We start from the raw sequence: 72,089 nt of genomic DNA on the forward strand, positions 1-72,089 counted from the left end.
AAGATATATATATATATATATATATATATGTTGAGATGTTTTGTTTTGATACTCTTTACATCATAACTCAAGAACCACAAGACCTACAAAAGTATAACTGTTATATATGATTCCTTCATCAAGCCTGCTTCAAAATAACCACAACAATTTTGGCCAGGGGTCATTACTATTCACATGATACAAAAATTCTGCCAATTCACAACAGTCGACTACTCATAACTGTCCCTAAAATACAGTGGCGTAGCTAGGGGTTGTGGCGCCCAGGGCTAGGATATTAATGCCCCCCCCCCCCCCTTTCTTGAAAATTTGGACAAATAGGGCCTACCACTAATTAATTTTGGTTATAATGAAGTTGAATATCGGTCTTAAAATGATCTCTCAAATGATTTTGTGCTGAAATGCGTACAAAAATTTTGCCTTCAATCGCTTGGAGGGGTGCAGAATTGATGCTGAATTGGTCAATTTGGCACCCCCCCGCTGCACTACGCCACTATTAAAACAGTTTAGAAAAGTGAAGAAACTGTCAGACATATCTTTTCAGGAATGTCATAATTCCATAAGAAATTTCCTTAAAGGGAGTCTCCGGCAATCACAACATTATGCCTTATATGTAAGAAAATAATTATCAAGCACGGATTCCGTGGTTTTATTTAAAACAAACTCATAGTGACCATAAAAATGAATAAAAACATCCGTCTCTCAACACGCGATATTCAAAATTCCCGGGCACTCAAATTGTCGAGTGCAATGACGTCCCAGTAATACAATGAAAGCTGACGACAATTGAGCACAAACAACCATTACGTCATTGCACTTAGACTATTTCGGCGCGGGAATTTTGAATATCGCGTGTTGAGAGCCGACTGTTTTTATTCATTTTTATGGTCAATATGAGTTTGTTTTAAATAAAACAATGTGATTCGTGCTTGATAATTAATTTTCTAACATATAAGGCATAATGTTATGATTGCCGGAGACCCCCTTTAACTAGAGTCTGTATCATTTGTACTGAACAAAAACTCTTTTCAAGATTTAAGGATCAGTCGGACGAAGAGCATCAAACAATTTTCAGTCCAGAAATACCCCAATATTGTCCAGACAAATCAATTACACACTATTTTGTATTTTTTCACCAAGATATATTGTTGTATATAAGTTTTGTGTGTCTTACAGAGTTTATGTATATTGTGTTTATTATTTAAATAAAAAAGGGAAAATTTAAATATGACAATATGGTGTTGAACTTAATGTTATTTTTGTTTCAAAATGTAAGTAATTTGGGTATTGTATTAAAGCGAAGATCCCACCCATTCAAAATTAGGACAGAAAAAAGACCCATATAAGGCCATCTTAATTTAAAGGCCCATTCAGTGATTTGCTCATCCGGACGATCGTAAAAATCATCAAAATAGATGTGCTAACATAGCCTACAAGTGGTTCAGCCGAAAGCCGTGTATTTAAGACAAAATAAGACATTTTACACGAATCTGTAATTTAGAGACTGACAGTATCTAAATTACATGTAGCTATGTGTGTTTGAATGGGGCTTCAAGTTCGTCAGTACTGCTGTTTTCTTTCGTTTTTTTGCCAAATTTGTCATTTCAAAAATACCAAATGACAATTTGAATGACTTATCCTTCACTTTTAAGCAATTTATAAACAATTTTATTTTTTTTACACTTGCACTGGGATCACTGAATGGGTCTTTAATAGTCCAACTCAAAGCCCTTCCCAAGTTATAAACCTAATGCGGAATGCATTTTTTTATTTAACTTTAAATTTTATCTGTGGGACAAGCTTTTTGACAAGAATGGGCCATATTGCCAAAAGGTGGGAGAGGCACACCCCCCTGTCCCCCACACCACAAAGCTGGACCCTGGGGCTCATAGGCGGTGGAAGTAGGGGAGGGTGGGGTTTTTTTGTAAGGGAGTGTCCCCCTAAAAATCAAAACAAAAGAAAAAATAAAGCAATAATTGCCCTCTACAACCTTTTTAGTTAAAAAAATGTTTTTGGCTCAAATGGGGTAAAATTGCAGAATTTTGTGTACTTCAGGAGCACTGGCCCACAAAATAGCAAAACACACTATATAAAAATTGATAGCGCAAAAGCATTGGGGTCATTCTGCCTTGTACTGATCTGACAGCGCCCAATGTGCCAAAAATTGTTTTCCCTCACCTCCCCTTCAGACATGCCACACAGTGTCATCGCCCCGCGCCGATATCTTCATGGCAGAAATCGCCATGGTAGGTTGAATCCACCGCCACGCATGGCCATTTTGTATCGACCTGTTTAATAGTTTTGAGTCGCATAATGGGCCAAAGGACATCTGACTAAGGCTACTGACAATAGCCCCGATTAGCTCGGTGACTGACCTCGCTGTGTACTGAGTTAGCATGGTATGCCATACGTCATTATGCTTTTAGATTACCTCCACGATTGGCCTATACACTGCGCTATATAATTATAATTCGGCACATATAAATCAGAATTATTGTCAGTTTTTGACTCAAGACGCAAGCTACTCTCTCAAGACGCAAGCTAACGACTATCATATCTGTTCAAAATATATCTTCAAGTGCAAGGACCCACATCTGGTTTCTTTATACGAAATCATTTACGGGAGATATTCATCGTTTTCTACCCCTACCCTGGTATCCAAAGATTTTCTTCTCATATCAAACTCGTGCATAGCAAATTCATGTGTATCGATCCCGGGTATTTATTTTAGTATCTCTGGTGACAAAGTAATTATTAGCCAGGCGATGTCGGTGTGTGCCATTAATGTCTCCGCCCGCCCCATTTTTTGTTTGTTTTTGTACACTTCCTCTCTGGGCTCTCTCCCCAAGAATTTTACTCACGTACCCGGTATTGATTTTCAGAATTATAATTTAGTACTTCCTTGCAAGTAAACTGACTGGCAACTTCTTCAGTAGGATAAGTACTTGAGTCGTACTTATTACGGCAGCATGGTTAATTTCAACGCTGTATGAAGCGATGGGAAATTGATGCAGTCTACATCTTCAAGAAAGTAGGAAATTAAGGTCAATGAACTTTCATATCTCATCAGCGACACATCCACAAACACTGGTGACCGAAAAAGGGACACAAACATGAATGAATTGTAGATTTATGCCGACTTTCCACATTCATTGCGTTTGAAAACCGCAATATTCTACTTCTACGGGCACGATGAAGTAATCGTAAGTATATTACTAATTTGATTTATCTAGCTTTCTATGTAACATGTAAGTAAATAAGCCCGGTAAATAAGCTTATAATTTATAAAAAGTAAATAAGCTTATAAATCAATGCATGAATGGATCTGTCAGTCTGTCTGTGCTTGTTAGGGGTGGTACAATAATTATATGTGTACCCCCGGGGTGAATTATAGGGGGGCAAAGATTTTTGGCAGGCCAAAGGGGGGGGGCAAGCATTTTTTGGCAGGTCGAAAGGGGGGTCAAGCAATTTTGGCAGGTCGAAAGGGGGGGCAAGCAATTTTTGGCACAGATATTTTGGGCACCGTTTCTATATTACGCCCTAAAAGGCGTGGAAAAGCGTTACTGAACACGTTCAAATATGCAAAATTTCCTGCTCGCTTGCTTTCGCATTATATGTTAATACAAATTAAGGTTTTAAATTCGGGTTCCCAAAATCTTGCATGTGTAAGGGGGGCAAAGATTTTTGGCACGTCAAAAGGGGGAAAAGGTTTTTGGCACGTCGAAGGGGGGCAAAGGTTTTTAGCACGGCCAAAGGGGGGGGGCAAGCGATTTTGGCAGACCATTTTGAGAATTCACCCCCCCGGGGGGTACACATAATTATTGCACCACCCCTTATATCATGATATCATGTATATTTTATATATTATTTTAAGTAATCAAATTTTAATGTTGTTAAGCGGAATTTATACTCAATCTTCGAGCGATTGCGATGTACCGCTTTTTTGGAAAGCGATATGGGCAGGGACAAGTGATTTGCGCGGAACGTTTTTTCCGTGCAATCTCCGCGCAATTGGCTATTTTTTTCTATGGGCAGGGTCGCAGGGATACATGATTTGCACTGAAAAAAAGTTCTGCGCAATCTCCGCAATTGGCTATTTTTTTCCGCGCAAATCACTTGTCCCTGGCGATGGGCAATTACCAAATTTTGCGATGCATTAATTCATTGCTCATTGCTTTTCATTTGCATGCCATTGCCATACTATCATGGCGTCGGCGATAGCGATTGCACTCAGACGACAATTAAAATATTCTAAAAATGCCACAAAATACATTTTTAGAACATTGCTGTCAATAATTACGAAAGTAAATAGAGAAAGATTAGTAAAATAATAGATCCACGGAAAAGCAGTGGCATGATCAGAGAACTTGGTAAAACGGGAATTGCGACAGCGAACCTGGAGAAAAATAATGTTTATTTATAATAGAGGCTGTCAGCGTGACGTCATATATGCCGCCATCTTGTGGGTACACGCTGTGATGGTCGTTAAATCTCCATGCTAGGCATGTTCACAAAATTTTCAAGTAGGATATTTCATATCAAAATTATTTTGTTTAAAAAGGTGATTATTTAACTTAAAAAATGAGGGGTCAACCATGTCTGTAGGTAAAAAATTAGCGAAGTTATGGGCAAATGTCTGTTTTTAAAAAACTGCACTTTTCTGCGACCATCATTGACAATGCCTCACAATGACTTACTGTACAAAAAGAGCATGTAATGCATCATTTTTCACCACGGCGATCCATTTTACACAAAGGCGATTTTATTTTATGAAATCTAACTTTCACTGCATGCTGACTTCTATATCAAGGATAAAGTACCGGCACTTTTTAGACTACGTCGTCAAGTTTCTGGTGTCCAAATTCCAAATTTTTGTATTTCCCTATGGTGATTACACAGTTAAGCCATTGACTGTGAGCTACTGTGGTCCAAACTTTTTAGATTGAATGTCGCCCTCTATAATAAGGAATGTGGACATGTCTATCCATGCGTGAAGAGTAAAATCACCGCGTTGATACGCGATAACAGCTACGTGGCAAGCTGAGCCCTGCGCGTAGTGTCTGACGCATGAACACACAGATCCGTTTGTACCCACAAGTTGGCGAAAGGCTGACTGCCTCTATAGATCTAGTTGATTGGAAATGATTGAAAATACATTCACATGTCAAGTGATATCGTTTTACAATCGTTAGTATCAGCAAAGCCAATACAAAATGTGATGAAGCCTAAATGAGGCATATTTGCATACAAACATTACGGTAATGACTAGAGAATATTTTTTGGGAACCATGTGCCCAAATTTGATAGGTATAATTTAATCATATAAAATCATGAATATACACCATGATAACTGGTATAGCAAATCACAGCTTGCAAGATAGAAAACAATTCAGGAATCCAAAGGTATCCTTAAAATATTTTCAATATTTTATCATTTACCTTTTAGTACTCTATACATGTTGCTTTTATGTAGAAACAAACACCGCCAAAGGCAATTCTGATGAAAAGTGCACAAAATGTATACTTTTAACAAGGAACATGTCATGAGTAAAGAAAAATGTTGCCAAATAGAAATCAGTATCACAGCACTTCTATTATTGCTTGATGTTGATTATGTATTTTCAAATTTAATTATTTTAATATGAAAAAACAGTGGCATGATCGACAGGAATTATATAAATACACTATATGAATTTGAATGCATTTTGATATCATTAATAGAGTATGACATGAAAACTATGTATCAATTTTCATATTAAAATTACAAAACAATGTGCAAAATTCAATTTTTTTTAATTTTTTTTTTAGGTCAACCATGATCCTAGCATTTAGGGGGCGCAGCACTAATTCAGCGTCCCATAGGATAACGTGTGAATTCGGCCTACTTCAAGCGCCATTCCTGGTGTCCCTGCAATACTTGGCAAAATAAATTTGGTATCAAATTAAAGCTCTGTTTCTCTAGATTCCAAAACTTTTGTCGACATATATCGATGACCATTGACTTTTTTTTCGCTATTTTATGTGCAAAAAAAATAGCTAAAAATATACTAAACTCACCACTCACATTTCAAAATGGGGTTTTCTCTTAATCCGCCACAGAGAATTGCTTTTGAGATCAATTGTCCAGTTTTTTCTGCATGTTATCATTAAAGACACTTGTCGAATTCATATGAGCCAATATTGAGTGATTTAAAGTGAACATGTCGGTAGATATGGTCGCTACAATCTCATATTCACTATGGACTATATTAGCAATTTCGTTGTTACATAAAATGCGGAGTGATTTAGTGTTGCGCCCTCTTATAAGGTGTTAAAAGGTTTTAAAATCCACATTTATTACTCATTATGTAAACTAGAGAAAATTTGAAGCTCAACACCGAAGATTTCATGTCTCTGCGATATTCCGTTCAAGAGAAATGATGTTTTAAAGATCAGTGCCGAAATGCCGAAAATCGAATATTTCGACTTTTCCTCCAATATGCGAAAGTTTGTACAAAACCCACAAAACTAGTGACAGACGACAATTTGAGCAACGCTCTTTGAACCAAGTTTAATTTCTTTTCTAGATTATCAGTGTTGCCATTTTCTTTTGCAAATCATTTATTACTGAGTTTGAAGTATAAATACCCCCCCCGCTCCAGTGGTAACAATTACGATCTTTTGTGTAGGCCTACTGAATATTCAGCAAAACGGCGTCATGCAGATTAACGATGTCTTATTAACCTTAAGATCCATTTTTGAGCCTTTTTGAGGATTTTTGGACGTATATCTAGCCTTTGTAGGCGCCTACTCGGCCAATAAAGTGTTTTTTCCAATAATTTTTCACGAGGATGACTTTTTGTAATCTTTGTTTATCATCATGATTGAAATAGAACACATTTTGTGAAGCGCATCTCTTATTTTGCGCGAAGAATGTAAAAGGAACGCGTTCATAACGACGGTCGTTACAAGGGGGCGCAGCACTAATTCAGCGTCCCATAGGATAACGTGTGAATTCGCCTACTTCAAGCGCCATTCCTGGTGTCCCTGCAATACTTGGCAAAATAAATTTGGTATCAAATTAAAGCTCTGTTTCTCTAAATTCCAAAACTTTTGTCGACATATATCGATGACCATTGACTTTTTTCGCTATTTTGCGGTGCAAAAAAAAATAGCTAAAATATACTAAACTCACCACTCACATTTCAAAATGGGGTTTTCTCTTAATCCGCCACAGAGAATTGCTTTTGAGATCAATTGTCCAGTTTTTTTCTGCATGTTATCATTAAAGACACTTGTCGAATTCATATGAGCCAATATTGAGTGATTTAAAGTGAACATGTCGGTAGATATGGTCGCTACAATCTCATATTCACTATGGACTATATTAGCGAATTTCGTTGTTACATAAAATGCGGAGTGATTTAGTGTTGCGCCCTCTTATAAGGTGTTAAAAGGTTTTAAAATCCACATTTATTACTCATTATGTAAACTAGAGAAAATTTGAAGCTCAACACGAAGATTTCATGTCTCTGCGATATTCCGCTCAAGAGAAATGATGTTTTAAAGATCAGTGCCGAAATGCGGAAAATCGAATATTTCGACTTTTCCTCCAATATGCGAAAGTTTGTACAAAACCCACAAAACTAGTGACAGACGACAATTTGAGCACGTCTTTGAACCAAGTTTAATTTCTTTTCTAGATTATCAGTGTTGCCATTTTCTTTTGCAAATCATTTATTACTGAGTTTGAAGTATAAATACCCCCCGCTCCAGTGGTAACAATTACGATCTTTTTGCGTAGGCCTACTGAATATTCAGCAAAACGGCTTCATGCAGATTAACAATGTCTTATTAACCTTAAAATCCATTTTTGAGCCTTTTTGAGGATTTTTGGACGCATATCTAGATTTTGTAGGCGCCTACTCGGCCAATAAAGTGTTTTTTTCCAATAATTTTTCACGAGGATGACTTTTTGTAATCTTTGTTTATCATCATGATTGAAATAGAACACATTTTGTGAAGCGCATCTCTTATTTTGGCGCGAAGAATGTAAAAGGAACGCGTTCATAACGACGGCCGTTACAAGGGGCGCAGCACTAATTCAGCGTCCCATAGGATAACGTGTGAATTCGCCTACTTCAAGCGCCATTCCTGGTGTCCCTGCAATACTTGGCAAAATAAATTTGGTATCAAATTAAAGCTCTGTTTCTCTAGATTCCAAAACTTTTGTCGACATATATCGATGACCATTGACTTTTTTTTTTTTTTTTCGGTGCAAAAAAAAAATAGCTAAAATATACTAAACTCACCACTCACATTTCAAAATGGGGTTTTCTCTTAATCCGCCACAGAGAATTGCTTTTGAGATCAATTGTCCAGTTTTTTGTCTCGCCTGAATGTTCAGGGAGAGACTTAGTAATCACTATGGTGTGTGTGTGTCCGTGTGTGTGTGTGTGCACTTGTTTCATGCTGAAATTGGGGATACACACAAGGATTCGTACCAATCAATTGGGGACATACGGTGAAATGGGGATATCCCCAATTCTCTAATGGTCATAATATGTTAAAATTTGATGTAAAATGCATTTTTGAAAATCTGGGGTGATTTGAGGTACATACCCAGTTTGCATGGTTTTATCCCAATCTGCCACACACATGTGTGTAAGATGCTTTAACAATGCAGTTTACACACAGTTTAGGTGACATCCCCATATCAACAGACAAAAACCACACTGTTGTGACGTCCCCGTTTGCACAGTCAAAAATCAAGCTGAGTGTGTCCCCATTTCAACAAAAAAAAAAACTGACGTGATCTCCCCATTTCCACTGACAAAATATAATAAGCCAACCCAATTTGATGTCCCGGTTTCCATGGACAAAAGTGAACCTAATGTGGTCAGCAGCTCATTTGACTTGTGCATATTTTTCAACTTCAACGTAAGTAACTTCCCAGCAAACACAAAACGTTTTCGACATCATTCGCAAGAGGATATAAAAGGTTGTCAGAAAACGATTGAATGTCGGGTTATATAAAGGGTATATTAAGAGTATAAAACGTTTTCATAACCTTAAAAAACATTTTTTGATAATCTACTGCTCAGCAAACAAAAATGTTTTACAGAAAACGTTTAAATGTCGGGTTATATAAAGGGTATAAAAATGTTTTAATAACATTCCAAAAACATTCTTGAAAACTTGATACAAAACATTCTAAACAGAATGTTATTTTGGGGTTGAAAAAATATTTTATGCGAAAATGTTTGCCCAAAATATTTGCAATAACGCTTTTAAAAACGCTTTTCATGACCTTTATATAACCCGACATTTAAATGTTATTAAAAGGTTTTAAAAAAATAATTTTAAGAACATTTCTGTGTTTGCTGGGTTCAAATATTTTAACATAATGTTATTTAAGTATTGACAAAATATTTGCCAAAAATGTTTGCAAAAATAGTTTAAAATAACATTTTTTGAAAACATTTAAAAAATATTGTTGTAGTGTGTTTTCATACAAAACGTTTTAAAACGTTATCATGACCTTTATATAACCCGACATTTTAATGTTATTAAAATGTTTTTACCTAAACCAAAAGCCAAAATATAACTTATTTAAAACGCTCTTAAAACGCTTTTGTGTTTGCTGGGTTGCAACTAAATTTTGCATGGTTATAAGCTGAAATTGACAAGTATGTAGCCTACAGAAATTTGTCAACATTCTGGCTGCCAATCTTGATTTCTGGGGGATTGTTGTAACTCTGTCAGAAGCCAATTTGTCATTACCATGATTACTTGTTGATATCTATTCAGAATTTCATATCAGCAATGTGGATATCAGAGTACTGTTTTGATTTCATGCTGTTTTCTTCATTAACGAGTTTATATTCCGGGGTTTATATTATTTATAGGGGGCCTAGATTTTCAATTTGTGATGTTCATACTCATAGTAAATCACATGCTAGGGTGTGAGTTCTATTCATTTGACAATGGTATCTAATAGGCCCCTTCTACTGGTTTATGGCCACTGTATTATAAACAGTAAAACTAGAATGGTATGTATAATGGGTAAAGTAAAAATAATGGCACCGTGAGGTTGTTGTATGAAAAAAGACCAGCACGGAAATTCATCCTTCAAAACTGTGTTTTGTATATGGTGTCATAGCTGTCATGTAAAAAATAATATGCCCAATTTTCTTCCCCATATGGTCAGGAGTGTTACATGCTAGCGTGAAAAGAGGTACTTGTATTTGAAACATGCACTGTAAAAAATGTACAAGTTAAAAAGTTTTGCATGGGTTTTCATGGCATTTTCTGAAATGTTTGCTTACATGGTGCACAAAATAAATGTTCCAAAACTCACTTGTCGCAAGAACACTCTTTGTAATTTTGACCACTTTGTCACACTTTGGTGCCATTATTTCTGATTATACCCATAATTTATGTACACTTGTTTCATGCTGTAAATGGGGATACACACAAGGATCCTTACCAGTCAATTGGGGAAATACCGCCACATGGGGATATTCCCGTGGACCTTAACTTTGATGTTGATTTGGTTTTGTCAGGATAAGGCCTACTATGGTGACCTAGGCTACCTTAGCCTGGTCCTAGGCCTGCTGATTTGTAATTGTAGTATGTCATCCCCAGTTTGGTACTAACATTTCTTTGTGTACCAGTATAGGCCAATATCTATCATCTCATATAACACGGGACATCGTTACTGGATAGGGAAAATGATTATTGTTAAAACAACATCTTTATAAATTCTTATGCTCATACAGCACACAAGGGAAAATGGGTGACAAACTTTATTCACATCGATCAAGACCTTGCACAATCCCTAAACTGGCATTTACCAATGTCCTGTTCCATTTTGCATGGTGTGTGAACTGTTGATTAAACCAGAGAAGATGAGAAAATACAGAAACTATAATTATGCCACTCCAATTCCAAATTGATACCTTGTACTGGAGTCTGTAGAGAAGAATCTTTTATGAGAACAGCTGCTGAAAATTGGGCCCATACTTAGGTTTCAATTGTGACATTCTGTTATCAAAAGAAGATCGAATGGGGATATCCTTATTTTGCGGTATTATTTTTCCCCAATTGACTGGTAAGAATCCTTGTGTGTATCCCCAATTGCAGCATGAAATGTCTGTGAGAGCGACACTGTGCCACACCTTTGTGCCCAATTTGCGATACTTCCCCAGTTGACTGGTAAGAAACCTTTTGTATCCCCAATTTCAGCATGAAATAAGTGTCTGATTGCCACATCCCCATGTAACAAAAAAGAAAATGAAGATATCCCTATTTCACGGTACTTCCCCAATTGAATCCTTGTATCTATCCTGAATGAAATAAGTGTCTGTGATTTTGACATTCTGCCACATGTTATAAAAAAGAGGAATGGGGGTATAGGCCTATCCTTATTTTGCGGCATTTCCCCAATTGACTGGTAAGAATCCTTGTGTGTATCCCCAATTGCAGCATTTAGAAACTATAAGCATACACTTAACCCTTTATTAAATGATAGGTGAAGAAACCCAGGTATTCGTAGGTAACATGATAGATTTAACAATATCTATATTGAGTTTAGAGGTTCAAATTTTGCTATTATGTTAATGAATGAATAAAATGGTAATTATTGAATGAATCCAGTTATATGGGTAATACTATTGTCCAAGGGTACCGCTTAAGGCAGTCTGCAGACTCCACATGTTACATATAATATTTTATGTATAATACTTTTCGTGACGTCAAAAAGTATTACACGTCCGAATGAGAAGTATGTACCGGAAAATATATATTTTGTTATATTGGGTGTTGCTTAATTAATTCATAAGGAGTTGCTCAATTTCTAAGAGTGGTAAATTTAGTGAGTGTTCTTACACGCAATGATGAACACCTTTTGATGTCTTCTTGCATAATATTTTAACTGTACAGTAGGCTTATACTTCAATTACTAATTTTAAAACAAACAAACCAAAAAAAACCGGATAATTTACTACATTAATTTTATAGACATCCCACATAATAATACGGTAATAAAAATTGCTTTGATTTTATTCATGTTATCAATAAACATGAATAGTTTGGTACGGTATTTAGAGGCCTACGCTGGGTTATGAATTTGCAACACTTTGTGCATGTTGATATCGGTGATATTACATGAAATGTTGGAGTATGTTCTATTTATCATCCCAAAATAGGCCTACATTAAAACATGAATAATGTTAATCATATGCAACGCCTCTTATATGGGTACTAATGATCCCACAATTAATACAACTTTAATAAAACTATAATAAAATAATAATTTTAATACATATAATTAACAACCATAATAAAATTAATAGAACTACAATTAGTATAGGCCTACTAATAAACACGTTGAACGTTTAAAAAGTATGACCCGTCTTTTTTTATTGTAATGTATACAAAAAGAAATTCCGCATAGAAAATATAAATATTTGGCAAAGACTAACGCCTATATATTTAATTATTAGGCCTCTATGGCTTTCCACAGAGTATACTTATCATCACTGCCCCTTTGTTTCTTTTTCGCAAGTCAAAGTGCTGCTAAACGTGAAACGAGATTAAAATTGTAATATATTTCTGAGTTGAAATAAATTCAACTCTACGAAAATATTTTTGGAATGTGCTTTTCTGATTGGTTGATTGTCAAGAGGATTGCGGCACACGCAAAGCGTCATGCTGTAATAATTCCCTTGCCGATATCTATTATAACACCTTAATACACACCTATAACGTCGCGCTATTGTTTTACCGCTCCATTATTTTCCACGAATGGAGCGATGATCACAATAACACGCCATTCGTAAATGCCTTTCTCTTTTCTCTGAAAAGCAAATACTTTTCAGGGAAAAGTACTTGGCATTTACTGAATGTAGTGTTAATAACAATAATTGCACTTTCGAAAAGCAAGTATTTGCGAAAAGTGCAGTATATTGTTATCATCACTTCATTCATGTAAAACAATGATACGAAAAACAACAAGACAATGATTTTGATTAATACATTATTAAGGAAGCGGGTTGCCACATTTGCACGGTATTGTTATGGGACCTCACATCAGATATCGAATTTCATGCTGAATACGAGGATGTCTTTCTGATATCAAATAATTTTGATTTAATTTGTGAAATTTGTGATACTACAAATTTTATTGCAAATTATTAAAATTTCATATTTTTGAAATTTAACAGTCCAAGTAAACTTTATAAATCTAATGACATGTAATTACACTGTATGTAGCTGGGATGAAAAGCCGACCATCAATTGACAATTTTGACCTTTTATATTGAACATAAACATTTTTTTTCCAAAAAGACCTACATTTTTTTTAGTGTTTTGAGCTATTATCTTCAATAATGAAGGTCAAAATTTTCACATGATGGACGTATGCTGTTCACCCAAACTTCATACTCTTTTTAAGTGCATATCGTTAGATTTATACAATTTACTTTGAGGACTGTTAAATTTCAAAAATTTAATTAAATATTTTAATAATTTGCCATAAAATGTGTAATAAAATTATATCGCAAATTAAAAAAAAAAATCAAAATTATTTGATATCAGAAGGACATTCCTCGTATTCAAAATGCAATTCGATGTGTCTGATGTGCTCTCAGATCCCAGAAAAATATGTGAAAATGTCGCTATCCGAGCCCTTAAACATAAATTTACAATGCAATCTGTGAAAAGCAAGGTAAGATCAAAACGGGCAGGTTAAACTGTTGGCCAAGTTATACTTATTATGCAAGATGTATTTTTACCCTCACTTTGGAAAATGCTTATTTTATAGGCTTCATTTGGTATTATTTGGGACATTTCTTTCCACGCTCAATTTAGGTTATAAAGAGAAGTTAAACATGTTACTGTTTTTCATAACATTTTTCTTCTTTATATTTTCATACGCTTTTCAGTGGTTTAGGCCCTACATATAATTTGTTATTTGAGCAACATTGCTATACATAATACACATTCTACATTCTGTATCAAATTAATGCATTTAGGCCTATGCATCTGTTTATTTTTTAATTGTTTGCTTTTGGGCATGTTTAACAATGGTAAAAGCCACAGTAGGTCTATTTTTTTATTCGTATTGCATGCGTGAGCCACACATGTATTTTCTGTATGATTTTTATTTGTCTTTCGTACATTTTTTGTTTCATCTGACGGTATTTTGGCATGTTTGAATATTACTTCTAATCAGTAGGCCTATCCGATAATTAAATATTATAATGTTACGGATACTTCATGGGGCTGGAAGTTTAGGTCGGAGCTTTTATTTCGCGCCGAAGTTGTCTTTTTGTTTGGGGGGGGGGTTGTTGGTGGTTTTTTTGTTGCCCTCATGGACATGAAGGTAAAATGGTTTGTAATACATATAATAGGGCCAACCCAGTTGTTGTAACTACAAATTTCAAACGTTTGAAGACTATTAAACTCTAAACACTAACAATGTTTAAAATTTAAACATGGGTGTTTAAAAAATGTTATATCGTTAGTGTTTATAACACTTTGATGTGTTTAAGTTTAAACTTTAGAGTGTGATTATTTGAAAATGGAAAGTGTTAGGTTTTATTTTGGATTTGTAATAATGTAGGAGTCTGAAAATACCAGTAAGGTTACCGTGCCGTGGTTGGCTACCGTCTCTTCATCTGTTTGTGGTAGTGAAGAGCGAACAAGGTGATCTTTAACGTTCTTGTCACGACGGTAGGACACAATGGGTTGTTCTTTGAAGATATCAGTGGTTGTAGGATGATCACTAATTATCTTCCAGTTGCGCATGATCACATTACTTACTGCAACAGTGGCTGGATGATATGTGAGTACAAGCGGGGACATTGGTGATTGTCGGCACGCTCTTCAGTGCGAAGGCTCTCTTCTCTGGTGATGGTATGAACCCGCTGTAATGCCGCAGAGTTTACATTGTCGAGGTAACCACAAGACTTGAAGAACTGGATCATGTCCAAGGATTGCTTGCTGAAGTCGGCTTCACTGCTGCATAGTCGTCTCAGGCGGAGAAGTTGTGAGAACGGTATGGAATTCTTACATGACTTTGGATGTGATGATGTGTAGGTCAAGTATGAATGGGAGTCAGTGCTCTTGTAGTGTACTGAAGTGCAGAGATGATTGCCATCGATGGTGATCATGATGTCTAGGAAACTGATCTGTTCGTTGGAGATTTCCCAGGTATATCTAAGCGCCGGGTGGAATTGATTGACAAATTCCATGAAGTGTAACAAATCTTCTTCTCTGCAGTTAGCGTCGCCATTATGTCATCAATGTATCTGAGGAAGTGATGAGGTTTTGGACCCTTATACTGTTGTAGAAACTGTTGTTCAATGAAACCCATGAAGATACAAGCATATACTGGTCCGAATCTGGTACCCATCTTTACGCCCTGGGTCTGAAGGTAAAACTGTCCATTGAATTCAAAGCAATTGAGATTCGGAACAAGTTCAGCAAGTCGACAAATAGTGTCAGTTGATGGTTCTTTGATCTTACGTCTGTCAAGGAAATGACGTAAAGCTTGTAGTCACTCGTCATGTGGGATACTGATGGTGTACAAGGACTTCACATCCATAGTGAATAGTAGTGATTGATTTGCATTGAATGAAGTGAACATCGTTGAGAAGCCTAAGGGCATGTTGTGAGTCCTTGACATAATAATAGGCCTAGTGTATTTTCCAGCAAAAGGAATTTAATTATTGGAATTTGAGGGGTCCAATTTTTTTTTTTTTTTTTCGAGGGTCAGTTTCACACGGTTTCATAATGGACATGTCGGAATTAGTAAGAATATGTGCTTAAAAATAGGCATATTCTTGAAAATCTGAAATTTTGTGTGTATCTTATAACTGTTTTATAAGTTTATGAAATTAGATGTCATGGTGTAGGGAAAGCCAATGAATAACACTACAGAGTACACAATGGTACAGGAATTCCTGGCACGGTGGATTAGATCTGGTGAATTTATTACTATAGTAGGCCTACTGGTAAAGTGCAGAATAAACATCCAAAAGCACCTCTTGGATTTTTTAGCAGCATCAGTAGACATTTATCTTTGATAGATTTTCGGATGACCTCGCTTGAATCTAGCAAACAATTAAGAGTCGGTATTATATCGCGCTATTTAATGTGATTCAACTCGGCGTGGAACCCATTTTTATTTGACTTGTAATACTTTTTGACGTCACGAAAAGTATTATACATAAAATATTATAATGTAACATATGGAGTCACCAATTTTTGGTGAAAGCATTTCTGCACGCTGTATCTTCTGCCATCAACATAATGAAATTAATAATAATTTGCATTTAGGCTTTGTTTGGGTTTTGTTGAGTTGAAATTACTGTAAGAATATTGTCCATTTTCTGATTGGTCTCTTGAAATAAAACTGAACAAAATTAACTTTCTGTTCAACAGAATAATACTGCATCTGCCATGCTATGGCTGGACCTACTCAAATGACCCGCCAAATGTACTGTGCGCTGTGTGCAAAGGGCAGCGAACCTCGTGTTGCATTATGTCCCGTAAACATAGTAAACAGCTTGCTCAGGAATTTGGAATGCGGGCTAAATCACGCACGCTAGAACTTGACATTCACAGGGGTACGAGTAGAGGGTACAAAGATTATGTCATGTGAAAAGGACATTAATATTTGATAACAGCAACTTAGATTATTTTCACAAATCTACATGTAACCTTTTTTGGGACACCCGGTATAATCATAAAATCATGAACCAATAAATGCCCAAATACTACAGATATCATTTAGATTCATCACTTCTCTGCAGAACTTTAAAACATTCCTAAAGACTCATCTTATTCAAATTGTCGCTCAAGATGTAGATTAATTATTGTACTTAATTTATGGTATAGTAACCTTGTTTTTAATTTATGGCATTGTACAGCTGGCTTGTACCTTGCAAATAATTTGTGTATTTAGCTTTCATGTATTTTGCTTTGTAAAGCGCTTGGTGAACTTGCTTTTGTTGTGAGGCGCTCAAAAATATATTTTATTATTATTATTCAGATAATGTATAATTTGATGCTTTAATGAAGAGCTGAAAGTGTATTTGCATCATTTTATTTAGAAATACATATTCGTGGTCAAAACATTTAAACAATTCCGTAGCAAGCTCCCTATTTGAAAAAAGGGTTAAAAATATGCCCTTAAAAGCATATATGTTTCTCAAAATGTATGCATGAAAAAATAAATCACCTACACGCTTCCAATCACACATTCTTTTCAGAACCACCACAGAGGATAAACCCACTTATGGAGTCCACCCCGGTGTTGTCACCCACTATGAAGGCACTTGTATAATAGGGCCTACTCCTCAGTTTATACCAAACAAATACGAACTATATACCTATTGTACCCAACTAGATTTTCATTATTATGATATGTAGGCCTACTAATAGGTCTACTCTTTTCTAATAAAGAAAAGATATCCATTTGAATGAAATCAAAACCACTCATGCTTAATTTTCATAGTAGAACATCTCTATATGTTAGCATAGGCCTACACAATGCCATAATAGACATTGCATTTTCCATTTTTAGAGAAAAACTCCGTCACTTAAAATGGACCAAATTGCCAATGTCAAAAAGTTAGGCATTTTAGACCCAAGTTATATATAGCTATGCAGATTTATTTTTCTACTGTGAACAAATATACCTAAATTAAGCTGAGCAAAATGTAGCTGATGAGATTAATAAAAAGATCAATTAAGTCTTGATCACCATTAATCGAAACACGTTCTACGATAACTTTATATAGTTCCTCAAAAATAGAGAAACTTTAGTGTCTTTTTCCCTATGGAATAAATGGCCTTTTGGTTGGAATTTCTTCACAACCACCCATATTACAATCTCTATATGCATGTTTTGCATGCAAAAACATAGCTTCTTTTTACCTAAAACTTAGCAATTAATTTGCATGAAGGTAAAATATATAGCTATACCAATCTTTTCTCTAAAAATATAGGTCTACTGATATCTGAACATTAGATTATGTAATCATCCCCTTCACCAATAATTAAGAGCGGGGGTTGGGAATTGGAAGGAAGACATTTTTTGACCAGCTGAGAGGGGAAGGGTGCAAACCATTTTTGGCAAGCCAAGAGGGGCAAGTGATTTTTGGCACACATTAAGGGCTCGGATAGCGACATTTTCACATATTTTTTGTGGGACCTGAGAGCACATCATACATATTGAATTGCATTTTGAATACAAGGAATGTTCTTCTGATATCAAATAATTTAGATTTTTTGAAATTTGCGATATAATGATTGAAAATTGATATTTTTGAAATTTAACAGTCATCAAAAGTAAATTGAATAAATCTAATGATAATTTATACTTAAAGTGTAAGTAGCTGGGATGAAAAGTCGTTCATCATATGAAAATTTTTACATTTCGTATTAAAGATATAGATTTCTTTTCAAAACACCAAAAAATGTAAGTCTTTTGGAAAAAAAAATGTATATCTTCAATATGAAAGGTCAGAATTTTTAAATGATCATTGGCTTTTCATCCCAGCTACATACACTTTACATATCATTAGATTTATAAAGTTTACTCCGTGGACTGTTAATATCAAAATGAAAAAATAGTAATATTTTATAATTTGCCATAAAATTTGTATCATATCGCAAATTTCAAAGTACTTATTCGGTATGTCTGATGTGCTCTCAGGTCCCACAAAAATACTGTGCAAACGTTGTTATCCGATTCCTTAATGGGGCCCCGTTTTAAATAAAATGCTTAAAAAGCAGTATGCTTAAAATATGCAAATTTTCCTGTTTGTTGCACTCACAATATAGACCATTTAAGGGATGGGGTATGAACGTTTGGACAGTATTTATTGTGGGACATTAGAGCACACCAGACATATCAATTGCATTCTGAATACTGAAGAATGTCCTTCTGATATCATTTTTGAAATTGCAGTGTAATACACATTTTATGGTAAATGATTAAAATTGATATTTTTGATATTTAACAGTACTCGAAGTAAACTTTATAAATCTGATGATAATTATGTACTTAAAGTGTATGTAGGTAGGATGAAAAGCCGACGATCAGTTAGGTCTTTTGGGGAAAAAATCCATATCTTCAATATGAAAGGTCAAAATTTTCAGTGATTGTCGGCTTTTCCTCCCAGCTACATACACTTTAAGAATATATCATTAGATTTATAAAATTTACTTCGAGAACTGTTATATATCAAAAATGTGAAAAATATCAAATTTTAATAATTTGTCATAAAATTTGTATTATATCGTGAATTTCAAAAAATGAAAATTATTTGATATCATTATTATTATGGATATGTCTGATCATCCTGATGTGCTCTCATGTCCCACAAAAAATACTGTCAAAACACTCATTCCAGATCCCTTAAGGTTTGCACATTTAGATCCCAAAAAATTTAGCATGGGAGGGGGAGTGGCAAGATTTTGGCAGGCCGAGAGGGGTTGGGAAGTGATTTTTGGCAGGCCCAGAGGGGGCAAATGATTAAAAATTGATATTTTTGATATTTAACAGTCCTCGAAGTAAACATTATAAATCTAATGATATGTACTTAAAGTGTATGTAGCTGGGATAAAAAGTGTATGTAGCTAGCTATTGAAGATTTTTTTTTTTTCCCAAAAACACCACAAAAAATAAAAATTAGGTGTTTTTGGGAAAAAATCCATATCTTCAATACGAAAGGTCAAACATTTCATTTGATTGTCAGCTTTTCATCCCAGCTACATACACTTTAAGTACACATCATTAGATTTATATTTAAAATGAACTTGGTGGTTGATTAAAACATTGTTGTTTACAACATTGTTTCATGAAGGCAAGCCAAGCAGGCTAGGCCGACCTACACTCATCAGATCAGAACATCAGAACATAATGCAATGAGTGTAGGATGGCCTGGTTGAGCAATTTACTATGTGGATGATTTACCTGGATTGCTTGGATTTATCATTAGATTTAGAAAGTTTACTTCGAGGACTGGGCCTGCCAAAAATCACTTCCCAACCCCTCTCGGCCTGCCAAAAAATCTTGCCAATTATATCACAAATTTCAAAAAATCTAAATTATTTGATATCATCAGGACATTCCTCGTATTCAGAATTCAATTCGATATGTCTGATGCATGATGTGCTCTCATGTCCCGCAAAAAATACTGTCCAAATGACAAACGTTCATACCAGAGCCCTTACCCCAGTTTCAGACCAATTTTAATCTCATGTTTTGGTTATTTTTTGCAATACAATTGCACATTTTTGTTTGAGTACTTTACTTTGTGATGAGAATTTCCAATGCAAGAGGCATTTTTCTGATGGGAATTCCCAAACAATAGGTATTTACATAAATGGAATTCCCGAGCAATAGGCATTATAGCCATTCAATCTAGGCATTTTCGTGATGGGAATTCCCATGCAATATTGAGAGGAAAAGGAGTGGGAAATGGGGGGGGGGGGGGGTGGATAATCTGAAATAGCAAATTTTCAGCATGAAGTAAGTGCCTGTGATAGCGACACTGCCACACCTTTGTGCCCAATGTTTATATTCCCATTTAGCAGTACTTCCGCAATTGACTGGTAAGAATCCTTGTGTGTATCCCCAATTGCAGCATGAAATAAGTGTCTGTGAGAGCGACACTCTGCCACACCTTAATGCCCAATGAATATATTCCCATTTCATGGTACTTCCCCAATTGACTGGTAAGAACCCTTGTGTGTATCCCCAATTGCAGCATGAAATAAGTGTCTGTGAGAGCGACACTCTGCCACACCTTTGTGTCCAATTCGATTCCCCAATTGACTGGTAAGAATCCTTGTGTGTATCCCCAATGGCAGCATGAAATAAGTGTCTGTGAGAGCGACACTCTGCCACACCTTAATGCTCAATGAATATATTCCCATTTCGCGGTACTTCCCCAATTGACTGGTAAGAATCCTTGTGTGTATCCCCAATTGCAGCATGAAATATGTGTCTGTGATAGCGACACTGCCACACCTTAATGCCCAATGGATATATTCACATTTCGCGGTACTTCCCCAATTGACTGGTAAGAACCCTGCCACTGTGACACTGCCACACCTAAATGCCCAATGAATATATTCACATTTCATGGTACTTCCCCAATTGACTGGTAAGAACCCTTGTGTGTATCCCCAATTGCAGCATGAAATAAGTGTCTGTGAGAGCGACACTCTGCCACACCTTTGTGTCCAATTCGATTCCCCAATTGACTGGTAAGAATCCTTGTGTGTATCCCCAATTTCAGCATGAAATAAGTGTCTGATTGTTATATTCTGCCACATCCCCATGTAAACAAAAGAGAAATATGAAGATATCCTTATTTCATGTTCTTCCCCAATTGACTAGTAAGAATCCTTGTATGTATCCCCAATTTCAGCACATGAAATAAGTGTCTGTAATTGGTCGTATGTCATGAATATTACACACTGAAAAATGACATAAACGTCACCAATATGTACTGCAGTAAGCATAACTTTTATTCCTTACATTTAAAGTGCACACTCAGTATATATTTTTGGAAAGCTTATTACAAGGATGTTAGATACGGCAAAAGAGATCCAATATTCAGGGCGGGTAAAATTCCTATAGGGTGTAACATAAAAAAAAAATACATATTTTGAAATTTTGATATACCTGAGTCATCTTTTTCTCCCAAAATGTACAAGTCAAAACAGATGTGGATTAAAAAAAATATGACAATGGCCCACAAACAAATCATAAACGGGACGACTGGTGGTGTTCTGTGTTGATCATACAGGGTGGTCAAATTCGACTGTATTTTTTGATGCAAAAAAATTAATTTGAAGATCAATTAACTTCTTTATTTAAGTAGCAGTCCTATATTTCATCACTGAAAATGTAAATTAGAAAGAGAAATACATGAGTCGTGAGTTTCTGCCCATAGTTATACTCAAATATTAAGTATACAGGGTGATCAACATATTATACAGGGTGATTATGTTTGACTCATTAGTACGAAATTCATCAAAATTAAACAGGTTTAATGTAGTAAGTGTAGTCATGGAATACAAACTTCATTTTCTTCTATGTAATTAAATGGCCCTTTGTACATTCTGTTAAGTACATATATTATTTGTCATCTCTATGCAAAATGGTACTATACAGGGTGACTTTAAATATGGTATATTATTTGGCGGATATTGAGCACATATTGTCTTCATGGTCTTGAACCCAAGTACAAATTTATTGTTTTCATGTATCATATCTATTCCAACATAAAGAACACAACCTGTTGGAATAACCACATTTGAATCATGCTTAGCTTGTTTGTATACATCCTTTCCTTCAATTCCCTACACTTGTAGTTCAAATGCAACACTAATGCAATACTAGTCCAAAATGGAAATGGTTTTATTTTTAGAGCAGACCTCTAGCAATAAATTGATACCAAATACTTTGAACACAGTCAAGTACTTTAAGAATAAATTTGAATGAAACTTGACAAAAAAAAATGGCTCCCCCATTTTAGCATACCCAGTTCATGGCATACGACCAATTGCAACATTCTGCCACACCCCATGTAATCAAAAGAGAATTGGAGATATCCCTACTTCCCCAATTGACTCCTGTGGGAATCCTGCCATGTTGAAGGAAATGTGGCAAATATTGCACAAGAATAATTTTTCCAGATCTGAAAGAACCCCAGGACTGGGAGAATTAAAACATACAATGTACTTTCAGGGTTCCTTATTATTTCATTTCATTTTAGTTCTCAATACTTTTCCTAAAGTAGCTAAAATTGGCTTTAAACATTTATATACACACCCTTCCAGAACTTGAGAGGGGTTATTCACATTTTTTATGAACGCACTCCGTTTTCCCCTCTTTCATGTTAAAAACTCATTTGGGTGTGTATTGGTGTGTGTCCACAGTTCCAATGTCCCCAGTTAATATGTTAAATACCCATACACACTTCCAGAACTTTACATTTAAAATGGGGATATTCTATATCCCCATATTTCATGTTAAAAATCTCATTGAGTGTGTATTGGTGTGTGTCCACAGTTCCAATGTAAAAAATCACTAGGACAAGGAATTTGAAATTTGTAATTCCCACTACAGATTGTTGATAAGTAGGGTATACCTACACATAAGCAATAAAAATTTCAAGCATAATGTCATGCAATAGGTTGTCCCCAATTTCCTACATCTCTACCCATGTCCCCATTTTCAGGGTTATGTGGGTAGGGGTGTGTGCGTGTGTGTGTTCGGAAAAAGCTTGTGAACGCGTTATCTTGAGAACCGTAAGTGCTATGATGATGAAACTTTATAGGGGGTAGCATAACCAGAGGGTGTCGATCTGATTAGATTTTGAGCGCAAAATATGGTAATTAAGTACCTAATTTGCATAATTTATGCGTAATAAGCAAAATACCTTGTGAACAGATTATCTGGAGATCCGTATGGGGTACAGTGACGTAACTTGGTGGGGAGTAAGCGTGGCCAGATGTTCTCGACCTGATTAGATTTTCAGCGCAAAATATGCTAATTAAGTACCTAATTTGCATAATTTATGCGTATTTGATGCGTATCACGCAAAAAAACCTTGTGAACAGCTTATCTGGAGATCCGTATGGGGTACAGTGGCGTAACTTGGTGGGGAGTAAGCGTGGCCAGATGTTCTCGACCTGATTAGATTTTCAGCGCAAAATATGCTAATTAAGTACCTAATTTGCATAATTTATGCGTATTTGATCGTATCAAGCAAAAAACCCTTGTGAACAGCTTATCTGGAGATCCGTATGGGGTACAGTGGCGTAACTTGGTGAGGAGTAAGCGGGGCCAGAGGTTCTCGACCTGATTAGATTTTGAGCGTAAAATATGGTAATTAAGTACCTAATTTGCATAATATATGCGTAATAAGCAAAAATACCTTGTGAACAGATTATCTGGAGATCCGTATGGGGTACAGTGACGTAACTTGGTGGGGAGTTGCGTGGCTAGAGGTACTCGACCTGATTAGATTTTCATGAGGTCAAGGTCACATACAAGGTCAAAGGTCAACTGAGGTCACCAAATCTTTTAATAATTAATTTTCAACTGTGCATCACATATCCCAATAACAGCTTGATCGGTCATGTAATTAAGGAAATATGCCGACTTTAAGATAGTCGATTTCTTTGTAAAGTATAGCAAAGTAGCACTTTCAATGAGTGATAACTCGTAAAGGAAGCATCTTTCTGTTTTGATTTATTTGATGAAATAGTTCTTTGGTATTGCCAAATTTTGATTTTTCAGCGCAACATACTTTTTCCAATTTCGTGAGGTCAAAGGTAACATACAAGGTCAAAGGTCAACTGAGGTCACCAAATCTTTTAATAATTAATTTTCAACTGTGCATCACATATCCCAATAACAGCTTGATCGGTCATGTAATTAAGGAAATATGACGACTTTAAGATAGTCGCTTTCCATGTAAAGTATAGCAAAGTAGCACTTTCAATGAGTGATAACTCGTAAAGGAAGCATCTTTCTGTTTTGATTTATTACTTTGATGAAATAGTTCTTTGGTTTTGCCAAATTTTTGGAAGGTCATTACGGGGTCATCCGAGGTCACTCAGGGGTCATCTGAGGTCAAGTTATTAAAAACTTCAGTATGGGCATGAAACTTGGTGGGTACAGTCATCATTTAAAGCCAAATTTTTGGAAGGTCATTTTGGGGTCACCAGGGGTCATCTGAGGTCAAATTAGTAAAAACTGTTGTATGGACATGAAACTTGGTGGGTACAGTCAACATTTAAAGCCACATTTTGGAAGGTCATTTTGGGGTCACCAGGGTCATCTGAGGTCAAATTAGTAAAACTGTCGTATGGACATGAAACTTGGTGGGTACAGTCAACATTTCAAGCCAAATTTTTGGAAGGTCATTTCGGGGTCATCTGAGGTCAAATTAGTAAAACTGTTGGATGGACATGGAACTTGGTGGGTACAGTCAACATTTAAAGCCAAATATTTGGAAGGTAATTTCGGAGTCACTAGGGGTCATCTGAGGACAAATTAGTAAAAACTTGTATGGGCATGAAACTTGATGGGTACAGTTAACATTTAAAGCCAAATTTTTGGAAGGTCATTTCGAGGCCACCAGGGGTCATCTGAGGTCAAATTAGTAAAAACTGTCGTATGGGCATGAAACTTAGCACGAGGGGTACAGTCAACATTTAGAGCCAAAATTTTAGAAGGTCATTTCAGGGCCACCAGGGGTCATCTCAGGTCATATTAGTAAAAACTGTTGCATGGGCATGAAACTTGGTGGGTACAGTTACCATCGGCCAGATAATCGTGCCCAGCCGATAACCGCCAAATTCATTTACCTCTCTACCAACAGTTATCGCTAAAGCAGGCGGTCACAAAAGCAGGCGAGACTCGTGGTTCGAGAACCGCCTTGTTTCTGCATGTTATCATTAAAGACACTTGTCGAATTCATATGAGCCAATATTGAGTGATTTAAAGTGAACATGTCGGTAGATATGGTCGCTACAATCTCATATTCACTATGGACTATATTAGCGAATTTCGTTGTTACATAAAATGCGGAGTGATTTAGTGTTGCGCCCTCTTTAGGTCTTGGTCCAGAGACCCTGCAAAACCGAAAAAAAATTTGAAAAAAAATTTTAAAAAAAAGTTTTTTTTTTTTTTTTTTAAATTCGGGTAATCCGTAAATGGAATTTGTATCCGTGTAGGGAAAAAACGGGCGGGTACCGAATATCCGGGCTTGAGTCACTGCCTTAAAATACACACAACGGCGAACCTGGTGACAAAATGTATATGGTCATTTTCACGGTAAAGGGTGTAACTTTTGATTTTAGGGTCAAAATTTCAAACCACTTAAATATGTTTCTGTTTACTGAAATCATGCATAGAAGCAACTTAATTTCAAGTAAAATAATGTTTCAAGGCTTAAACCTTTTGATTTCTAATAAAAATTTGACATTTGCATAACATTTTGGTTAAAATCTAAGAAAAATGTATTTTACATAACCTCAGAAAATTTTGACATGAAAGCTGGAATACATGTGAAATTCCATTCCAAAGTAAGTCAACAGATATAAGTTAAATTTTATACCATGTTTTGCTATGTTTGTAATTGCAGTTTTGAAAATTTTTAACATCAAGTGTCATTTACAATGGAAATTTCCAAACCTTAAACATATTTTTTAAGTTTTAATTGGGTTCCTAAAATAATTTGAATGTCTAACTTCATGTACAAATACTACTTGATGAAAGGAACCTCCCAGCCAAGTTTCACAGAAATTGGAGTTATTTTTTAGAATTGGCAATTCAAGCGATTTGTGTTTCACAGGTGATCATAAAAGTAAAATATTTAGCTAACTACTACAAGTTGACATAAAAAAATAGGTAAAAAATATCACAATTACCAATTTTCATGCTTTGCTTCTAAGTATTAAATTTCAGTTGTGACAAAAATTAAATTATCACAGCAAGTCATTTTTTTTGTTTCGGAGGCTTCATGTTAACAATTGTTAAACATTGCAGAAGTAGTTTTTTTGAAAACAACAGTGTTGGGATCATCTAAGCTGTTATTTTCTTGTGTGTATTGAATCAATGATTCTATGCGGCAGATATTGTAGATTTATCACACATTAATTTTTTCACCCATTTGTTAAGTATGGTGTTTTTTGCATGTGAAGCCTCCGAAACAGGCTTTTTAAGGTATCAGTATATTTTTCAAACATTAACCATAATGTCAATTTTTTTTTTAATTTATGACATTCTGCACATATCAAGTAATAATTACAATGCAGATATCAGTATGAAACACACCAATTTAGATATGCATAGATGATAATTAAGTTTACTGTTGTTTCGGAGGCTTCATTTGTTTCGGAGGCTTCAATTGTTAACGGAAAGTTTGTATTGGGTCCCATTTTCAAACGGTGATATATATCTCCACGATTTAAAAACATGTGACTTGAGGATCTAGTTTGCTACATTTTAATAAATAGATTGGATGAGCTCTTTTATTTATATTTGCACAAGCTTGCTGAACAGTTTGTTTCAAAAAAATAAAAAAAGTTAACGGAAAAACGGCTATTTGAAGTCAAGATTTTATAAAAATTTTAAAAGCTTGCAAATCGGCTAATTTTGTTACCCATTTCAAGTTAAGATAACAACTGTTATGAATCAAGAAGAAGTGAAGAAATAACCAAGAATTATGAACCAAAGCTACACCCACAAAGTTTGTTAACAATTGTTAACGGAAAATGAAACCTCGAAACGATAAATATCAAGTCCGGTTCTCAAAAATACAGGGCCGTTCACAATTAAATCTAATGTGGCAGTGTTTACTGAACATATGACTGTACTTTCAGGATAAGAAAAATTATCCATGAACTAACTGAAGAAAACACAGGGTTTTACAAAAATGTTACTGTTTTTATAGTTTTTCAAAATGGCAATATTAAGTACATTTAAGCCTGCTAAAACTGAACGCAGTAACTCCCAAAGCTGATTATGCTACCCAAGGTAGCTGCTAACTAGATGACTTATGTGGCCAAAAATTATGGAATTCTGTGGCTTTATTAGAACACTAAGGAGTACGGATTAAAATGTTAAAAATCCAAAGTTACACCCTTTACCGTGAAAATGACCATATATAATTTTTATATATTACGTTCAGAGACCATGTTATACGTTGGTTATTTACATCAAAATATTATTATAGTTATTGGTTAACCTCATATTTGGTAATTTTAACCTTAAAAACCCCAATTTTTGCGCTTTGTGCATTTATTCCACTTTTATATATCACCAGTTTAGCTTCAATATGCCAAAGTTTTTCGTGCGCTTCGCGCGCATTTGTACCATAAACTTCTTTTGTCACCAAAAGGTTCTGGATTCACTATACTTCAAGACAATTTTTCCAACCCCACCCCAATGTCAAAAAGAAATCTATGCTATGCCACTGTTCCGGGGACACATTCCAAGCAGACCCCGGGTAGGCTTGGGCATCGTCAGTCTTTCGCATATCGCATATAGCGGCCAAAAACATATCACGATATCGCCATCTGACGATATTTTTATCAATACATGCATACAAATAAACAAGTACAAAACATACTTATTCAATCCACTGCCATCGCTCAAAACAGCTTCTTTATATCCGAAATGTTATTAAAAACAGTATGAATTCAACCATTTGCCGCTATTTTGCATTGCATGAACATTGAACATTTCGTTGGTCGTGGCCTGCTGAGTGGATGGGAGACCAATTATAAGTATATCGCCTGTCACTATTTCTACATATCGTCATCGCAATAAGGATTTAATATCGCGATATATCGCAGGGTGCGATATCGCCCAAGCCTACCCCGGTCACCCAGTGCGACAAGGGTGTTGACACGCTTACAAACCCAAACAGCATGAACGATATCGGCTTTTATGTTTTCCCGCTTGCCCCCCAAATGAAAATGTCTAGTTACGCCACTGCTTAAAATGTCCACCAAGTTGTCAACCAAACACATTCAAATTTGGATCACTTTCAATAGATAACAACATTGGAGGTTATCAGCTGAACAAATTAACTTTGCAGATATCGTTATCATCAAATCACAGGATTAAATTATCCTGTAATATGTGTTCATAGTACAGTATACTTTGCATACATGTATGCTGACCAATTATAAGTATATCGCCTGTCACTATTTCTACATATCGTCATCGCAATAAGGATTTAATATCGCGATATATCGCAGGGTGCGATATCGCCCAAGCCTACCCCCGGGTCACCCAGTGCGACAAGGGTGTTGACACGCTTACAAACCCAAACAGCATGAACGATATCGGCTTTTATGTTTTCCCCCGCTTGCCCCCCAAATGAAAATGTCTAGTTACGCCACTGCTTAAAATGTCCACCAAGTTGTCAACCGAAACACATTCAAATTTGGATCACTTTCAATAGATAACAACATTGGAGGTTATCAGCTGAACAAATTAACTTTGCAGATATCGTTATCATCAAATCACAGGATTAAATTATCCTGTAATATGTGTTCATAGTACAGTATACTTTGCATACATGTATGCTGACAGGGAAACTCAGTTTAATACAATTTACCAAGCCTTATCATTTAAAACATGTGATCTACCAATCTTGTTTCATTCTGTCCTATCGATGTCCATTTTGTTATTTTTGTAACATTTGTATCGGATACAATTACATGTACATCACTGATTTCTGTTTATGTTGGCGTTACTGGGAAAATAAAGTGAGTATGGGGCCAGGAAGCTTGCTTGTTCCAGAAAAACACACATTCCTGAATTTTAAAAGGAATAAATTGTTAATATTGAAATGTGGACTGGAAATGAAAAACTTCCCATGCCTGGATTTCTGTCTTTCTTTGTCTGCCAGTCTTGATTTCCTTCCTCTGTCCTGTCTCTCTGTGCCTCTCTCTCCCCCTCTCTTTCCGATACCAGTATCAGTTGTCTCACATCTGTCTGTCTGTCAATTGTCTGTCTGGAGCTGTGTGTCTGCCACTCTTTCTGTTTTTGCCTCATGCCTTTGTTACCTGATTCCTTCTAGAATCTCTGGTTTCCTCTAATTCTGTTTCTCAAATTATCAGTCTTGATAAACAACTTGCTCTCACTTTCCATGGTTCTGCCTCATGCTATTAAGGGGTACTACACCCCTCGATAAATTTGTGTCTATTTTTGCATTTTTCTCAAAAACTAATAACACAGTGGTAACAAAAGTTATGTATATTATAGGGGCAAGGAATCCAATTACTACACTTGGATTTCAGTGACCCAAGACAAGCGGTTTGTTTTTTATGATAAGAAAAGAGGTACCGCTAGAATGTACCTCATTTCCTATAATATATACTGAACCGCTTGTATTGAGTAACTGAAATTTTAGTGTAGTAATTGGATTCCTTGCTCCAATAATATACATAACTTTTAGTTTGTAAATTAAATCTAATACTGTTGCGTCCGAAAACGTCGGACTTCGTCAGGCATCTGATTGAAGATGTTGTGATGACGTCAGATGCCTGACGAAGTCCGATGTTTTCGGACGCAACGTAGCAAAGTGAGTTGCAAATTAGTTCCAGTATTAGATTTAATTTACAAACTAATGTTTTGAACTACTGGATGAATAATCTACACCAAGATATACATAACTTTTGTTACCAGTGTGTTATTATTTTTTGAGAAAAATGCAAAAATAGTCACAAATTTACCACAGGGGTGTAGTACCCCCTTAAAATAAATGCTGTAAGTATTTTATTTTTTTGCAATGAAATAAACATGAATCTACAAGTAGGGGTATACATGTATTACTATACACAGTATTTACATTCACTCACTCCGGAAAAACAACTTGAACCTGTGTAAACACATACTGCATTCATAATTCATTGACTGCAAACATGGAGTGCTATCTATACCCTGGATATTCATAATTTAATTTCTGTATTCCCCTCAATATCTCTGTGAAATGTCATCAGTTCTTGTATTTTTTTCAACATTATATGATTTCAGTTTTATGTACAAGCGGAGTTGTACTGTCTGAGCAAAATGAGATGGGTGCGATTAAAAGTATTTTGTTGTACTTGAACAACTACAGTGAAGAATTAAATCTGGCAAACATACAAATAACAAAATCAGAATGACAATCATAAAGCGCTCAGTTACTTGGATAGAATAATATGCTCAAACCCTAACACCCCATATGCTTTTTGGTCAGTGAGCACTAAAGTCAAATGGACTTGTTTTAACAGGTACAGTTATAATAATTTAATAAAATACAAAAAGTCATAAGGCTCTTAGTTACAATTTGGTCTCATGAACAGTTCAAATCCTATTCTAGTGATAAAAATCACTTGGAAAAAATGCAATTGTTTTGGGGGTTATTTTTGTGGATTTTGAGAATTCCTGGACCTAGAGCAAATTTTGATTTTTAAAACTAAAATTTTTGAAAATAAAAGTGCAAAGTGTGTTTGTGTTCTTCATTTTAAGATAAGAAATTTGCACAATGAAATCAATGTAGGATTGACCAATAGAGGGTAAACCATGATCGGGTAAACCATAGTCAGATAGTTGGCCATGTTTGGGTAAGCCATGGTTAACAATGATTGGGTTAACCGTGCTTGGCTGGACTCTCAACCATGGCTTTCAACCATGCTTGAACCATGGTTTCATTTCACAAAACGAGGTTGAGCTAATTAATGTGGTTTAACCATGTGGTTTCAAAACCATGCTTTTATCACCTAGGACTAGATGCTGACCAAATGTTTTAAGTTTCTGTTCATAGTTGAATTTAGAGTAGACTAATTATAGTGGGTGAACCCGGGGGTTGGGAGGTACCACTTGCGCGGTTGTTTGATGGGATCATTTATTAGTTTTTCAAACAAAACATCATGTATAACCAAATTTTAGGCTTAAACAGCTAAAAGTGATATCGTGCTAATGTGTATGCTTTTGAGTCGTTCTCAACTTTAATTTCCCTCTTTTACTAAATTATTAACTTTTATAGTATTTTTTAAAGCTTTTTCGGATATAAAATGTATCTATTAATGACAAAATTGGTGGCGCTATTTAGTTACTGGAAATTACGTACCCTTTCAAGCTTTTAATACAAATAATTCCTTGCTTGATAAAATATGTTTATAAAATTTCCTTGTTGCTTAGTTCACCTATTCCAGCTGTTTTAATGGCGTTATTAATCACCTAACCCTTGCAAATAAAGATATATGATTTAGGATAAATAGCGCCATCTATAGTTTGCATTTAGTTAATAATGAAGCCAATTCTGTATAAATCAAACAGCCGTGTGCGGAGGGGGCAAAGCTGCACTTTTACCGTAGGTAATTGACATCATGGGCTACGCAAAGATGTAGCTTTTTGGGGGTCATCAAACTTTACACAGAGTCAAATTTCAATTGCTATCAGGCATTTTTGTGTAGCCCATGATGTCAACAACAACCTGGTACCAAACAACTCCATCTGAGGGTCAGGCTCATACATTCAGGGTTCGCAGGTGGAAAAACCGCAGTTTTAACCACGGTTTTAACCGCTTGGCAAAAACAGTTTTTGCCCAAAACTAAAAAAGTGATTTGTAGTTCAGTTGTTTCATCTCAAAACAAATTATTAAGTTACAAAAATTATTTCCTGAGTGTAACAAGGCCAGATTTTGTAATTATAAGTAACAATAAGTAAAGGTATGCGTTTTCATTGCTCAAGTGCATTTAACCGAAATGTGGCATATATCATATTCAAAACTTTTTCATTTTAAGGACTTGATGAGACAAAAAATAAGTTGAATAATTCATTAAAAGTTGTGTGTTACTGTTTATGAGCTCTCTGTGTTACTTTTTAATATTTGAGTGACTATAAGTGAGTTTTTGCCAGTTTTTGCCATTTTTGCCGGTTTAAACCAGGCAAAAACTGGCACCCTTGCCGGCAAAAACAGGTTTTTGCCGGCAAAAACCGAACCCTGCATACATTAGTCTTTTGAAGCCATAACTTGACTGTCAATTTTACCATTGAACTAAGAATTACAAGATTAAGTCTGAAATAGGAAGTGTTTTAGCTTTTTTAGGATACTTCATTCAGTTCATTAAGCAATTATTTTGACTCAGGTTTTTAGTTCCTTCTTGAAAGTAGGTATTTCAGGATTGGTGATGGTTGTGGGATATCAGCATAAGAAAACCTCATCATATGTCTCAGTACAACTTTGAAATTGGGATGCTTGCTGGCATATATTATGAAGTTAATAGCACTGTTTAGATACGGAATACCCTTAACATAATAATAAACATGTTCAGCAGTCATGTTGGTGGTGCTCCCGGGGGTGCTCCGAAGAGATATTGTGATAAGGTATGGAGCAAAACAAGCGAAAAATCCAACAACAACCACAAAGAGGTTTTTGGTGATTTCAATCTCTTGTTTGGATATTTGTTTCCTTCTTCGAACTGCTATGGCGCTGTTGGGGTCATGGCCCTCTTCAGTGATTGCAAGCTCCGATGGGAAATTGTTTGTGTCGGGAATCTGCGCATTAACAGTCGTAGAACCGGCAGAAAACTCTGGCAAATGTTGTTTCTGTTCCCGAAAGTGTTTCTTGACGTACACATAGATCCAGATATAACTTGCAACTATAGCTAAGAATGGTAAAAGAGTAAAAACAAATTGGATGACTAAAAACCCATCTGTTTGGTTATATATGTAGGCAGAACATTCTGAAGTATATTTGTCATAGCCAAAATCAACAATTCCAGTGGCAACAGATATAAGAAGAATAACTGCTGGGATGACCCATGTCATTGCCACAATAATAACAAGTTTCCAGGGTGTAAATATCTTGTGGTACCGAATAGGTTTTGTGATGCGGATGAGTCGATTTATACCAATGATACCCAATGTCCATATGCTGGTTCCTAAACTGGCATATATCATGAAACCGGTAAACTTACAAATCCAGTAGGCCCCTGGTATTGGCCATTCATTTTTGCCAAGAATACTGACCGTATACCAGATAAGTGTAAAGGATGTCAACAGATCAGCTACGCTCAAACTTGTTACTAATGCATTTGTCGAAGTCTGGAGTTTTTTTGAGAAAGCCACTGCAACAATTATCATGGAGTTTCCAACAAGTCCAGTGATTGCCACCAATCCTAGGAAGATTGCAAGAAGAATTGGTTCCCAGTACGAGACATTCAAAATGTAATAGGATGAGTCGGTTGCATTGGTAGTGGTATTGTTCACATTCATATTGCTGTTGTAGTACAGACTTCCTCCCCGTTACCCACTTACAATAATTTGTTAAATCCAACTTAAACTGTAGTTTGCCGATAAAAGTGGCTGTTTCCCAGACTGAACGTGTGGATGGGTGATTGAGATTTATTGTAATATCATCTGCTATGTCCCGATATCTCTGTGAAAATGGTGTTCAAATATAGCACATTCCGTGAACAGGAAATGCGCTAGATGAAATGGAAAGTAGAAAGGCAATTCCCCTTTAAAACGAAACAGGATGTGCATGACCATCACTTCTGTGATGACAACACCCTGGTAGCGATCACGTTTTTACAAAAGCTGTTTTGTCAATTATCAAGTAAAGCAAAACAAAGAAAGGAAAACAAACAGGGTCGAAACTGCGCCAGTCGGCAGTAACCGTGCGACTGGCTCTCAATCAAAATAAGCTTCCATAACTTTATCTCATGCAGTAACCTTGGCATTTTGCTGCCCAGGTATCATACACTGATGATTACTGGAACAACAAACTCGGGGAAAAACTCGGGACACACGACAAAGAGACAAATAAATCACACATGTACTTTGTATCATATTTTTCAGAGAAACATACTATTATATTTTGATGCTGCCAACAACCCAAACAAAATCCCGGCCCAAAATTACAACAAAGTGGCCTAATGTAATACGCGCTGTAATAGACATCAATGTCTGAATGAACTGAAGTTGTAGAAAAAAACTTTTTTCATGGATATCTATTGAAACAGATCCTTAAAATACATGAAATACCTCAGTACCCCTTTAAAAGGGTGGTCATCTTGGGAAATACCATAATTTAGATACCAATACATTAATGCTCTGCGTGCTAACCATAGCATAAGAAAAATTCCTTTAAAAAAGGAATGGGGCACCCAATGGGAGCTTTGATGTGTTGGGGGGGGGGGGGCTCCCACTTTGGAGGTGAGGTGTATGTAGGGCTGTTAAGACCCCCTTTTTCACCATCGCTGTCACCCAAAGACCTCATTACCAGCACATGCTCTGTCACCCAAAGACCCCATATTTTTCCTTTATATCCTTTAGATCTGTCACCCAAAGACCTAGGCCCATATATTTCCATCTGAACGGCAACGAGCCTCATCACTGATTTTGTTAATTCTTTTGAAATAACAAAGCCATTTGAAGTCATTTAGAACTAGAAATTCAATTTCGAGGCTTTTAAAGGCTCTCACACAAAGACCCTATTTAAAAAAAGTCATAACTCATATTCTCACCCAATGCCCCCCCCTAATTTAGATCTAAACGGTCTCTCTCTTACCCAATGACCCCATAATTTTGTACATTTTTCTCTCACTGAATGCCAAAAATCATCCTCTCACCCTTGCAATGACCCCATATTATTTATATTTTGCTCTCACCGGATGCCCCTTACTACACAGCCCTACACATATATGCCACCCCGGGGCTGAAATGTAACCGTTTGGACAATTTTTTTTCTTTTAAAAACAATAATGTAACATTAGCATAGTATTAAGCAAAGAAAGATTAGGAAATGTAAAGCATATTTATTGCAGTGAGAGAGGTGTAAAATGGTACTGCATTGGGATGAAAGTGGTTGGTTTCAAATAAAAAGGAATAAAGATCAGGTTACCGTTTCGGTTACTATTGTTAGGAAATCATGTTGTGGGGTTTGTTGACCAGAATTATTTTGAGCGCCCCAAAAAGTCCCAGGTGTGAGATATTTTCTCAAAATAGCAAAAGCTAACTCAAGAACCACTGAACCAATACTAGGCTTGTTTGTACTCATTCTAATGCATTTTTCATGCTGATTCCAAATATTTTTGTTAATTAAAAATAAAAAATTAAGTGGAAAGAGTTAAACCGGAGTGGTAACAGCAATGTGCTACTGCATGGATGCAATGTAGAATTATATCACTAATATTGAAATTGCTCAATGCTTAGTCCGTTAATTACAGAACAACCTTGACTAATTATTAAACATGTAAGTCAAATAAAATTGGGCTATTCCAGTTGAAATCCATACACTCTCTGTGGAAAACATGACCTTAATCTGCAACAGGGGGTTGTAGATTTCAAATGGAGTCCAGGCTTTTATTAAGCGGGAGCCAGGCTCTTTTTACCCCCCGGTTCTCTAGTTCTGGATCCCGGTCTATCCAATATTTTACACTGCAAACTACAGGGCTCCATTTTTAGGACCAGGAGCCAGATTTGCTTGATAAAAGCCCTGAATGGAGTGACACATTCAGCCAACCCCATTTGAAATTCACACTCCATGTGTGGAAGATTAAGGTTGTGTCTTCCATTGGGGGTGTATAGAGTTCAATTAAATTAAATTTAAATTTCGGTGTTTTATATAGCACCTTTTCCCAGATCTCAGAGGGATCAAAGCACTGTAATTTCATGCCATGGTGAATCATCACAATCAGGTTGCATCAACTAGGCTGGTTGCAGCCGAACTTGGCGTAAACCTATCCGCACTTTAATAGATTGTAACATCCACCAATTATCTATGCAGCTCCCCAAATTCCATTGGGTGAAGGAAGTTCAACTGGAACAGCCCAGTAGAGTCATGCACTATGGAAATAATTAGTGATCGTTAGTGATCTTTACAGCTTCCAATGTTAGCTTTTGAGTTTCTGTATTTGATGTTTATGAATATTCATGTATGGTGTACCAATATGGGTAAAATGTACGTAGTACTGCATTTTGGTGGTTTTTTTTTAAGATTTTGTTTATTGTTATTTTATATAAATAATTTAATTTGGTCTGTATGAAAACACTAGTAAGCGGCTGTGCAATAATTATGAGCACCACTGGGGGGATAACATTTTCAAATGGTATGCCAAAAATTGTTTTCCCCCTCCCTCTCAGCCTGCCAAAAATTACTTGCCTCCCCCTTTCTCTGCCTTCCAAAAATCTCCCCTCCCCCCCTTTGCACATGCCAAATTTTTGGGTTCTCAATTTGCAAACGACCCTTTTTAGAGCATGATTATTTAAAAAGTGCCCCGTAAATGTGTGCCAAAAATTACTTCCCCTCTCTCTGCCTGCAAAAATTGCTTGTCCCCACCTCAGCCTGCCAAAATCTTTGCCCCCCCACAATTTTACCCTCCCCAAGGCTCATAATTATTGCACACCCCATAATCCTACAAATGACAACTAAAAAAGAAGAAATAGTTTTAAATCAATTTTAAGATTTTATTAAATAGATTTAGTTGCAACAAATTGTTACCATCCATGCTGTCATTGATTATGTTGATACTCTGTTAAAAAAGCACCACCAGATGTTGCAATTTCAATAGCGCATATAAACACAAATCTTGTTCTCCCCTTTTCTTTTTTTCCTCTGACATGTATAGGAAGTTGAGCAGCACTAATTAGTGTTCAGCCTGTCTGCACATATGCTGTGGTATGCGGCAGTATCATTATCATCAATCCGTAGGAACGACGAGCAGTGTTGGTAGCAGTTTGCTAGCGCTACTCAAGATGAGATGCAGGCGAGTGTTCTTCCTGGTGGTGTGTGTGCTGGCAGTGGTGGTGTTGTTAAGCGTCTTGAACGGACATAAGATGATAAGTAGTCATGTGTCGGTACTCATGAGTGATGCAAATAGGTAAGGAAACTGATAATGCTTCAAAAGATTTTCTAGTGTGAGATATTAATGTGTAGGATCAAGTACCTGATAAATAAATGACATGTACATATAGCATCGGCATTTTTTTTTTTTTTTTTGTGAGGTAGGCCCTTATTATTTGTTAATTTGTTACAGATTTAGGGACTGATCGTTATTTTTGGCAGGGGGGAGAGAATGATTTCCCCTTGTTTTCCCGAATTTCTCCATTTAAAACTTAACAATCTCCCTCCTGGTTCAACGAAAATTTCACTTTCCCCTCAAGACCCCAAAAATGTTGGGTTCTTCCTCAAAATGCCCACTCCCCTGTCATAAATAACGATCCTTACTATTCATTTCAGTGTAAAATTGCATAGGCTTTGTCAATACATCATAAAAACAGAGCATAGGCCATTAATATTTTTTGTTATTTCCCCAATTTGTTTATAAATGATAACCAAGAACTTTCTTTTCATCACAACAATTTTAGAAACAAAGTAAGGGAAGGGAGCAAATAAGAAAAATATATGAAAATATCCAAAAATCGGTGAGGGCGGGGAGGATATACAATACATGTCATTTATTTTACTAGCACCCTTAAAATTTGGAGCCATATATCTATTATAATGAAACAGAAGTCTAAATTGGTGTCTTCCACACATTAGAAAAGTTAAAATTCAATGCATTTGAAGTGAAAATCATCATAATTCATATTCCTAATCCGGAAGGTTTAGATGGTAATTGGTAATTATTTATATATTTTTTAGTTGTACGGTGCTTTTAAAAGGGGACATCAGTTGACAATTTGTTTTTGTTTTGTTTTTTTTTTGGGGGGCAATAATAATTAGGGCGTTGACTACATTATACACATTATGTTTTTATGAATCCAAGTGAGTGAAAATATTGGATCCAAAACATAATAATGATATAATTGGATGCTGTACACCCAATATTTATTGGTCTCGACTACGCCTCATCCAATATTTTTAAAACTCATAACTCGACCAATAAATATGGGCTCAATCGATCCAATTTTATATCAATGTAGGTCAAATATGACCGCCTGATGATGCGTCTTGGATGAGACTCTGTGATACAGATACACTAGCTATCAGTCCAGATCAACAAATTAAATATTCTCATTTTATAATGTTTATCTACCTGGATGATTGAGAATATATCACATATATGGTAAGATATGGTTTCTACAATGTAAAGTAAAATTTATTGACCAAGTTAAAGAAATGGGTGTTATATTTTGCTATTAAATGACATCTCAAACAATGATATCGGATATAACGATGTTAAATACAGATTTTTGAATGTGACAAATTATCAGCCTGCTATGATAATTCCGGGCGATAATTGCCTTTATATTTTTGTAATTTTTAGAACAAAGTACATTTATACATGGTTCAAGCATGCATTTAAACATATTTATTCACAATTCTTTGCTCAAAAACAAATGATATTGAAACAAATGAAAGGGAATTATCCAAAATAATTAGGGTAATTATGTGACTGCATGCTTGAACCAAATTTTGTACTTTTTGTTATCAAAATTACAAAAAATGACTTACATACATGTAGGCAATTATCGTAGCAGAGTGACGAAATATAGTTCAAATTCCTTATTATTTAGGTTACTATATTCTAGAGACTGACCGATCAGGTCCTTATCTGAATCGGCCGATTGGCCGATCAATTATCTCTTTGATCTGCCGATTCGATCGGCGATTACCAGTTCCCCAATTGTAAACAATGGCTGCCATCACCGTGAGTAAATTCCACCCGTATGTTGAAAGGGTACTTGTACGCAAAGTATTACCACAATTATGTATCCTCTGAGCACAAAAAAACACACTCCCATATGCATTTAAAATACTGAATTTGACCATGATTATTATAAGCTCAATTTACCTTTTCCCCCTGATGTCCCAGTCCATCGAATCATTCGATCGCCCCATTTTAATATTGTGTTAACGTTCAAGTCAGTGTGAGTTTTGCACACGGCCCGTAGCTTTCTCCAATCTGACACGCACGTGTGTAACCCGGAAGTGTTGAGTATTGCACCCGGCCCGTAGCTCTTTCCAATGTGTAACCCGGAAGTGTTGAGTTTTGCACACGGCCCGTACGCACGTGTGTAACCCGGAAGTAAGAACTACAATTGTAATGTGCATGCGGGGAATTACCTGATTATCTCAGCTGCGTGCCTGAATCACGGTATGATTTTATATATGTTTATCGCCTACAAAGCTTGTTCTTTTGCTAAATTTCGCTTGATTTAACTAGTCTAATTCAAAGAAATATACCAATAAATGAATACTTGTTAAGCTTCAACAATTACTTTCATGATATTGGGTGATCGGTTCATTACATCGGCGGATGAAGGAAAAATCGGCCGATGCAGATCACTACCGATAAGCTAATAATCGGCCCGATATGGAAGCTACCGATCTGATCGGTCAGTCTCTAATATATTCTATACATGTTTTCTTTATCATATTTTACAAATTTGGGTGCAGCATAGTGTTTGAAGATTGTGTACACAAACATTATACAGGGGGGCCGGAAGATTGCCGAGGGGGGGGCAATAGTACCTGGCCTAAGTTATTGGGGGCCCTATGGTACTTGCCCATAGCCACAAAATCCCCCCTTCAGTTCCAGAGCCACTGTTACACAGTTTTCTTCCAATATAGTACAGTCCGCACGTAGCGTATAATCGTACTTTTAAGTCTGAGTAAGTGTAGGGGAATCAGGCTCATGAAGTGCCCCTTTAAAATATGCATACAGATCATTCCAAATTGTTTACAAATTGAGAAACCTAGTACGTTGTGCAGAGATTTTTTTTTTTTACATTTTCGAAATTGGATGATGATAATTTGTCATAAAAAGTGCAAAAAAAATTTTTTGTGGGGGGGGGACCCCTGTTGCACGCTTTTCCTTCGGCTCGGCTACTTGCTTTCGGCTCGCATGATTTTCAGGAAGTGGATCACTACCTCACTTACATCCCTGGTTGTGTCGCTATGGTTATTTTGATTTGAATTACTCACAATTCTTACTCCACAGTATAATGGATTTTTTATTTACATTTCAACTTCTTTCTTGTTGTGAAAATGGGCTTGAATTGTCAAGTAGACGTAACCGGGGAGACTTAAATGAAATACGACTATTGATATAGTATACACTATAAATAAATAATTTCTATTATTTTCTTTGGTTACTTTATTAAAAGATCTTTAAAATGAATTTCAGTGAATTTCTCTTTCTCTTATTTAGTCTTACCATTTATCACTGATCTTTTTCAATTATACACGTTGTATCTTCTTGGGAGGGGGGATTGGAAAAACGTTGCATTTTTGGTCAAATAATTGTGGGGTTTTCAGTGATATTTTGTTCTGAATGTGGCATTTTTGTCCTTAAAGAACAGGGGTGTGAGCAGGGGTGTCGCTAGACCAATCTGATTCAGGGGTAGTACTGCATGTTTTGCAGACGGAAATATTTTGTGAATTGTAGACCCAAAATTTTTTTAGCCAGGACGGCGCTCAAGAATCTAAAAAGTGGGGGGGGGGGGTAGGAGTCTAATAGGTCTAATTTTGTAACACATTAATCCTTTATATGGCAATTTGCCGACAATCGCATAGCTTTGACTACATTTGCCGACAATCATACGGTTTTGACGACAACAGTCAATTTGTGCCGACAAAATTGTGTATGGGGGTGTCACACCCCCATACCCCCTAGCGTCGCCCCTGGGTGTGAGAACTTTTTAGCTGATTTCAGCTATTTTTATTGCCAAAATTTACATATTTTTGCAGCCTATATTTGGCATTTTTACCCTGATTTTACGCTGTTTTACCGCTATTTTGGTCACACCCATGAAAGAAATACCACTAGATCACACTGGTAATATTTGAATCACCCTGTAATTACAGTAGATGTTCACTGTATGTGCATTTTGGCGCACCCTGTGGCTATAAATAAGGGTGGGTTATAGTGTTTCATCCCAAATACTTCAAATTTATAATGGCATGTCATCTGCTTACTCTAGTGTTGTGGTTAACCAGCTAAAATAGATCTGCGGATGTGGGTGGCATAATGAACCAAGTCACAGATGTCACATGTTTCCAAAATGCTGCAATAGTTTTCCTGCACATCATTTTTCACAATTTGTGGAGTTTGAACCATTCTGCTTGGGTTTTTTTTTTAACTTTTGATTTTAAGCTTCAGTATATGCACACAAAATAAGCATTAATTTGTACATGTTTTAAATTTCACGCTAGCTTGGAAGTTCTGTAAAAACACAAAAATTAATATATACCGTATTCGTCCGAGTATAGTCTCACGTTCGAGTATAGTCCTACCCCCCATTTTTCAAAAAAGATTTTTTTTTTTTTTTTTTTTGTTTTTTTTTAAGTTTTTTCGGTTTTGGAGTGTCCCTGGACCTAGACCTAGATGCTAGGATCATTCATGGTTGACCTTAAAAAAAATAAATATCAAGATGTTTTGTATTTTTTTAATATGAAAATTGATAATTTGTATTCATGTCATACTCTATTAATGATTTCAAAATGCATTCAATTTCAATGCATTTTGATATTTTTATTTTTTTTTAGGTCATCCATGAATGATCCTAGCATCTAGGTCTAGGACCAGGGCACAGAGGTCCGTATACACAAGAGTCGCATTAGTGTACATGTTCACGTAACGCCTCAACTCATTTGCATAATTTTGGAGGTGGGCTGATCGTATTCTGATTCGTCGAACACCTAATTTGCATAGTTTTGGAGGTTTCCATATTTGGGTTTACCTAATTAATTATTAATGACCGGACGTTGTTTACATCATGACGTCATAGAGCTTGTTATTTGTCCGATTCGAAACACGAAAAGCATTTGCACTTTTCTTTCCATTAATGTTATATCTTGAAATACCATATAGCGGAGGTGTTAGTTTTTTATATAAGGAAAATATTCCTGGCGATGACCCCATGTTGACAATGGGTAAATACATGTATGCTGTATTAGTTCTGGAAAGGGTCCGGCGACGGTCCGCCATTTTTTTTCTTCAGATTTTGAGATCATTTAGTAGACTTGCTTACCAGTCGTTTTCATTATCCTAATTACAGTTTGCACATTGAAAAGTGAACTTTGACATACGTGGTGCGAAAAAGTCTTGCCGTACCTTTTTTGATTCGTTTACATGCATGTTTCAGCCGAGACGGTTACCTTTACGGCCACGCAGCGGTATACAGATAAGCTCATCTAGGTTTTACTAAAGTAAAACATCTTTGGTCCAGGGACATTCCAAAACCGATTGGAAATTCGAGTATAATCCCACCACCCAATTGTGAAAAATTTTCACCTAAAAAACGGGTGGGACTAGACTCAGACCAATACGGTAATACGGTTTTTTTACAGGGCGCTTTTTTCCATTTGTTGTCTGTCATTGTCAATTGCTGATTTATACTTTTAATATCTTAGATTACCACTGGCAGTCTTATTTTTAACTGGATATACAAAAGCATGCAGTTTGGTATACAAAATGTATGCAATTTTCCCAGTTCTCTAATCTTAACTAATTAAATGAACTAATGCATAATTTATTACCTGATAGATTATTATATTATAATCTTAAAAGGCAATTAATTAGGTTCCCTTGCATAACTGATAAAAGCAAATGAATTGATCAATTTCAAATACGGTAGTCGCAAATGTTTCTCACTTCCCATAAATGGTATACAAATATTGAATGTTTATGAATACAATGGTAAGAATATTTTCATGAGGTGAAATATGGACTGTTCCATTCATCGAGGCTTTGCCGAGTTGAATGGAACAGTTCATATTTCACCGAATGAAAATATTCAATATATTCAATATTTGTTTTATATAACTCATATAAAATTATTTTTCTTCCACTTTTTAAATTATATAAATCGCCAGGAAAACAAAATAAATTACAAAAATATTACAAACTGTATTTATTTTAGAAGCGACACCCACACCTATTGGTGAGTCCAGGTGGTCACCATTTGCAATATACGCCTGCATCTCATGGTATGCCATGGTAGTTGCACGCCAGTGCAATGGAAAATGGACTATTGCACTGGCACCGAATGCAATATTCACGGCGGGGCCACTTATTTGGCTTGACTTTGCAAAATGCTTCTAATTTCGGTCTTGCTAGATTTACTTCACAACTGTTTTGCTTAAAAGTATGCCCACTTGCCCAGCTTAGAAAATAAAAACACAACTTGCTTGGTTTTGATTTTATTATTGTTTACTAATATGCACAGGATGAAATCTTGTGCGTCCAGACCCATTATCCTTCGTTTAAAATACAAAATTAATGCATTCATAAAAACACCAACGCTTTTCAAGAGATGGTGCTATTATGATCGCAGAGTATGATTTGATGCGGCATTGATCCAAAAAAGCTCCTTTGTCGATCAAGGAACCAGGAATCCATCGATAAACATGGTTTCTTATTTTAAAAAAAAGCAAAACAAAAAAACAAAAAAAAACAGGGATGGATGGTTTTTGTAGCATTTCAGCCCTGGGTTGAGACTTCAATATGAAATGGATATAGGTGTAGGGCTGTGCAGTTAGGTTCATCCGGTGAGAGCAAAATATAAAAAATATAGGGTCATTGCAAGCGTGAGAGCATGATTTATGGCATTCGGTGAGAGCAAAGTGTACAAAATATGGAATCATTGGGTGAGAGAGGGGCCGTTTGGATGATTGGATCTAAATTAGGGGGGTATTGGGTGAGAATATGACTTTTTATAAATGGGGTCTTTGTGTGAGAGCCTAAAGAAGCCTAGAAAATTGATGGCTTCAAATGGCTTTGTTATTTCAAAAGAATTAACAAAATCAGTGATAGACGAAGCTCGTTGCTGTTCAGATATGGGACTAGGTCTTTGGGTGACAGATCTAAAGGAAAAATATGGGGTCTTTGGGTGACAGAGCATGAACTGGTGCTTGTAATGGAGTCTTTGGGAGACAGTAATGGTGAAAAAGGGGGTCTTAACAGCCCTACATAGGCCTATACGTCCTTTTTTAAAGGAATTTTTATTCTATATTAAAATAGCAAAACTATTCAATAGTAATTAACCTATCAAATGATAAGAATCTGTGTATGAGTTATATAAATAAAAATAACATCATTATCGTAATTTTTACCAATATCAGTTATAGCAATTACATCCATCTGGTTTATTACTTGTAATGTGATGTGATCAACGAAAAATGGCCATGTGGTGGGAAATGATTGCAATGTATACATTGCATGCTTAAAATTACTTGTTACAATTTGTTTTGTATTTTCATCATTTTCAATCATATCTGGACATTTTAAGTCCAATTTCTTTGTGATTTTCATCAAAATGTAGCAATTATTGAAATATGTTTGATTGATGAGAAAAGAATAAACTAGATTTGGATGGACTAGTGGCTCATTAAGTTTGATGGTAATTACATCTATAATGATGGCACAGTCAATTTGGATTAGGGCTGGTACTGGTGTTTAGTTTGACCGTGTAATTGCCTGCCCGTACGTTTTTGACATGTAATAAATGGTAATGAATCAATTTGGATTATTAGTTGTGATTAGGGAAAAAACCTGTCATCTCTAATGGCTTACAAGTGCGATTATATATAATCATATAATATATTGTTATTAGTATAAATCTATTTGAGTGATTTTATCAGTTGTCATTTCTAGAACTAGAAGTATTAATCTATGCAAAGATATTTCTTCAAATATCAAAAAACATTTTCAGGAATTTTTTATTGATTTCTTATTTGGGTAAGCAAAATTTCCCTACCAGTACTCACATTTCCCCCTGGAATTTCCCTTCCTTTTCCAGTCCAGGATGTTAGTTATATTCAAGGGCTATTCTATTTGGAATCCATACACCCCCTGTGGAGGACATGACCTTAATCTTCCACACACAGGGAGTGTGAATTTCAAATGGGGTTACCTGAATGGGTGACACCATTTGCAATTCACACCCTTTGTGTTGGCGATTAAAGTCGTGTCCTCCACAGGGGGTGTATGGATTTCAACCAGAACAGCCCATTTTCTACAGTGAAAAAGGTGGGTACCAATATCGTTTAATTTACAAATTTAAAATCAGTAGCCACAATTGAGAAAGAAAAATCTTCACCTAATGCGTATATATTATGCATATCTCCCATTGAATCCCCTGACACTTAAATGTATGTACCCATTTCTCCCTCCTGATGTTTAGAGTTGATGATGCATTAATGAGTTTCTTATGAGTCCTTGTCCTTTGCATCCATGACATCTCAGACACATAGTTGTGAAGGTGCAGGCAAGGTGTTTGATGTGGCTTGCAACATCTTGCCTGCCTTGGTCTGTACAGAGTGAGGTGTTTTACTTCTCCCCATTCCAGAAAAATACAGCACTAATTTTTTGGAATAAAAAAAATTATCTTGCTTTGCCAAATGAAATGAACATTATAGCTAAATCCTATTCCTTTTTAGTTCTAAATGACAATAAATGTTTAATTAAAAAAAAAAAGAAAAAAAAGTAGGCACATTTTTTAAAATAAGGACCCAAACACATGTTTTTAACTGTGTTTTTTTTCCTTTGACAATCAAGCTCAAAGAAGTTATACTAAGCATAATTACATGTAATTTTTTCTAGTTTTTGGAAAAGAAAATTCTTGATATATATCTTATGTAGCCAATTATCAGAATTAACTTGAAATATTGAATTTATGAGCAAACTCTTAGCCTATACTCCAAATTGTGAATGCCTAGACTTGTGTGTGTCAAGTATTTGTATTTTGTGACTGCAATTGTAAGAAATCATTCAAAATTGCACATTTGACCCCTCAAATTGCAAAACTATTAAAATAAAATTTCATTGCCAGTTAGAACTACAGTAACTAATGAATTAAGATTCAGCTAATATGTTTCATTTGGCAAAACTGGATATTTTTTTAATCCAAAAAAATTAGTGCTGCATTTTTCTGGAATCAGGAGTAAATGTACATTGTATTATGTATACAGTAACAGGTTGAAAGTGAGAGTATATTTTAATTGCTAATAATATACATATTGTGATATATTATATTGTATGCAACCACAGATTGAGGTTTTCAAAGGAAACAAGGGAAGAGGCTTACGCATCATACACTGGAACATAGAAACATTCAAACATTATAAACTAGCGCAAGGGATCAAATTAAGGATGCTTAATCGCTATTCTTAATATATCAATATACAGGGGAAAGAAGAATCACACATCGCACACTAGTACAATTTAACATGAAATTACAAGTAGAAGCATAACATGCATAGGCAGATAAACCAGAGTAAAAACTCCAGGCATACCGGCCTGTGCTTTTCAAACAAAGAGTTTGCTGTTGAACAAAATACAAAATTTGTCAAGATTTTGTCAGGATTAATAGCTCCGACTTCCTCAGGCAAAACTATTTTAGGATCCTGTTTTCTAACACTAGCTAATCCTTTAGAATGGCTTTCTAGCACTAGCTAATCTTGACAAAGGCTAGAGAGTTTTACATTTGTCCGACTGTGAACCTATTGGGCAATTCCAATCAAAATACATACACCCCCTATTGAAGACATGTCTGCAATCTCGCAAATTTCGCAGATTTCAAATGGAGTCGCCCATTCAGGTAGCCCCATTTGAAATTCACACTCCCTGTGTGGAAGATAGGGGCCATGTCTTCCATAGGGTGTATGGATTGCAACTGGAATAGCATTGTAAACAGTCAATTTGTATCATGAATACCTGTGGCAAAAGCCATGAAGTAAGCAGCTTGTTTAATTCATTCGATTTGTGTGGTTGTTTTTAAATTGTTTAATTTATTTTCATGACAGGTTGTAACCAGTGGGGGCAGGGGTTAAGGTGCCTCAGACAGGACCCAAGCCCTTCCACATCCCGGTTCCACATACCCCCTCCCCCCCCCAGGTCAGACCCCAAATGTACTATCCTGGTATCCATGGAGACGGACCAGTTTCATTTGCCCCTTGATTATATAGGCCTACAATCTCAATTTCAACAGTTTTATTGCGTCACTTTTGATGGTATTGTATAATTTCCTTCCTTGCTTGGGAAATAAAACTGTTGAATATTCTTTTTGTTTTCTTTTTCAGAAACGTTGCAAATGCACATGAGGGTATACGAAACTTCCTATCGCAGCAGCTGCCAAACCAACCACAGACACAAGCAGACCCACAAACAGGTGGACCAAATGAAAAAACAGCATCACAAGAACAAGTATGTCAATTGGGCTATTCCTGTTGAAATCTACACCCCCTATGGAAGACATGGCCTTATTCTTCCACACAGGGGGTGTTAATTTCAAATGGGGTTACCTGAATGGGTGATTTCATTTGAAATCTACACCTCCTGTGAAGGAGATTAAGGTCATATCTTCCATAGGGTGTATGGATTTCAACTGGAATAACCATAGTCTGCAATAATGGCATAAGGGACATTGACACACAAAAGCACTTACAGTATATTTGTATAATGAAGACAAAATAGAATTTCACTATTCTTGGCAAACATTTGAAATAAATCGCAAGAGTTAGACTTAAAAGGTTCAGGAAACAAGTCTGATTCGGATGAGTAAAATTTACAAGAACCAACATATTTTCATCAACATACTTTATGCAAATTAGATGTGTGATTTAAAGTGAATCAGAGTTAATTGTCACTGAATGGGGGAAGGGGTACTTGTGCATCTGACCCTCACCCCCCCCCACCTTGGTCCATGCTCATAATAAATAAAGGAGTGTTTGTAATTATGGAGCCCTTTAGATATTCTTGTAAAAATTGTATTTTCAGCTCCTTCAAACAGGCCTTATATTAAACATGCATGGACTAGGGGCTAAAAATGAGCTTCTGGGCCCAAAGATGGCTGGCTCCTGGTCCTATAGTTAGTAGTGTAAAATATTGGACACACCAGGAGCCAAAAACTGGGCAACCATGGGGTATAAAAAGCCTGGGTGCCTGCTTAATATTAGCCTTGCCTTCAAAGTACTGTACAAACAATCTGGGCAAGATTCTATTCTCATAGAAATTCTCCAAAATGATTGACATGAAACATGTTTATTAAAAGTGTTCCTATAGAGCATTTACACATATGCTTACAACTTTATTTGCCTCCTAAAAATAAATAACATATAATTGCACTGTCAATTATTCAGTAACACTATACTACTAATAATAATTATTATACCAATAAAACAATAATGCACATGTTATAAGTGTTTAAAGCAAATGACAAATGATATTCATGTAATGTTCTCAACGTCCCTTGTACTTTTATAAACTAAAATTAATGATGAATGGCGACTAACTAATGGAACATTATAGTGCACACATGTGTGCTGTTGACATCTGCTGCATTTCCATTAGAGCAGACAAATAAAAAGCCATTGTATTTCAAATGGCCAAGGGGGATAAAGGTTTGTTTCAGCATCCGGGTTTTGAAATTTTGAATTTAAGAACTTTTTTTTTGCATGTTTTCAAAGTTTTTTATTAATTGTGTAGAGTTCTGTTTTAATCATCAGAAAATAATTTTAAGGCTCAAATATTGAAATGAATAATTTAAAAACAAAGATAGACAGCTGCACAACCTTTTTCAATGTTAGAGTTTAACACCAATCCCATGAACATCACTGAGACAATTTTTTTGGTCACACAGTTTAATAAAAAAGAGCCCTTTTCAGTGAACTTCCTGCCAAAACTAATTAGCAGACCCATTCAAAAGAAAAATAGGTCATTGGGTGATGTTTTTTAAAGGGGCCCTTGGGTAACAAACTTTTAAACATGGTCTTTTAGTGACGAAGTTGTTCAAAACAGGGGTCTTCAGGTGACAGCAGACACAAATAGAGGGTTAATTTGACAGCACTTGATGCATACTGGTAATAAACAGTACTATATGATCCTCCCTCCAGTTTTGAACACCAGCACAAAAGTTTTATATTCTGTTCTTGACTGCCTTCTACAGATACCCAACAGAAACATTCCTCCAGCAGACCACATCATCTGGCCAAACTTGAACCAATCCGCTTTGAGCATCACCTCCACCACACCCATACCACAATCGCACAGCACAGCGAAACTGAAGGATGGAGCTAGCAATGGACCAGTTGCAAAGCCACAGAGCGCGCAACCATTAACACCGAGTAAGCAACAGTGCTCGCCTCGTAGGAATATCGTTTTCTTCAAAATGCACAAATGCAGCAGTAGCACGGTGCAGAATATCTTGTTTCGATACGGGGAGAAGAACGATCTGGACTTTGTTATACCACCTGCCGGGAATTATTTAGGTCATTCACCTTTCAATAAGAGGTTCATGTTAAAGCTACCGACAAGGGAGTACAACATCTTATGCTACCACACAAGATTCAGCGCAACAGGTAGGTAGCTCATGTCATGGCACTAGCATCGGGGCTCAAAATACATGGGCCTAAGGACAAATGTTCCCCAGTGGCTACTTTTCTTAGAACCTTGTGGAAGAGGTTCATTTGGATAGTTCAATGTTCAGTTGGTAGTTAGAGTTGTAAAATATATATCCATGTACTCACACTTATGGAGTCTCAACATTTTCTAAATATTCTTGTCTGATTTCTTAGTCATGACTTGATCCTGAACTACTGGAGGTGTTTCTAAATGGTGAAGTGTTTCTAGAATTGTTCTGGATCCGATGGTCATCAAATGTGACTTAAAGTTGAAAATATCCCAGTTTGAGAGAATCCATATGGATTTGCCGCAGAGGGGACAAAGCAATGAACAATCAAGTGGTGCAGCATTCAACCTTAGTCACATGACCATCTAATATAGAGCAATTCTAAAAACACTCATCATCTAGAGACACCATCAGTGGTTCGGGGTCAAGTCATCACTCATGACTAAGAAACCAGACAACGTCAAGACTCCAAAAATCTGAGTACATGGTTTTTTTAGAACTCTAATCTCTCTTGCTGCCTTGGACCCCCCCCCCAGAAAAATAAATCGAGAAGCAAAAGAAAAGAAATTAAAAAATTAAAAAATATTATACCAGAGCCCTGATGTATCAAACCCAGGCTAACACCCCACAGGCTTTAGCTATAAGGGATTATAACGCCTCATTCTGTTGTCATCTTCATATGCAAGTGAGCATGGCTATGTGAATTTTGACCATTTATATGTTCATAAATGATAATATCATGGCGTTAATAAATGTTTCCCTGTTTCTATTAATAGGTATGGCAGAAGTGATGCCCAAAGATTCAGTGTATGTAAGTATCTTACGTGAACCTGTCGCCATGTACGAATCAATGTTCACGTACACCAAATACGAAGCCATCTACCATCTGAATGCACCAAATCCGCTGAAACAATTTCTGGAGAGCCCTCGTAAATATTACGACCTACACGGCGGAAAAGATCACGCCAAAAATCCTATGCTGTTTGACTTTGGACTGGAGAACCACCAAAAGGACGACCAGTTTTTCATCGATAACATGATCGAAAAACTCGACAAACGTTTCGATCTCGTCATGATGACCGAATACTTCCATGAAAGTTTGATTTTGTTTAAAGAGCTCATGTGTTGGACCATGGACGATATTGTGTATTTCACGCTAAACGCCCGCAGCAAGTCCTCTGTTTTACGTGACATCACTCCAAAAATGAAAGAACAGATTAAACAGTGGAATTTAGGTGACTTAAAACTTTATAATCATTTTAACAAAACTTTCTGGCAGAAAGTGCGGGATTTTGGAGAGGAGCGCATGAAGAGAGAAATTACTGAACTTGTGGAACGTAATGAGCAGCTTTATAAGTATTGCATCGCAAAGGTTAGCGACAACGATGGTAAAGTGTGGCATCCACCTGGAGTGAAAGTGGAAAGCCTTCAACTGAAACCTTCTGCTAAGAATGATCCACAATGTGCAGCCATGGCAAGAACTGAGCTTCCCTATACAGCTCTGCTGGTAAAGAAAATGAAATCAAAATATCATCTTAGGTGATCCTGTGATATATTGGGGTTATGGGAGGGGATGGGAGGGAGGGAAAGGAATGGAGGGGAAGGAATGGAGGGGAAGGAAGGGAATCTCTTGCAGAGAGTTCTTAAAAGTATTCTTAAAGAAATTTAATATATTATTTGCAATAAACAGAATGGCCACCTGATGCAAAACAAACATCAAAACATGTGCCATGAAAATATTGGGCTATTCCAGTTAAAATCCCTACACCCCCTGTGGAAGACATGACCTTAATTGCCCACAATGTAGTGTGAATTTTAAATGGGGTTACCTGAAAAAGTGACTCCATTTGAATTCTACATCCACTGTGTGTGAGATTCCATAGGGGTGTATGGATTTCAACTACTATAGCCCATTTATTCACCCTGCCATTTTGGGTGTATCCTTGGTGAAAAGTGTTCATGAGTTAGACTAGTGTAAAGACTCCATTGAGGAATAAGCAGCTTACGGAATAAAGCTGTATAATCCTTCAATAGAATTCTCTGCTAGGCTTATTTTGTGCAGCTTGACATGAAGGATAAACCCGTATTTTTGACCAGATCAGAAATCTTCCTTGCGTGTTTGATGGTCCATGTACATGCATATAATTATATGCCAAATATCTATACAAGGTTATCTTAATAAGTTGAACCAAGTCTCTGTGCAGTCTGATGAAGACCCACCCAGTGAACGAGTCGCAACGTTACTAAAAAAATTGTTTGTGAATCCAGGATTCGATTCATATTATTGTTTTTTTATATTACTGGATGACTCAAAACATTCATAAGCTTCTAATGACTGCCATTATTCTCGTTATTGTCATAATCCCTTTGCATCACTTTGAACGCAAGAAAGTCGTAAGTACATTGTAATAACAAAGCACTTATGACCTTTTAAGCATCTAAAGTGACCTTTGCTGTTTTTTAAACAATAATCAAGTTTATTGGCAAGTGCAGAGCTCTGTGATTGTTCTATTCCAGTTGAAATCCTTACACCCCCTGTGGAAGACATGACCTTAGTCTTCAACACAGGGGGTATATGGCTTTCAACTGGAATAGCCCATTATATAGACAGTCTGACCTCTTTTATCCAGCCATGATGGGCCCGAGTACAGGCATGGAAATTTTCAGCGTTTTAGCTGATGTGGGTGTTTTTTGTTATTGTTTTCATTAATTCAGTGTTTTTCAGCCTATTTCTAATGGTAAAAAAACATGATTTCTGTGGGTTTTTTCCAAAACCGGTTTTCATGCCTGCGAGTACTGGCTGGATAAGTGAAAAATCCAGATAAGTGAATTATGAGTACTTCTGCATTGGATTTTCAAAATGCTGAAATTGAGACAACAAAAGATAACTCAAGATGGGGTAAAATAACATCCCTGAAAAATGGTATATAAGTGCTGTATGCAGCAATCATAGATCTGTCCTTCCAAATACTTCTGAAAAACATATTTTCCTATAAAAATCATGTAGCTGCATGACAGAGATCTGCAGAAAGGAGGTCTGGATAAGGGAGGATGCATTGTATCCAGGCCCGTACGCAGGGGGGGTGCGGGGGGTGCGACCACACCTCCCCAAATTTGCAAAAATATACAAAAAGTCCCAAAATTTAGGAAAAATCTGCTTTTTTACGGTTTTTTCGTCAAAAAAGGGCCAAAGTTGGGGGAAAAAGTCCACATTTCACAAAATCGCCCCCCCCCCTTTGGAAAAAAGTCCACTTTTTCAAAATCAGCACCCCCCCCAAAAAAAATCCTGCGTACGGGCCTGATTGTATCTCAATAAACTTGTACTTCTTACTCTACTGTAGTTTATGCAAGTGATCGCCTTTTGATCATATCTTTTACTTATTGTTTGACCAAAACAGTATTGTTGTATTGCCCTCCCATGGAATTTCAAAAGCAGATCGGTCACAGGTTTTTTAAAATTCAGTTCTTTGGTTTCCATCTAAAAATGCACCAAAAAATCAATTTGGCTGCATCTTTAATATTGTTTACCAAAGAATGTACATTTTGCGAAAACATTGGTGCTTTTGACAAGGGTCATTCGCTGAGAACAACGTAGCATTTTCTCTGACTTTATTGAGTATTGATTACTGTGTAGTGTCAGTGTATTTTTTTGCTTTATAACCTTCGATCTCTCACTCTCTCTCTCTGCGAAAGATATCGAGTGTCAAGAGTCACAAATATCAAGTGTGTGAAAATATTCTTTTTCATTTTTTACTGTCAAATTATACCTATCGTGTTATAGAGAGGTTTCTATCCAACCATATTTTAATATTATTTTTTTTAAATTATGAACCATGTTTGATTATGTTGTGAAAATGTGTCCCACCTCATAAGTTGTATCTCATTCCCAGTTATCAATATGGAAAATCAAAATCTGGTATAAAATGCCATACACCTTGTCCATCTGTGGCTATTTTCCCATGGGTGCAGACAAAGGTATTACATCATTTACACAATGCTGGCATGCTAGCCATTGAATTAGTGTAATTTTCCACTGACAAGCTTACAGTACGTAATTTGAACAAAACAAATTTTGTCTTTCAGAGTATTTTAGCATATCCATTTTACCAAATGTATAATCTTCATTCTCGGATTTAAACTCTAGCTATCGCTACCAATGGTGCCAACAAAAACATACAATGATTTTTTTGATATTTGACATCCCATTTTGTTACATTTTGAATTGTTAAGATTAGTTTAAATTTTGAGTACGTACTTCAGATTCAATGTGTGGTTTTTTGTTTGCTTGGCCTTTTTTAGGGGGTGAGGAGAGTGATATAATTTGAAGCAGTTTCAATCAGAATAAGTAAATGCAGAGCAATAAAAAAAAAACTACAGACCCACTTAAAAATATACAGACAGAGAAATGCTTGTACATTTTTTGGAAACAGGTTACCCAACTGTACCTCATACAATACATTTCTAGCTACTCTAGATATCAATGTCACCAATATCCGACTTCCCAGTTTACCCATTCTTCAGAGGGGAGAAAATTTGTCGTATTTTATTTGGAATGTAAACCAAAAGACTTGCATCACAAACCAAGACACTCACCAGTATTACTATCATTGGGATATCCTATTTGAAATCCAATACACCCCGTAAGGAAGACATGACCTTAATCTCCCACACAGGGCAAGTAGATTTAATAAGCATTCAGTTAACCCCCATTTGATGTTCACACTCCCTTTGAGGGATAATAAGGTAATGTTTTCCATAGGGGTGTATGCATTTCAACTGGAATAGCTCATTGCATCAGACCTATAAGGCAAATCAACTTGACCTAAGGTTTAGGTAACTTGAGGCCAAAATGAGCTCTTCCAGTTGAAATCCACCCACCCACCATGCTTGGCGTATTTTGGGGGGGCTTTGAAGCGCCAGCCCCGGGTAAAAGTAGGGGCGGCAAAAAGCGAAGGGCGGCGGAAGAAGAAGGCGGCAAAAACAGGGCGGCAAAAAGCGAAGGGCGACAAAGCGAATTAGCAAATAAAAAAGGGCGCAAAAAATTGAAAAAGCATAAAAATTTTTGAAAATAGGTTGCTTTTAGGGCTCTTCACTTTTTCAAACGACCGTGAAAAAAATTGGGTCAACCTTTTCGGGCTGTTAAGGAAGGGGCGGCAAAATTGTTTCTTCTTCAGCCCCGGGGTTGGGGCGGCCACGGTACGCCACTGCCCACTGTGGAAGACATGACCTTAATCCATGTAGGGAGCATGACTTTCAAATGTGGTTACCTGAATTAGGACTTTGTATAGAAATCTATACCCCTGTGTGGAAGATTAAGGTCATGTTTTTCATTGGCCGTGATGGATTTTAGACTGGAATAGCCGCATTTGGACCTTTCCCATGAGTGCAAAGATATAGTTTTCTTACAGGTGCCCAAGCCAGGACATATGGGAGATACAAAGTTCAATTTTGGGGACTTTTTTCCCCCAAGTTGCCTTCTCTGCCCAAGTTTAATAATGTACTCATAATTACTTATTCAAAGTTGAACTTGACACTGCTAAAACAAACCAGCTTGAATTTTAAACTTTTCTGCCAAAACTTAAGGTTTTATTCTGTGTTTAATTTTCTTTCAAATATTGTGATCAGTCAAACTCAACACCAAACAGAAAGCAAGTCTACATCTTTTTGATTGTTTGTATTTTTTGTTACAAAATCAATAAAACTATTGATTTGATGTGAACATATGGTGGGTTTTGTTAGCTTTGTAAAATTTGATACCTTGCTATAATATGTGACCCGGCAGCACAAATGAGCCGTAAATTCCCTAAATTGTATTCTGAGTTACGGTGTAAAATGTGTACGAAGGTCATATTCATCGGTAACTTAAGCTGGCCCGACATCCGTCTCATTTCAATAGTCAAAAACTAATCAATAATCCTATTGTTGAAGTGGATAATACTAGCTTCTACCTTAGATGGCTATAGAACTTTTAATAGCTCTGGTCTTTGTTTGCTTATATTGCTAAATCCTGTTCAAGTGGTGGGTTACCAGGCATTGTATTTTGTACAGGTATGCATAACCAACAATTAACAATAAGAGAACTTTCTTAAACCTCGTTAACTTGGGGATGATTTGAAATGACCGCCTATTATGACTGTTTGATATTTATTGCCGACAATGTGGAAAAAGAGACACATGTAAAAACGTTAAAAGCTATAATTTTGTTGAAGGAGCAAAGTTTAACAAACCATAACCCCGCTTCTGGATATCGTTTGAAGTCAAATGATATACCATTTTTAAGTTTATGATGTTTATTTTTAAACACGAAATAAAACAAAATTGACCGGGGAGGAATTTACGGCTCATTCGCCGTGGGCGGTCACATATGAACAAATAATTCAATCTGTTTCAGATTTTAATGATTGATTGAAAATTGTCACTATTCAAATGAACACATTACATACTAGTGTGAAATAGGTTAGTGGGATAGTGAACTACATTTGCCTGATGTAAGTGCCCAGCAAACAAATATTTTCATTTGTACAAAAAAATGTTTAAATTTGGGGTCATGTTAAGGGTATATAAAGTTTTTAAAACATTTTTGGAAAACAGCTGTAAAACATTCTAACATTAACATAATGTTATTTAAGCGTTGAAAAAATATTTAGCAAAAATGTTTACCAAAAATAATTTTGCAATAACATTTTGACAACATTTTGAAAATGCTATTGAGTATTTTTCATATAAAACATTTAAAAGTGTTTTCATGACCTATATATAACCCATCATTTTAATGCTATTAAAATGTTTAGATCAAAACCAAAACATGTTTATAACATGTTTATAAAGTTTTAAAAACATATTTGTGTTTGCTGGGGAGGTTGTCATCATGATTGGTGGTAAGAAATGTCAATTGAACATGTTTTTGTTGATTTTGATTTTGAAATCAAATTTGTGATGTTTATCAAAACTGATTCCAGTGATGTTTCTTATACACAAAACTCAATGCATATACAATTTAAGTTGAGGCCTTTACTTTTATACTGCTGTAACTCCTTGGCTTGACCAATCCTGATTCATCAACTTTAGACTCATTTATCAGAAGTAAGGTATCAAATTTTATCTCATACAGTTCTGCCCACACAGTGGCAGCACCAGGAATTTTTTGCGGGGGAGGGGGGGCGGCAAAATCAACCAATTTGCTCAAAATTGCTGCAAAAAGCGGACATTTTCGTTATTTTGCCCACATTATTTTTACATCAGTTAATAGTAGACTTCCATTTAGTGTGGTGCTAAGTTTGGCAGATTTATTAATGTATACATAATAATGTAGCCAATGATAGCCATTGTAACAAATTAAGATTATTTTACTTTTAAACAAACAAAATCAGTAATCGTTGAATACAATTTGTAATGTGTATGTAGACCATATAATTTAATGTATACCATTTCAGAACTGGTGGCTCTGAAAAGAGCTGTTCTTAAGGTATTCCGTAATCCTCTGTATTCACTATAACGATAACACAGACACCTGATGATCTTGTAACTGTGTGTGAAGTGTCGTCAGTTTATTTGGTCAGCTGAATTCTGTATGACATAAACTGTACTATTTAAAATGGTATTAATACATAAGAACAGTATGTCTGATTATTTTTTTTTTTTTTTAGTTTTTATACACATGTGTGGTTGTTCAATATATTAAGTTAAAAGTTCACCACCAAATTATCGACCAGATTACGCAGCTGACAAAGTAGATATAAATTTGACTATTCCAGTATTTACAGTTGAAATCCATACATCCCCGTCGCACACTGACATCGCCTGGCTAATAATTACTTGGTACAGCAGAGATACTAAAATCAATACCCATGATCGATACACGTGAATGTGCTATGCACGATTTTGATATTCAGGCGAAAATCTTTGGATACCGGGGTAGAAAATGATGAATATCTCCCGTAATTGATTTCGTCTAAAGAAACCAGATGTGGTTCCTTGCACTTGAATATATGTATTGAACAGATATGATAGTTGTTAGCTTGCGTCTTGAGAAAGAAGCTTGCGTCTTGAACTCAAAAACTGACAATAATTCTGATTTTATATGTGCCGAACTATATAGCGCAGTGTATAGGCCAATCGTGGAGGTAGTCTAAAAGCAGATGACATATGGCGTACCATGCTCACTCAGACACAGCGAGGTCAGTCACCGGGCTATTGTCAGTAGCCTTAGTCAGATGTCCTTCGGCCCATTATGCGTCTCAAAACTATTAAACAGGTCGGAACAAAATGGCCATGCGTGGCTGTGGATTCAACCTACCATGGCGATTTCTGCCATGAAGATATCGGGGCGATGACACTGTGCGTCGATGGAAGACTTGACATTACTCTCCCACACAGGGGGTGCAGATTTTAAATGGAGCCACCCTAACAACCCATTCAGTAAATTCACACTCAATGTGTGGAAGATTAAGGTCATGTCTTTCTATGGATTTCAACTGGAATAACCCATATTATGAATGTGATGTGATTTGTTTGATAAAGTACAAAGAACTTCTTTACAGGAAACACATTTTTGTTTAAAGAGATATTTTTAATTATTTGTGGTAGTCAAGTGCTGGGATTCTTTTTATTTTAGGCGCACTGTATATATCTCGGTCAAAACCTAAAGTATACAGTTTTGATGACAGCGAGGAAATTTTACTGGGTTTGAGTCAATTTTTGACACACAGATGTTGAAAATCTGATCTAATCGACAAACCTGATTCTTTTTGCCAATGTATGATTGATATATAGTACCGGTATTGCATTTGTTTGAAAAGTGTAGAATTTAGAAGGACAAAAACAATTAAAACCTCAGTTTATATGTGTGCTGATGACCGTTAGCAATATTCTGTGTCAGTATTATAGGTTTTATCTATTGTATCATAGAAACTATATGCATTTGGTATATATTCAGATTGCCATGTTATGGACAGAGTAGACTGTAGATGTCTTAACTTCCCATTAAAGGAGTATTTTGTGATCCTAGCATCCTCTTTTTATGACATTTTTCAGTAGATATCCACCAAATAAGCTTTTCCAAAAAAAACTAGGTGATTCCAATTTTGTGTTTGCGAGTTATGCATGATTTATATGTGTATTACACTGCTCCATCAGCCACTGTGTTGAATTTCGTTCTGGTACACCCGAACGTAATTCAAATTTGACAATATTTTTGCTAAACAAATAAATCTGCAAGAAATTTTTGTACATGAACATTATGCAGCCAGAGGTTTCCAGTAGTATAAAAATCTCGACTTATTTTGAGAAAAGTAGGGGATGAGGCTGCGGATCACAAAATGCGCTTTAATACATTTCTCCTGTAATGATGTGCTATCAAGTGCAGATTGGGTCAATAGGGACGAAATGTACCTCGATGAACAGAGGATATGCAGATCTTGCAAAATATGTTTATTTCTTGACTATCGACCCATGTTTAGACCAGTCTACTTTTTAAATGAAAAACAAAGGGATCCTGTACAAAGTAACGGGAGTGTCATTTGATGAAATGAGGTGATGTATCATGTTGCAAAGGATTCTGGGAAGGGTAAGGTATCTTCTGTGTAACAGATTACATATCTTAATGTTGATGTGATTTTATAGCTTGATCAAGTTGCAGATTGTATTTAATGTATCAGTCAGTGTGCCGAAAAACAATTGCTAGCATAATGATCAAAATGATAAGGCAGGATGAAAGTGATGAGTAGTTGTAGTATTCTTGCCTTGAATCAAATAGTAAAATAGATATATATTTTTTTTCATAATGCAGTTATAGTTTGTAAGGGTGATTACTCATACTTTGAGTTTCTTGAGGTTTTTAAGATGGGGAGGGGAATACTGATAACCCATTCCTACATCTTGGGATCCATTGCTTTTCCAGAGGCTGGTACCAGAGGTAGTAATAAGTTTCAGAAATATAGGTCACTAAATTTTAACAGTAATTATGAAGCCTAAAAACCATCAAAATAATAAATGGCATTCTTGTGCGCATGAGGTTCAGAAAATCTGGGCTGTTCCAGTTAAAATCTATACACCCCCTATGGAACATAATTATGACCTTAATCTTCACAGGGAGTGTGACTTTCAAATGGGGTTTCCTGAATGGGTGACTCCATTTGAAATCTACACTGCTGTGTGGGAGATTTAGGTCATTCTCTATATGGGGTGTATGGATTTCAACTGGCATAAGCCAATCCACCTATGACCCTATCAGGGGCACATAAAGATGTGGGAGTGCCTTTTGCAGAAAAAATCTTAAGAGCTGCAGAAAGTAAATCGTAAAGATCAGAATCGTGAATTTTGATAACTATGATAACTAGTTATTACTACCCTGCTTAAATGCTTACTTATTTTATTTCTTGGGCTTCTCAGAAACTCTGGTCTTCGTTAATTAATGTATCCCATGCATCATTTATACCAATATAGTAAAGGTACACATATTGTATGTTTACCCAGGTTGGTCCGTGAGGAACACATGCTAATCCACGGAAAACCATGGACCGTTCCAAGCTCATACAAATGCACAAGCCTGAATAGCCAGTGTAGGCTAATATATGCATGCTGGCCTAGATAGCTTTGATAAACAAAGCAAGAAATGGAAGAAAATAGCTAGGAAAAAGAAAAGAGAGAAGGCCACTCCCAAACACAATTGTACAATTTTACTCTTAGCCCTTACTTCGTGAGAAAGGAAACTGGAATTCCAATCTCAGTGGAAACAAAACTTTTGTAAAATGTAGTAAAATGTAAATTAAGTGAAAGAAGCAATGTGTATTTCTATTCCTGTATATAGTATAAAATCCTGTGAGCTTTCTTCCACTTTAATACCTGTATGAATCATGATGATGTATATACATTTTTGTGTGTGTTTTTGTTTGCTGGTGCTTTTTACCATCGTTTTCATAATTTGATGGCATAATTGTGCATACGAGTAGGTTTTAATGCTGAATCTAAGTTGTAATTGTGACACGATCTGGTCCATGGGGGCCAAAGGCGGCAAATTTGAAACTGAGATAAAGATAAAAACATGGGAGTTAAAAACAATAAATTACATAAGAAAATAGACATCAAAATACTTCATAACTTTAGAACCAAGTATGCTAGACCTTTGGTGTTTTCAGTAAATGATAGCCTACTGTATGTGTAATGTAATAATAAGCCCAATCGCCATTCTAACTTCCGGTTTTTGAGAGCAGTTTTAGGACACTTTGACCTCCGACATATCGGGATGATTTACGTAATTATTATTAATTTTCTTATTATTGTCACAATTTTGATCATTAAAACTACCAAATATTTAATTTATAAAACACTAATATTTTTTATATTTGTTTTAAATATTGTAAAACATTTTAGATTATATTTTTTACGTACAAAAACCGAATATTTCTGAATTTTCTGAAAGGTCAAAGGACAAAGTGTCCTAAAACTGCAAAAACTGTCCTACAATGCATTGCAAACTTTCAATGCCGATTGGGCTTATTACAGTTACTCAATTTTCAAAAATGCCTCCTTTGGCCCCCATGTACCAGCTCGTGTCACAATTACTCAAGACAAGTGATTGAAATTGGGCTAATCTATCTGAAATCCACACTCCCTCTGAGGAAGATTTTTGGAATACCCACCACATTCAACAGTCTAAATAATTCCAGATCCAACCATTTTTATCCATAAAAAGTGGAAAAGTTTGGAAGATTTTTTGAATTCCAAACAAAATTTACTAATTTTAGGCCAAAATTGTGCGAAATTCAATTGCATTTAATACATTTCAACAATCAACATAAAAATTTCCAGCTGGATTGAACATGAGGTGCAAACTGGAATCCCAGTAAAACCTTTCACAGGGGGTGTGTGGATTTTAAATGGAATAACCCATTTGACCAGTGAGGGTTTTGATCTTGCAGACATTGGGCTATTCCACTTAAAATCCACACAACCCCTGTTAAAGATTTGGGAAATATCTTCCACAGAGGGAGTATGAATTTCAAATGGAATGAACACATTAGGCAGCTCCATTTGAAACTCACCTTCCCTCTGTAGAAGATTCATGGTTGAATCTTTCTCAGAGGGTGTATACAATTCAAATGGAGCTGCCTACATGTTAATTCCATTTGAATTTCATACTCCCCTAAAATGGAATAGCCCTTCGTTACTGTAGCAAGTTGATTAACCTTACTGTTCAAAAAAATCTACCTTGTCTAGGCTAGCACCTGGCGGTAATAAACAGCCAATGTACAGCCAAGGAGTTATAAATGGGAGAATTTAAACTTCAACATGCTATATGTTATCCATGGAGGTAATTTTGGCTACTCTGTAAAGATGTTTCATAATTCTGCATGAGCTGCATTTTCAGCCATAACCAAAGATGCACTATTTTTGGTCCTCATCATTACAATCCAATATTTTGATTTCTCCATGTTGTGTCATGTGGGATTATATGATGTTTGCATTCTCCTCTTAAAAATCTTTGATTTTAGCAGAAATACGTCCAGTGTGTTCTTGTGTGCTTCGGTCAATTGTGTTTTTCATAGATGTCAATTATGTTTTCCAGGGTTGCTATTTTTGCCAAGTATACAACATGCAAGTTCTTCCAGAGCAGATAGCGCTGATGACAATGTGTGCTATTTTATATGTGATCACATCCTGAAATGCATGAAATATTCATGAACATGTTGGGATTTCACAAGTGAAATGGATTTGTGAAATTTCCTTGCTCGCAAATATTTCTTTTTTCTATTGGCATTTAAGAAAATGTATAAATTTCGCATCACAAAAATTATGGTTCTTTTCAAATCACGCAAATTGGGCTATTCCATTTAAAATCCACACTACCCCTGTGGAAGATTTGGAAAATATCTTCCACAGGGGAGTAAGAATTCCAAATGGAAAGAACATATAGCTACTCCATTTGAAACTCACCCTCCTTCAGTAGAAGATCCAGGTCGAATCTTTCTCAGAGGGTGTATGAAATTCAAATGGAGCTGCCTAATACGTTCATTTTATTTTAAATTCATACTCCCACTGTGGAAGGTATTTTCCAAATCTTTCAGGGGGAGAGTGTGGATTTTAAATGGAATAGCCCAATTTTAGTGCCGTGGAAATGTTGTGCTTTACAAGTTTGTGACACAATAAAGCGAATTAATTCATTTGTCAAGCAAAATCTACGATCTAACAGTAACAATATACCCAAAACCTCATAAATTGGACCTAGATAATAAGATATTGAGGAATTAGACCCAGATGGTCCTATTTGCAATAGCTGCCTTATTTACATTTTGATAATTTCTGCATTCTTTATTGTACACAATCTGGACATATGACATCTGGCAGCTATTGCAAATAGGATCTTCTTTCCCTAAACCCCTGATATGAATACTGTATAAGTGGTAATTTTTGTGAGGTTGTATTTTCGCAAATTATGCAAATAGCGGGTATATCACAAATTTAACAACACGCAAATATGAAATTTTGTCATATTATTAATATTAGTAAGGCATGAATTGCACGAAAATATCGACACACGCAAAAGTTGCAAAAATATCTGACTACGCGAAAATAACCACTTGCACTTTTCATATCGAAGTTTTTCCGAAGTGAATATGCAGTTCATGGGTGCACACTTACGCCAGTTGTGCATTGCATCAATGCACGCAGTTGAGGAGCATTTATGTGTATTAACGCGGGCATGTAAAGATGCTCGGTCTATGTGATTAATTTGAGAATATTTCCGATGGCTCCTGAAAAGGTCTATTCGACTATTGCAGTATGTTTAATTTGTGCTTATCTCGGATATGAGAGTCGTCCTTGAGTTACACATATGTGACCATCCAGCACAACTGAGCCCTGAAGTCGCCAATCATCATTTTTGAGATATTCAACCAAAATATTCTGCTTGAAATTAGCTTTAAAATGATGTTTATCATGTCTATAGTACTTGACATTTAAGTAGTGAAAAATCAATAAAACAGTCAATAAATCCTTTGTTCAATGGAGCATATCTCAATAGTGGCACTGGCGACATCCGGGCTCAGTTGTGGTGGATGGTCACATATTCATCATGGTGCTTCAAGTCCTGCTTGATTCCCATTATATTTTAAGTTTTATATCTATAAGTTAATACATATTTTGTAAAGATAACATATTCTGATATGTGCTATACAGGGTATTTACAATAGGTGCTGGGGAGATGAGTAAAGAATGTTGAAGCTGTTACTTTGTACTTCCAAGTGTGTAGACTGAAAGTGCTATGCTATGAGGTTGGCAAAATGCTGAATGTTGATTCATATCTCTTTGTTTTAAATGTTACACATGAATACTTTTGAATTACATGGCATGGATCAGATTGTAGAAAGTGACCTAAAGAGGGCAGCATACTAGGTTAGTTAAAAGTGCAGTGTCGCACCATATATCCTCAAATTAAAGAGAATTCATACATAATATGAATTTAACAAAAAGACCAATCAGTGTTCGGCATTCTGACAATTTATAATGAAATCATCATAATAGTAACATGATTATTAACGTCTTGTGAATACTAAGAGTATTTTATAGATGATTCGGAATTTTCACAAATTTGGTGTCAGACATGGTTCATCCCATAGTGCGTCTCATTGGTTTTGCACGGATGGACAGATTTTATCTCCGTAAATTAGGCTTAAATTTTTTTTTGATTGGCGTAACATAGAAAAAGAATTAGGGTAGGTAGGTCAGGATTTTCTTGTTTGTTTTACTTTTAAAGCTGTAAATTGCGTTTGATAAAGGCCTTGGAACTTTTTTCCTTCTTTTTTTTTAATTATATTTTTGAAAAAAAAGGAAAAAAGGGCAGGGTCGGTCGTGTTACGCCAATCAAACAATTTTTTTTAAGCCTTGAACTTGTTTTTTATATTGTGTATAGATCATTCTTACAATTGGGACTTTCCTGCTGTTGATGGTGTGGACATCAATATCACATTATAAAAGAACAAAAGCAGGTTCAAGAATGGTATCATATAATATTAATAATCCTGTGATACCCGAACTTGATCTTGCTTTCGTTATTATATGTGATTTTCACTCTGGTGATTTTGATGTGATATTTATGTTCACCCCATCAACGGCAGGTAAGTGTCAATTCCAGGAATGGTCTATTACAGTGCTTTTGATCTGATGCAGTGCAGCTGATGCTATCAGTGACATCAGCATACTGAGGCAGCTCTTCCATGCGTTCATCTTTGTGGCGTCTTTAAATGTATACGCCAACACAAGCACTGTGATGTTCGAAATTTTAAGCTGTGCATGCAATTCCCACTGACTGGTCATGGCCAAAAGCACTGTAGTTTTAAAAACAACAATCTTGACACAAGATACTGTAGTGTCACTGTCATTAAACAATGAAATGACAAAATCAGTCCATTGTGACAATCAATTAATGACCTTCTTAATGAAGTAATATCTATATTTATTATTAACTTGATGCATGCTATGTAATAATCAATTATGTAGAACCGATCTGTTCTTTATGCATGAATTGTAAATAAAGAAATTATTCATACAACGTAACATTAATAGAGTTAGTGTTTACTTTTGTGTAATTGCCCAGGGGAGCCACTTGTATTTCAAGTTGTATATCACCTATGTACAAAAAAAAAAGTAAAAAGGGTCTTTTTTCACAGCCGGGGGCGATACACAATTTTCTCGTTAGGGTATCAAAATGATTTTAAAAAGGGTACCTTGTACAAATTTATCACTTAAAAAAGGTCTAAACTGATGTAAATCAGTTGAAATGAAAGTAAAATTCTGGGTGAAATTGTACTCAAAACTGATCATTATACTGGTGGTTTTAGGTATGTTAATCACATCAGTAACATACTTGGTTAGGGTAGGAGCCGGGTGTAGGAAAATAACCTTTGGGTCCATTTTACACTAAATGCAAAATACTTGCTTGGGTACCTTTCGAAAGTTGTACACAGGTGATATATTATTTGAAATACAAGTAGCCCCTGGGTGTAATCGTAATCTTGAAATAAATTAATTTGTTTACCTTCCATTTACCTGCTGATTTTGTTGGCATTTAAAAAAAGTCCTCCATAGTATCCCACAAAATCCAAAAAGTGCACAGAAAATTTTATACTATTTTGGCTAAGTCAATTTTGCTAAAAAGAAGATGCACCAGTGGCAAAGTTGCAAGGTGCAGGAGCGAAATTTACCCCAGGCAAACATTGCATATTTTGGCCCCCACCCCTCTACCAGTGCAGGGGGAAGGAGAGACAGGGGTAGAGATGGCAAAAAAGCATTATTTTTGTAATTTTGTCAATTTTTTACCAAAAAGGCTTATTTTACATGTGATGTTTTTTTAGAAATATGAAGATATTTTAAATAAAAGAATGCCAAAGTGTTGGCATCAATGTGTGCACCAAAGAAAACATGCCAACTTTCTGAAACCAAAGGTTTTTGAACAAAGGTTGGCATAAAATACATATTTTAGTAATTTTTCCCATTTTTGGTTTGGTACCCTTTTTCATGCTGATCTAATTTAACCTTAAAATATATAAATTATAAATAGAGAAGGCAGCCTATCTGCTGTGTCCTAGCAGGACACATATATGGTTACAGACTGTAGACATCAATAACATCATATGACAATGGAAGACATAAAATAGTCGATTAAGATGAATTTCATTCATTTATTTCATGAAAACAACACGGTCAAATAAATTACATCTATATACAGTTTACAATTTACATGTATGACATACAAAATGTACAAACAATAAATAGTAATTTTATGGAAATATAACAAGATATAAGATTTGGTATTGGGGTAGTTATATTTGTACACATTTTGTGTACATCTTATAGGTATAAAAGTACTTCTTTTTTTTCTTTCCTTTCTTTCCTTTTTTTTGAACTGTTTGTTCTTTGGCAAGTTTTATTAATGAAAGAATTTAAATTAAACTTCAACACTACTTTGATTAGGTTCTTTAGTTGGTAGTTATAAGGCTATATAGCTTTCCAAAAAGTGCTGAAGATGACAGTTGTAAAATACTGTATTCGACCTAATTAGCACCTGGGCGGCCCAGGCACTTAAAGGGGAATATTGCAATGTCATCTTTCCCTGCGTAAAAGATCCACCCAACAGCAGGCCAGACCATGGCCAGAGGGTAACATGCGTACGTTTCTTTCACCTTGAAGGCAAGGATAGTCTTGCAAATATGGGCTAACTTTCCCCTAGGCCATCCACTATGCCATGAATTAGTAGGGCTACGACTGGTATCTAATGGTCAATTTATACTCCTATTTCCGCATCTGTTATTTTTATGTGCGCCTTTAAGTTAGTAATTTTTGGGAGGATTATTAAGGGGTCCGGAATGAGCGTTTTGAGCATTTCGACAGTATTTTTTGTGGGACATGAAAGCACCTCGGACGTATCGAATTGCATTTTGAATACGAAGCATGTCTTTCTGATATCAAATAATTTTCATTTTTTGAAATTCGCAATGTAATACACATTTTATGGCAAATCATTAAAAATTGATATTATTCAAATTTTTGATATATAACAGTCCTCGAAGTAAATTTTACAAATCTAATGATTTATTCTTAAAGTGTATGTAGCTGGGAGGAAAAGCCGACGATCCATTGAAAATTTTGACCTTTTTTTTTGGTGTTTTGGGAAAAAATCCATATCTTCAATACGAAAGGTCAAAATTTTCAATTGATCGTCGGCTTTTCATCCCACCTACATACACTTTAAGTATAAATCATCAGATTTACAAAGTTTACTTCAAGTACTTTAAAATATCAATTTTTAATTATTTGCCATAAAATGTGTATTACATTGCGAATTTCAAAAAATCAAAATTATTTGATATCAGAAGGACATTCTTTGTATTCAGAATGCAATTCGATATGTCTGATGTACTCTAATGTCCCACAATAATACTGTCCAAATGTTCATACCCCTTCCCTTAAGATGATGAAATACAAGTTATAATAGGAAATACACACAGAAATATTCAAAATAGATCAAGTCAATATTTGTCATAATCCTAGGTGTAAATGGTAAATTTATTTAGACATTTGATAAATTTTATTGTTCAGGCACACCAAAATAGGGGGCACTTTGACAGCTGTCAAAATTTTGCAGGGGTGCTTATTTAGGGGTGTTAATACGGTTGAATACAGTACTTGGAATTTGAAATATGAACATTTTTCTTCTTCATCTTTGACCAAGTTCACAGGAATGTCGATTACAAAACTGGATTTTGTTCATTTTGACCAATTCCGAAGAAAAAATTTGATGTTAAACTCACATTTTAGTGGTGTAACATCACTAAAATGAAAGCAAAGGAATTGCTCAAAATTAACAAAATCCACAGCTGTCTTCTCCATGCTCAAAATGCTACTTGACTTTATTCAATGTTATTTCCAAATTCAAATTAAATCAGGAGCACTAATTATGCCATATCAAAAATCAATATCAAAAAGTATCATAAAGTGTACATTATTGGTAAAATCTTGCTAACAATATCAAGTTAATGTAAATTGCTGCTTGGTACTCAAACTAAATTGCTGCTTGGTACTTAAACTTTGCTATCTTGTTGAGAATAACACCATGGTGAAATTTTGTACTGGCTGACTCGAATCAGTGCGTTTACCAGTGTACGGACAAATCGCTGTTCTACGCGTGTGTTTACACCCTGTGGGATTAGGTTAGTGTGTATGATTTGAATCAGCCACTACAAAATCCAACATGGCGTTACTCTCAACTTGAGATGAAAGGCAGTATAGCTACAATCCTGGGTATATGATATCTCACGTACCTAGATATAGACGATATTAGAAAATCATGGTTGTGAATTTATATATAACAATGAATACCATATGGTTTTGAATGTGAAATCACTCCATAACTTGAAAACATTTATGCAAATCATAATCTTTCAAAAATATGATAATAAAAGAGCACCAAGTATTTTGAATAATTTTAGTTCAGGGTGTCGAAAAAACCAAGATGAGAAAACAGATACTTCTTTATCAGTTTGCATATAAACTTACGTGCCTTGGGCATTAGATACATTTATATAAATTCAGCAGCATTACTTGATTAAGGTTATTATTAAGATGATGAATAACATTGCAAAGATGTATTGGGTGATTCCAGTTGAAATCCTTACACCCCCTATGAAAGACATGACCCTAATCTCCCTCACAATGGGTGCAGATTTCAGATACAGTCACCCCCATTCAGGTAACCCCATTTGAAATTCATACCACCTGTGTGTAAGATAAGCTCATGTCTTCCATATGAATAGCCCATTTTCAAGGCAGAAGCTAATCAAAGCAAAATCTTTAAAAGCTTGTCACCTCCAAATGACACCAGTAATTGATATAATATCTGTTCTATATGCAAGACATCACAGTACTTGTACTTGTTTTAGTACTGAACAGAAAGGTGAAAATCGGAAAACAATGGAAACTTGTCACTAATAATACTTTATTATGTGGTAGGTGTATGGCACTCATATTATTTATTACATTAAAATGTGTGAAAAAATGATGGACATATTATAGACTAACCATGAAATGAGTAACAATGTCCACCCAATGGTCCCTATAAAGCACACCTATTTGAAGATCCAGCAGAATGAATACATTTTGCTTGTTTGTTTTGACATTATCAAACAAATCAAACTTCAGAAAATCAAAATTTTTTACCTAGCTCCGACTTTGCAACATCTCTCAGAGAGGAAATTGGCCAAAAGATTTTGCCAGAATTCTGAAACCCTAACATTTTAAATGAATTATTACTTCATGCACTACATGATGACAACAAATTGGTGTTTAATTTGTTTAATGTACGGCATGCAATTGAAGTCTAACAGAGACCACTATATGTGTATCCATGCAGCATGCAAACAATGTACAACACATTAATCTAACATACAAAAAATCTTAGCAAAGTTTCAGTGATTTGAGAATGGGTACTGGACTACTGGAGAATACAGATAATTTACAATACTACACACTGCTTTGGTTTTAAAAAAAACCATTTTTCTTCCGAGTTTTAAGAGTCTAAGTTATATTTTGATTGTAAAAAGTACCCTTCAAAATAAAAAATAAAAAACATTTTTGGATAAATGCGCAGCTTTGGAATGTAACAGAGTGGTTATTGCAAGAAGGCCATATCTGCAATAGCTGCCATATAGACAATTTGACAATTTCTGCATTCAGTATTTTACACATATCACACCTGGCAGCTATTGCAGATTTGACCTTCTTGCAATAACCTCTCTAAATAGTACTTTCCTATAGTTTGACCAGCTCGTAATCGGCAGGAATTGGTAGGCTTTTACCTCCACTCTGAAAAGTAGACCCACTTTAAGAGTGATATAGTTGACTTGTCTGGTCTATATTTTGCGTGATAAAGAAAGTAGACAAAGTATAGGACTTGAATTAATGATTTGTGATGCTTTAGCGAGATGTCACAAGACAATTCTCAAAATAAAATATATTGATATTAATCCGCGATGTTATAAGGCCTGTTGATTATGAGCCAATCAAAGTATAGACGATTGATTACAGTTTATATAGAACAATTTACCTAGGAGAGCAGTAAGAAATTTCTTTCCATTTAGGGACCATTCACAAACACTTGTTGGGGGGGGCCTGATGCAAAAAATATTCATCGCAAATTTTTTGGGGGGCCCTTTTCAGATCTCAAAAATTTCAGCCCCTCCTTTTTGACATGAAAATTATGGGTCAACCCCATAGAAAAGCATTATTTTTTCCCGGGAAAATTTGTGGTCAATTTTTTCAGCCTTCAGCCCTCCCCTTAGGAGGGTCAAAACTTTTAAGGCCCCCCCCCCACCATTTTGCATCAGGCCCCCCTGAACGGTCCATTAATGCAACAAATATTGTATATAATATCATAGCAGCAGGCACATTGCTGAAGAGCACCCATCGCATCACACTTCAGCATTTCCCAATAATTAAGTATAAAATGTGGCACTTTAAAAATCTTGGTCAGGTTTCTGTGCAATAAAAATACTAGCACACTGACTAATGGCGGGTTGTGATACATTTAAATATGCTTAAAAGTTATAAATCAAATGCCTGCTTCCTTTTACATTTAATTGAGCGACCAGTCGCAACACTATCAACCCCTGCCCAGTTCGCAAATGCGGACAGCGAGTGTGTACTGTTTGCTAAAGGAATCCTCTTGGCAGACAAGTTATCATACACTTCCCACAATGCATTTCTTCCTGGTACTGATTTGCTATGCAGTGTAACACGGGTCAATAGTGACAAAAATATCGCAATTAACAGAGCTCATCCAGATCTTGCAATTGAGGTATTTCTTATCACTATCGACTACTGTTGAACTGAATAGCAAATCAGTACTGGGAAGAAATGCATTGTGGGAAGTGTAAGATATCTCTGCATGCTTGGTATTAGCAAAAAAAAAGAAGATAGTTTGCTTGTCCTCCACAACTTTTTTATAATATTTATTTTAAAGATCATAGCCAAAACATGACTGTATGCCTTGAATTAGCTTGATAAATAGCCCAAATAGTTGTGAATTGCGATATTTCTCTACTGTATACCACTTCAATCATGTTTTTAAAACAGTTCAGAAGTGTGTAGAAACTGTAAAAAAAACTTTTCAGGATGTCAAAAAAGTTGAAAGAAAACACTTTTTCTGGAATTTCCAAAATTAGGGTCGGTATTCATTTGTACAGTAAAACAAAAAAAACCCTTTTTTTCCAGATTAGGGTCGGTCGGTGTGGAGGACAAGCAAACAATCTTTTTTTTTTTTGCCTTATACCAGAATCACTAAACCACATACACATCCATTCGCCATCTTGAAATCTCAATACGGGGTATTTCAAAGACCTGAGGTGGATTTCACTAGCATTTACAACCCATTACAAGTCCTTTAACCCATCATAAGTTCAAGTTATTTCAAAGACCTGAGGTGGATTTCACTAGCATTTACAACCCATTACAAGTCCTTCAACCCATCATAAGTTCAAGTTATTTCAAAGACCTGAGGTGGATTTCACTAGCATTTACAACCCATTACAAGTCCTTTAACCGATCATAAGTTCAAGTCCATGTAACTCTAACATGTAAATCCTCTAAACAAGTTAGGATGGGTTGGGAGATAGAATAGGATTAGGCCAGGGCCACTTGGTAAAAAGATAATCTAAATTTA

At 35.9% G+C, this 72,089-nt stretch overlaps 2 protein-coding genes across 2 annotated transcripts in view; one reads left to right on the plus strand and one right to left on the minus strand.

Annotated features, from left to right (window-relative positions):
- The first annotated feature begins 3,063 nt into the window (after positions 1-3,063).
- On the plus strand, positions 3,064-51,441 carry LOC140148002 (galactosylceramide sulfotransferase-like). The gene is made up of 5 exons (XM_072169826.1): positions 3,064-3,200; positions 37,153-37,404; positions 47,553-47,676; positions 49,418-49,829; positions 50,656-51,441. The coding sequence occupies exons 2-5, from the start codon at positions 37,205-37,207 to the stop codon at positions 51,420-51,422; spliced, it is 1,503 nt and encodes a 500-aa protein (XP_072025927.1). The 5' UTR covers positions 3,064-3,200; positions 37,153-37,204; the 3' UTR covers positions 51,423-51,441.
- Positions 51,442-69,704: 18,263 nt separating this feature from the next.
- LOC140148003 (transmembrane protein 138-like) overlaps positions 69,705-72,089 on the minus strand; it is a 9,418-nt gene continuing 7,033 nt past the window's right edge. The window contains 1 exon segment of the mRNA XM_072169827.1: positions 69,705-72,089. This exon segment is cut by the window's right edge and continues 864 nt beyond it. The gene's annotated coding sequence lies outside the window, so the exon portion shown is untranslated.

Source organism: Amphiura filiformis, chromosome 3, assembly GCF_039555335.1.
Source record: "Amphiura filiformis chromosome 3, Afil_fr2py, whole genome shotgun sequence".
Lineage (NCBI taxonomy): Eukaryota > Metazoa > Echinodermata > Ophiuroidea > Amphilepidida > Amphiuridae > Amphiura > Amphiura filiformis.

Excerpts from the sequence above, each read along its gene's own strand:
- LOC140148002 (XM_072169826.1), top strand. The coding sequence starts at position 37,205 with ATGCGGCAGTATCATTATCATCAATCCGTAGGAACGACGAGCAGTGTT. Across the intron at positions 37,405-47,552 it reads CTCATGAGTGATGCAAATAG|AAACGTTGCAAATGCACATG; the intron begins GTAAGGAAACTG and ends TTTCTTTTTCAG. Across the intron at positions 49,830-50,655 it reads CACAAGATTCAGCGCAACAG|GTATGGCAGAAGTGATGCCC; the intron begins GTAGGTAGCTCA and ends TTCTATTAATAG.